Below are 72,089 nucleotides of genomic sequence, written 5' to 3'. Positions count from 1 at the left end.
GTTAATGGAAAAAGTCAACTATTTATATGAAATAAATATTATTCTAAAATATATATTTCCTTGTCCTTTATGATATTGTTAGCTTTGTTATTTAATACTCTCTTTTTTCAAAATAAATTCTTAACTTATACTACCTTATCTCATATGAGTTGTCCAACAACAATAATATATCTAGTGAAATTCTATAAATTGAATCTAAAAAAATAGAATATATGCATGCCTTATTATTACCTCATGGAGGTAAAAAGCTTGTTTATGGGAGATCCTCGGCTCATATTAGTTGTTCATACTACTAAAAATAATTATCCCAAATTATTTATCAATTTATGAAATCAAGATAGAATTAATTATATTTTTCTCATTTTACCCAATTAATTCTTTTTGAAAGTGTAAATAAGTTTGTGAAATTTCAAAAAACTATTTTAGGGATAAATTTAGTAAAACTATCCTTCTTATTTATAATTTTTTAAGATCATGCAAGGGGTAAATAAACAACTAATATAAGACGGAGATAGGTTAAATTTATGACTATTCTTAATTTTGAATTACTATTTTAAAGCTTACTTCCACAGACTCCTAAATGAAAAAGGAGACAAAGACATTGTATTGGGTGATTTGGCGTACTCTCATAGTTTTCGAGACTTTGGGTACTGCAGCTGTTTTAAGGTTGAGGAGGTTAGACGTGTTGTTAGCAGGATGAGGAGGGGGGAGCAATCGGGCCCGATGAGATTTCGGTGGACTTTTGGAAGAACACTGATAAGGCAAGTATAGAGTGGTTGACTAAGTTGTTTAATGTTATATTAAAGACTCCTAAAATGCCTGATGAATGGAGGTGGAGTACTATGATTCCATTGTACAAGAACAAGGGTGATATCCAAAACTGTAATAATTACAGGGGTACCAAACTACTAAGCCATACTATGAAGATTTGGGAGAGAGTGGTGGAGATGAGAGTGAGGAGAGGAGTGTCAATCTCAGAGAACCAGTTTGAATTTATGTCGGGGCGATCGACAACTGAAGCAATTCATCTTATGCGGAGACTGGTGGAGAAATTTAGAGAAAGAAAAGGGATCTTCATATGGTGTTCATTGACCTTGAAAAAGCTTATGACAAAGTTCTAAAGGATGTTCTCTGGAGGTGTCTAGAGGCTAAAGGTGTCCCGATGGTGTATATTAGGGCGATAAAGGATATGTATGTTGGAGCCACGATTCGAGTTTGGATGGTGGGAGGTGACTCAGAGCATTTTTTTGTTGAGGTGGGACTACTCAAGGATCTGTGCTGAGTCCTTTTCGTTTTTCTTAATGATGAATGAGTTGACACGATCTATTCAAGAGGAGGTTCCATGGTGTATGCTATTTGTGGACGACATAATTTTGATTGATGAGACTCAGGACAGAGTTAATGATAGATTGGAGGTTTGGAGACAAACGCTAGAGTCCAAATGGTTCAAATTGAGCAGGATCAAAATAGAATACTTGGAGTGCAAATTTATTGTTGCGATGGATGAAGAGGGCAGTGAAATGAGGCTTGACACCCAATCTATCCCCAAGAAAGAAAGCTTTAAATATCTTAGATCTATCATCCAAAGTAATGGGGACATCGATGATGATGTCATGCATCATATTGGGGCAACATGGTTGAAATGGAGGCTAGCCTCTGGAGTCCTGTGTGATAAGAAAGTACCACCTAAACTTAAAGGTAAGTTTTACAGAATGATGGTTAGACCAGCGTTGATATATGGAGTAAAGTGCTGACCAGTAAAGAAATCTCATGGTCAGAAGATGCATGCTGCAGAGATGAGTATGCTGAAATGGATGTGTGGACACACTAGGAGTGATAAGATCAGGAATGAGGTTATTCGGGAGAAGGTGAGAGCGACATCTGTAGTTGACAAGATGAGAGAAGCGAGACTGAGATGATTTAAGCATGTGCAGAGAAGAGGTGTCGATGCCCCAGTTAGGAGTGCGAGCCGGTGGATTTGGAGGCTATATGGAGGGGTAGGGGTTGGCCGAAAAAGTATTAGAGAGAGGTGATTAGACAAGATATGGCGCTACTCCATATCACCGAGGATGCGACCTTAGATAGAAAAGAGTGGAGGTCGCAGATTAGGGTAGAAGGCTAGTAGTGATAGAATGGTGTCTTGCCGTGTGTCGATTTAGGGTGGTCGTAGGTCTAGGCTTGCCTTTATAGTTGTGTTGCTATTGCCTTTGATTATCGGAGTAATTTGTTATAGTTATTGTTCTTGTCTTGTAAATTTTGCATTGTATTTTTTTTAATTATTTTTTTATTTATTTTTATTTTATTTTATTTTCATTATGCTACATATCCTATTTTTCTCCCGTACTTGGAACTGTGACTTTTGAGCCGAGAGCTTTTGGAAACAACCTCTCTGCCTCCATGAGATTGTGGTTAAATCTGCATACATCCTACCCTCCCCAAAACCCATTTGTGGATTTCATTGGGTATGTTGTTGTTGTTGTTGTTGTATATGAATTCAAATAAATTTTCTCTACCTCTGAGATAGGTATAAGTTCTTAGTACACTCTATTCTCTTATATTTCATATTGTACGACCATGGTAATTTTTTTTTATTGTTATAGTTTATGAATACGACCACAGTGATTTTTTTTATTGTTATAGTATATGAATTTTTAAAAAATTTATGAATTAGAATGTCAAGTTTAAAATAAAAGATTACAAAATTAAATAAAAATGTCAACACAAAAAAATCTATCTATCTATAAAGTATCGAAAAAGCAAAATAATATTGTGATGAGAAGTTCAATTACCATATCAAGTTTAAAATTTTTTAATATAGAATTTCAAAAGAAAAAAAGAAAGTCAATTCAATTTTTTTTTACAACAATGTGAATTCAAATTCAAGCTAAATTGTACAACTATAATGGAAATATACTCCCATAAAATTTGATTATTTCAAATTGAATTTAAACGGAATGTGAATTTTGAATTGTAGTTTTTTATTTTGAATTGAAAATACAAAAAATATATGGATTAAAATGTTAAGTTTAGAATAAAAAATTCAAAAATAAAATAAAGTAGTCAATAACAGAATAAAAAAATGAAATGTCAGTATCACCTTTTAATTAATGTGTGTATATTAATTATATTCAATAAACAATCAATTTATCTATTTATATTCTAGACTAATTCATATTGCATATTCGAATAAAATATGACAATATTTAATAAAAGGTAAATTGATTATACATACTTCTATATATATATAAAAAAAGTACAAGTATCATTCAAAATAACATATTGTAATAAATAAAATATTGGCTTGATAAGACTTACAAGCTGTAAAATTGAATTAAATTGAATAATAAACATCTCCAATCACATTAGATCGATGAAAATATTATTCTGACGAAACAAGTTTGAGTCAGTTAACAATTCTGGAAGTACTTGAGCATTATGAAGCTTCAGTAAGACTTGATGAAGTTATATTTAAATTCGATATAATTAGTTAATCAAACTAATTTGGATATAATCACATCTTTATTGAAATTATATTTGAAATTACAAATAGATATGTTGTATTGAATCGAATTGAATAATTAACACCTCTAACTATATACAAGATTAAGATTGCTATAAAAAAAATCAACTCATGGTAAAAAATAATTATAAGCTATAAATTTTATCAGAATAATAAATTTGTGGCTAAGTCATTTCGTCTTGACAAGTAATTATAACTATTATTAAGCGAACTATTGCCATAATTTTTTGGTACTCAAAGCAAAAATATTTATTTAGCTATAATATTTTGTTTTAAATAACCTTTTTCATGGCTAAAATGTCACCATTGCTACAACAAGTTTCAACATCTGACAAAAATTAATAATTAGTTATAAGATTAAATTGTAGGACAAATTCTTTGACTATATCATTTAATTATTGTAACAATTTTTTTGTAATTTGAAGCAACTATATTTATCTAGCCACAATATTTTATTTCAAATAATTAATTGTAGCTAAAAGGTTACTATTACTATCATAAATTTTAACTCGTGGCAAAAATTAATAATTAGCTACAAAATTTTACTATAGCAAAAAAGACGTGGCTATATCATTTAACCATTGCCACAGTTTTTTATAATTTGAAGCAAAAAAATATTTAGCTACAATATTTTGATTCAAATTGTTTATTATGGCTAAAAGGTTATTATTGCTACAATAACTTTTATAGCGTGGCAAGAACTTATGATCAGCTACAAAAATTTATCGTAGTAATAAAATTGTGGCTATTTAGACAATTTTTGTCACGATTATTAGTAATTGTAGCAAAAATGAAAAATTAGCTTTGCCAGTTTGATTTTGGTGGCAAATATTGTTTTATGAATTTCTAAATAGTTACAGAATTTAAATTTTGTGGCTATTACTAAGAAATAGTTACAAATTTTAAATCATAGCTTAAATTTCGTAGCTATAAATGCATTTTGTTGTAGTGTACGTTGGTTTTAAGAGTGTTCAAAATACTATATATATCAATATAAAGTAAGATTTAACCTATCTATATAGTGTAATTTTTTGACGAATCCTGACAACCACCATAGCTCCGCCCCTGAGCCAAACTGGAGCACCCAAATCAGCCATATATTTGACACCCGCTCCAAAGTGATAAAAGAAAGGTCTTTCCTTATTTTCAAATCAAGAATGTAAAAGAGCAAGCTCAGAAACAAGAGCGAAATTTATAAAATTTGTATTCAATGCAATTGATCCAAAATATCAATTGTTAGAAATAAGTCTATAAATGAGTTCAGTAAAATATTTTCTAAAACCCATTTTCCTCAAAACAAACATCGAAAAAAATTCAAGATACTTTGGCATAATTAGCTTTCGAAGATGTCAAGCTTAAGAACCATATTTCCATGTTTATTACCATCTTTGATGCCATGTACAATCTCCCGTGTTAGGAGAATATTCAATCCGATCCTGATTGGTTATCAAATATTATTTTAGATAGGAGCAATTCTCATTGTAATAATCTTAAAAAAAAATTTGCTTGTAATATTACTCATGCTTATAAGTCCGAGTTGAGAAAATTGATTTGGACCTTTTTTATCTACTATAGAAATCAGGATCAGGCATGTGGTAGTGAGGTTGGCTCCTGTGAGAAAAAGATCTAACATACTCGTTAATTTACAAGTATCATTTTATATTAAGATGTTGTGGTGGTTAATTTATTTTTCAACAAATTAATTAGGCATAATATATACATAAATATGTCATTTTACTTGGCCCTAACTGGCATATATGCCCTCCAACTTTGAGTGTGCATAAGTAGACGCCTACTATACGTTGGATGCCACGTAGTATGTGAATTGTCATGTGGGTTCCCAAGTAGAACGCGTGTGTCGTATCGACTTGCTTGACTCTATACAAGTTTAAGTGTATACTTGTGCACACCCAAAATTAGAGAACATAAATATCAAACAAAGTTAAGTTAAATTAAAAGGCGTGCGCATAATTATGTGCCTATTAAACTGCAGTTGATAGTATTGCCTGCATGCATGAGACTAGGAAAAGATGTAATGGAATTAATGAAATGACTACTGTGATCAATTGCTTGCAATGAACCTATTATTTGATTGTGCAAGTATGTGAATTATTCATTGTGAACTGTGATTGTGATTGTGCTATTAGATCGGGTGTCACGTTCTGACACATATATTGAATTTGGTGTAATGTTTTGACATGTATATTGGATCGAGTGTCACGTTCCGACACATATATTAAATCCGGTACCACGAGGGTACAAACTAACTGTTTAAGTATGGTCCCATGAGAGGAATATTGTTGACTATTGTATTGAGATTGACACCGTGAACTATGTAAGATTTATGAAATGATAACTGGTAATGTGTTTCGATATATGTCTGTATTTACTATGTTTTAGTTACTGGTGCATGTTTCGCTGCTATATCCCAATTTTTTTTAAGCTAAGACTCGAACGATTCTTCTTATTCGTATAAGCCCGAATTTGATGAATTCTAATTGTATTTATATTTTAGGATCAATTCCTAAGTATTTGAAGTGTATTAGATGTGAATTAGGGTCATAAGGAACCTCTAGTACTAAGTCGAGTTCAAAGATCCTTTATCGATTGAGTTTTCGTGTAAGATCATATAAGGGTCAACTTCAAACAACCATAAATTTCAAAATATTAAGATTTAGGTGCCCATGACCTACCAAATTAAAGTTCTTTGAGTTCTCTTTCCAACTTCACCAAGTTTGCCTCATTTTGAGTTCGGAGTAAAAAGTTATGACCATTTTACCGAAGACTAGTGCTGCAGTAGTTTGGGGCCTGGGGCGGCGCGCCACCAGTGCACCCGACCCCTTTTTCAGATATTTTCTTAAGGAAGGGCATTTTGGACTTTTTTCATTTTTTTCAAACTCACCCTAAGTCATTTTGGGACTAAAATTCATTCCTTATCAATATCCTAAGGGTATTCTCTCTCATTTAACACTTAGAACATTAAGAGAAAAGAATTGGAGAGAAGAAAGAAAGCTAGGTTTCAAGGTTTTCAAGTCATTCCTTCAAGTCTCGATCGTCCCAACGATTTCTAGGTATGTAAGGTTATTCGTAGCATTGGATTGAGTTCAACCACACGCCCTACATTTAAATTCTATCGTTAAAGAGTTGAGTTGAGTTTTAGCCCTAGTTTCTTGATTTTCGAATGAGTAATTTCTTCGTTCATTGAGTTCTATATAATTATGCATCGAGATTATTATTGATTCTACACCTTGAATTCTTGAGATTGTTGTTCATGGTTTCATTCTCATGAACCCTACTTGAGTTGATGATCATTATATTAACATGTATTTATTTTAAGTTGATGAGAATGGTTTTCATGCATTAAACGAAGTATGATTTAAACTGAATCTATGCATATTTATTTAGTATTGAAAGAAATGAGCATGGAGTTTAAATGAGTTTGAGAAGTCTATTAGTTATTATTTTCAGCATGAGTTTGAGAAATCTCTTATTCTTTTGAGCATTAGTTTGCAAAGTCTCTTAATTATTATTTTGAGCATGAGTATTTTGAGTATAAACAAGTTGAACATTATTACATTAAAGCATCTATTTTGAGATTGAGTTAAGAAGTTAAATTATATTTTTATTTTAAATGCATTCACTGAGTTGAGATTGTACCTATTTTAAAGAAAAGGGATGAGATGAATTGAATTTTGAGTAAAAGTCCCAAAGAGACTAAATGAGTTAATGGAGTATTTTATTTACTATATGAGTATAATAAAATATTTTGAGAGTAGTATTGATCACCGATTTGGGTAAGAATAGAGAAAACTCAAACCCCATAAATTACATAGCCAACATAGGATAGAGGCTATGCCTCTCTAAGTCTCAAAACGATGGACTTTGATTGATTTTGAACTAATGAGTTTGAGTGTCCTTTACCCTGGCAAGGTATTGGATGGTTGTGGCAACGACAGTCTTAAGTGATGTATCATCACTAGCTCATAAGTGATGGTTCTCGGTTAGAGACACTCCCCAACAGAAAAATATTATAATTTTATGTATTGAGTTGTATCTCTTATTGCATATCATTTAAAGCATTGTATTATGTTACTTCATGCCTTATTGAGCTGAGTCATTTCAGAGTGAGTCCCTTGACTTGAGTTATATGAGATTGAGTTTGATTCTGTTCCTTTCCAGCTATTTTACATACTCGTACATTCGATGTACTGACGCTATTTGGCCTACATCATTTTATGATGTAGACATAGTTATTAGAGATTATCAACAGGTGTATCGTTGAGGATCTACTTCTCCAATTTTGGTGAGACCTCTTTGCATTCGAAGGAGCTCCTTTCTTTCCAGTCATTCCTTTATTATTTAGTAGTTCTTTGAGGTAGCCGTAGACTTGTATCGGCACCTTCTTATGAGTCAGTTAAAGGCTATATAGATAGAGTAGCGTTGAGTAGAATGATTCTTTCAAAGTCTGTTTTTAAATCATAAGTACGTTATTGAGTTTATGATGTTGAGTTACATTATACTTTGAGTATTTTTAATCTATTATTTTTTGATTAATTGATGATGATATTTCTAAATGCCCGCTTGAGATAATTATCTATTGAGTCGTGTCTTCCGCTAAGTGATTGAATGAATGATTAGAACAAGTGGTTCACTTGGGGCCACCAATGGTCTCCCGGTATCGACCACGCCTAGGGTACCTTCTCGGAGCGTAACATCCACTTATTGGGCTGACCGCGTGATCCTATAAGTACACCATTGTTTATGTGTACTCATATTACACTTGCTCTTTCCTTATTGAGTACAAGACCTCTTCAGACGGTTGCTGACAGACCTCAACTAGGAGACCAGTGACTGTTCAGGATTTCAAGGGTGATCTATTTCTTTCAGATTGTCGTGAATCCTTCTAGGATCTCAGTCCAATCTTTTCGAACTCAGACATTTTAGACTTTATTTGACATTGTTGTTTTTGGGGTTGCATCCACATATTCTTAGACTTGTTATGTAGTAGTTTTGGTACAATGACTTTCAACTTTTAGGGGATTAACTTTCGCATGTTTTGATCCTATTATAGATGTGTTTGAATTTATTCCTAAGTTTATCGAAACTCAGAGTAAAACTTATATAAAAACCATTTTCACATCTTTTTATGATTACTTTTGTATTAGGATGCTAAATTGGGGTGTAGTTTTGGTTCTCCCACCGGAGAGATAGTGTGGGTGCCACTCATGGCCCAATTTGGGTCGTAGGATTAATGTTTATTATCATCATATATCCTCATATAGTTAACATTAATGTTTATTACCGTAATAAACTACCCATATACATATATCCTCATATTCTTAGGATTTATGTTTATTAGCATTGAAAATAAACTACATATATATATATACACACACATATATCCTCATATATAGAAACTTACATAGTTGTGCTATATTAAGAAAATATTTACTATTTATAGCAATAATATTTTTTTCGTTGGACACTTTTAATATATTTATACAGTTTTAATATATATTACCGAGAATAATTTGTAAAACACATATAATACCAGCTTTATTATTGATAATACATTTATCAGATACTCTAATCCACTTATAATGCATTATGTCAATTTCTTACCAAACATGCATAACATATTTTAAAACACTTATAATACATTTATATTGCATGCACAATTCACTTTTAATACATGACAGATTAATTATCATAGTATTGTTATGCATTGCTATAGATGGTAATAAATAAAAAAGTATCACTAAAATCTGTAATTATTTATTAAAAAACGTTCACCCAATTAGTTTCAAAGAAAAGCTTGTAAAAGATAGATCGCCCTACTCCCGGCTCACAAATGTCACATAGTATACTAGTTAATTAGTTAACATAACTATACTTTAGCTAATTTACAATTCGTTACTAACATCTAGCGTTAATTACGATTCGAGTTTGTATGATATAATTTGTATAACTATTTAAAGTTTAAATGTTTGTGTTTGTATAATTTCGTATTTTTATTTTATATAAAAACTAGCTCAATATATAAATGTACCTGCAAATTATATAAACCCGCGAATTACACAAACGAGACAGCTTAAACTATAGCTACAACTCGTAAATACACAAACTATATGTCACGACCCAAAATGGGTCATGAGTGGCACATATACTTCATCTCCTAGGTAGGCAAACCAACAAAACAAATCCCAATTTATATTAGTTGTTCAACTTATGAAATAAGATAATAATGCGAAAGTTCAAATTTATGAAAATAAGATATAACAAAACCACTAAAGTCTATTACATACTTTCATCAAAATATGAAAGTCATCACATTAAGAACATCTAATTATAAAATACTAAGTATGGAAATATCTAACACCAGAATAAATAAATAACAAAATTTATCTGAAAACTAAGGACATCATGTCATGACCGAGAGAATCCAACACGAGCTAGAAGGAATAACTCATCTTGAAACCTGATGTGCTAGACACTGATTATAGCTGAATTCGACTCGAAGTCGATGGTACACTCACTGCACTCCACAAAATAAAGCAAAGAACAATACAAGAAGGGGTCAGTACGGGGCAACATGTACTGAGTAGGTATCATCGACCAACTCAAAATAAAAATCAATATGCATAAAGTAATAGCACAAAATCAACTATAACACTTAACAAGTGGCAAACAACAAGATAAATATCAAGTGACAGCACAATAAAGCAGTTACGTAATCAATCAACAATATCCAAAATATACATAAGAACTTAGGCCTCCACAACACGCTCTTTTGAAAATGAGTTATTTGAGATTGGATAGTATTAAATTATTTTAATATGTATTCCTTTAATATTACCGTGTCAAAATATGGCACCCAATCTAATAATATCATGTCGGCTCGTGAGACCCAATCCAAATATATCATATCGGAACGTGAGACCCGATCCAAATATATCATATCGAACAATGACACCCGATCCAAATATACCGTGTTAGAACATGACACCCGATCCAAATATGCTATATCGGCTCGTGACACCCGATTAAAATATAATTAATTTATCATTGTTTATTATCATATTCCATTTCATTGACAATATTTTATCAAGCATTTTTTATTCAAGGCATCATTTTTGATAGGACAAGTTCAAAATTATGGATTTCACGGTCTTGAGATTGCAGACCAATCACAACAACATATCAATCATTCAAACAATAATAATTAAATGCATAGTAAACTTCACACATTACTCAATGACTATTAATCGTTATTAAGAGTTTATCTATGATATAGAATAAGCCATAACCTATCTAAACTGAAAAATCGAAGTAAATCAAGCTAATTCACCAATACATTTCCTTTTTTCAATGCCTCACATTTCCAATCTATCAAGTATACAATATTCGTAAGTAAACAAGTCTGTAGACACCCATATTACTATATGTCTAATCTAGACCCAAAACTCACTCAATTTCTTAAATCTCAAGCCTAGACTTAAGTCTTAATTTCTATAAATAACATAATTCTTATGATTTTCATATAATACAATACACCTAATATTTAATTATCTATCTCAATATATTAAAACTTGAATTAAAAAGTGATAATCAAATAATTTTTTACAAAATCAAATCCACATGCATAATCTGCATGTTACAGCGAGCCAATTCTGAATGCTTCTCTTTTCTTTTTATTTTTCTCCTAACTCAAATCCTATCACATCTAATCATTAGCCAATGATGATAATCATTAACCCATTATTGGCAACTCAACTTTCCAATCGTATGCCATACTTCCACTAACTCATATTCCAATTCTAATTCAATATAATGTAAAACAAGCTCTAGCCAATTCTAATTCAATAAAATATAAAATTAACATATTAAAGTTTACTCAAGTTCCTACCTGAAGCAGTTAGGTGGCTGCTCTTCGGTCGTCCGCAGGTGAGTTTTCGCCCAACTTTCTCTTCCTCTTTTTATTTTCTTTTCTCAATTAATCATTTACTATAAATAATTAATTTCATTATTTTATTTTAATAAATATGAAATAACTGGTATAATTTAATAACTAAACTATCACTTTAGCCCACTAATTAAATTAATTATCTAAAATTATCCCTCAAATAAATAACCGTAGTTATCTAATAATCAAAAATACTCATTAAAAATTTACGGGATCAGTCATTATCACGAACTAGTTCACCAGGCCATGTGGGCACCCACTAGACATCTAAGTAGGAGAATCCTTAACCATTCTAGGAAAATATTGCGGAAGTTAAAATCAAAGACTTGAACAATTTAACCAAAATTTTTAAAGAAAACTATATTTAATCTGGCTTATACAAGGTTATACAAAACCCCCAAGGATGCTGGTCTAAACAGGTACAAGAGATGCTAAGAGTAGAAATAAATTAAAGAACAATGACCCAATTTCCACCAAGAGAATGGAATAATAGACGCTGCTGGAGGATCGTCTTCGTCTTCACCTAAGACACATAACTGACTCTGCAACCAGACTATGCCAAGTGGTATAATAAGAGTAGTATCGGTACAAATAATACATACTGGTAGGCATCATCGTTCAATCTTCTACCCACCGCATAATATATGAACAAAAAAATAATAGATATCATAATAATTAAACATTATCATATTGTTCATCCCAACCAAATAAGTACACTTTTTACTCCCATCTTAGGGTGTTCCCCACTCTAAATTCCACAGCAAGTCTAGTTGCAGTTTAATAATCGTGTGTTTAATTCTACCATACCACTGTGTTCATTTACTATAACAGTCCCCACCTAACAACCTTAACCACTCAATAATTTCACCCACCCATCAATAGTCCTAGTCCAACTATCTTACAACATAAAGCATATCCCTCTCATAACCACACTCTTCCAACTCACCTGAGTTATAGGTAGCCACTATCGCTACCCTAGTTATTCATGGACATTACAATGGTGAAACTCTCTTGCATCTAGAAACCACAACTTCTACATGTATAATTATAGAATATAATTATACCATTTAGCTCACATCCAGGCATGTAGGTTATGGGCCCATTCTCTTATCCACAAATCAGTTTGTTTCAAGATTATCACCCATAATAACCAATACCCCTTAACTCAAGTTTCGTTTACTGGTCCTTAGTCCAGGGCTCGCTTACTACTAACCCTATTAGTTCATAGAAGTACAGATATCACCAAGTCCAACCATATTCAATAATATCACAACTCAATAGTTTTCACATGTTATAGTTTACAAAAGGGTCCTCTCACAAGACCTATAAACAATCAACTTTGTATCGGAATATGACACCCTATCCAAATATGTGTCAGAATGTGATATCAAATTATGTATCAAAACATGACACCGAATCCAAATATGTGTCGAAACATGACACCTAATCCAAGCATACTACAATCATAATCACATTCAGTATTTAAAATATTTATATCACCAAGAACAGGTTCATCACAAAAAACAGGCCAGCAAGTGATCATTTCATACATAATCTAGCATGTTTCCCTATTTATATAACATGTATATTATGAAGCAATTTAACAAGTATATGAGCACATACGGGAAACTAGACCATCACCTACACTACCAAACTTTTAAGGTTTATCAACAATCTCTACTTAGTTTATAGTCTTATATACAACACTATGCCCATTATCAAATAACCGTCTATATACATTAATGTCACCACTAAAACACTTTTCCAAATCATTACAACACCTTTTTACCAGGTCACATTTGAATCAAACACCCACATGACCAAATTTCTACCTGTGACCCGTAACCCACAACTTAGTTATATAATTTCTCATAAAATTTCTTTCTACATTACGCAGTAGGTATAGACTTAATACTCAGAAAAGAGAAGCCTAGACTACCTGGGCGCCAAGAAATCCATGGAGATAGTGCTGTCGAAACCATTGATCCTCAATGCCCTACGGTAAGACCGGATTGAATTTCACCGGTTAAAGCCTTTCGAATGCAGAGATTCCCTTCCGTCTTCTCCCTAGGTCAAGAGCAGTCTTTTTGGAGGGTTTTGCAGAAACCCTCACCTCTAACCTCCACTTGGAAAAAGTGGGGGAAATAAAAAAATTCGTGACTTAAGTTCTGTCTCATGACTTTCTGCTCTGGCGATCTTATTTCTGCTCTGACGATGTCGCCCCGGCGGGACCATCCCACTTTAATGGGGCTGTGGGACCCAATCAAGCTAAATTTTTGTGAATTTATTTTAAATCATGATTAACAACGGCTCAGGTCATTACAGTCTTTAATAAAATAAAAAGTTCTCATACTCAAAATGAACTAATGGGTTATTACAACAGATACTAATTTACCCATAATTTATCTCTAAATGGTCAAAAAAGCGAGGGTAGAAAAGGGTACCTGACTCGATGAATAGATATGGATATCTTTCACGCATATTAGCCTCAGTCTCTCAATTAGACTTTGACGATTCCTCCACTGGACCTTCACCAAAATAATCTCTCTAGACCTCAACTTGCGAACTTCCCTGTCTAGAATAGCTACAGGTTCCTCCTCATAGGACAAATTCTCATCAAGTAAGACTGAATCCCTGCTAATAATATAGTTCTCATCACCATAATATTTATTTAGCATAGACACATAAAATACTAGGTGCACTCCAGATAAACCTAGAGATAAACCCAATTCATAGGCTACCTCTCCAACATGCTTAAGAACTTCAAACGACCCAATATACTTCGGACTGAACTTACCTCGCTTACCAAATCTCACTACACCCTTCATGGGTGAATTCTTCAACAACACTTGCATTCCCTTCATAAACTCCATGTCTCTGACCTTTTGGTCTGCATACTCCTTCTGCCTTCTCTGAGTTGCTAGAAGCTCTTCTGAATGAATTTCACCTTCTCTAATGACTCTCTTAAAAGATCAGTTACCCAAGGTCTCACCTCAAATATATCAAACCAACCAATGGGGGACCTACATCTCTTCTCATACAATGCCTCAAACGGAGCCATACCAATAATCGAGTGATAGCTATTATTGTATGAAAACTATGCCAAGGAAAAGAACTGATCCCAATGACCACCAAAATCTATCATACAAGCATAAAGCATATCCTCTAGCACTTGAATTGTCCGTTTGGATTGCTTATTAATCTGAGGATGAAATGCGGTACTAAGATCCAATCTGGTACCTAACTCAACCTGTATGGTCCTCCAAAAGTTAGAAATAAATTGCGTACCTTTATTTGAGATGGTAGAAATCGAAACTCTGCAATCAAACAATCTCACAATTATAGAGTTTGGGTTTGGCTAACTTTTCTTCATTATAAGTCACCTTAACTAGAATGAAGTGTGCAGACTTAGTTAACCTATCAACAATCACTCATAGTGAATCAAACTTACCCAATATCTTAGGAAGACCAACCATAAAATCCATTGTACTCCTTTTCCACTTCCATTCAAAAATGGTCATTCTCTGAAGTGTCCCTCCGAGCAACAATGTCACACTTCATTCTACTCTATCAATAATGTTGTGTCAAGTCATGATACATCTTGATTTCACCAGGATATATAAAGTACCTCGAACTACGAGCCTCTATGAGCATACTCTGAATCAAGTCATCAACATGGGACACATATACCCGCCCCTTAATCCTCGGACACCTTCCTCATCGATCACAGCCTTCTTGGCCTCTCCCCATAAGACCATATCACGAATTCGATTCAACTTCTCATCATCAATATATTTTTCTTTAATTTTGTCTAGAAAAGAAGATTTTACCTCCACACATGCCAAGAATCCTCCTTTCTCTGTTACTTTCATCTTCATAAAGTCATCTACCATAATTCAAACATCCAAACCAACATAAAAATGCAACATTTTCCACATATCACTGCTTGTCATTCAAATCAAAACCCAAAATTCATAAAAGTCGCTGATAAACCCCTAGTAAATTTATGTCGAACTAGTTCACATTGCATGATCATATATAAACTCAAAGGCAAAAATCTATACGACCTTCCACTCCGAACCAAGGGTCTATATGAGATGTCTTATTCCTTCACCTTCTTAGATTCTTCCCATGATGCAAATTTCAAATACCTTGAACGCTTTAATATACCAGACTCTTATTCCTTTCACTAACTCGTTTACCAATCTTATCATTTGACCAACAACCCATGATATTTTACCTTATTCTCTAAACAAAAACTTTAAGTGAAACCCTCCTTTAGATCCTTTAACAATCAAAAGTAACCAAATTTACGATCTAAGTCATGCACAAATCCTTCTAAATGCTCAATACCCGATGGAATTGATCATTTCTTACCTTATCAATCCATACCTTGACAAAATATACTACCACAAACGCAGACTCACAATGAAAAACTTGAATTCTGATTCCAACTATATCACCTAATTTCCTTATCTATTAATATTAGCTCATACCTTGAAGATCTTTATGAATTCACGTATCTTAGCTTATCATTGATTGTTTCTCCATCGACCTTATTATATCCTTTGTTAAAAACCTAATTGTACCAGTCACCAAACTCAAAATCACAAAAGAACTTATCACCACACTCAAGTTGAACGCTTGTGGACTTCTTTCTCAAATCTTATCCAATAATTTCTAACCCATATAAATAACACGTAACACCATCATCATAATCAGAACAGATGGAACCACGTGTCTCTGAATCTAATTCTCCACTCTCTCTAAAGATACATCTTTGGCATTGCAATCAGAGTAATTATCCTTGTTCTCGCCTCCTTTCAAAGGTCAAACTACATCTTACTAATTCCTTTCATTTATGACTCTAGCTCCTTTCAGTTATATTATAATGGTGTTTCAACATATCCTATAACTTTTCATACGACCATACTACTCACCAAAGAGTAGAAAACCACAACCTTAGATACTCGCAAGTGGTTATTAACATACCAAATATATTTAACCAAAGATTCTTATCATATAATTGCATCACAATCACAATCTATCATGAACTCTTGTTACCATCATGCTCTCTATCCCTTGCCATCACCACAAGTCAACCTTGTCATCGCTATGACACCTCAAACCCATCTATACCAACAAAATCCAAAGGACTAACCCTATTTTATATGCATGTTCATCCTTAAATCTTCATTTTCCTTTACTCAAATTTACTCGTTGGGTCTTTCTTTACCTATAATATTGTCGTTTCCATATCGATCCACTCCCTTAGAGCTTATGATGAAATCAATAAATCATTGGAATACACTCGACAATCTAAACGCATTAATCGTATCAAAGACCCACCACTAAAATCTTTCTTATAAAAAATGCTTAACCCAAGCATCCATAGTAACAAACTAGTTGGTTTCTCAACTGTGAATGCAACATCTAATCTCATTATACGAGCATGTGATACAAATGATAACTCCTTAAGTAGTTAGTATTCGCACTTGACAATTGAGGTATCCATTTTCATATACCACTAGTACCACACCGTAAAAGTTAGTTAGATCCACCACTAGAATACATTATACCTATCGAGAAGATCATACCCGAATGGCCCACACATTTCTCCTATTGAATAATTCCAGAACATTACCAAATCTGATCTGTTTCGTCTTTAGCCCAAACGATATGCATTCTTTCATAGATTAGGTCACTAACAAAAGTAAACAATCCATAACTCTAAGCAAGTAATCATTAATATCGTTGTAGTAGTCGTATCATGACCCTCTTTGATACATACTCAATCTATGAAACCACATTAGAAATTGTGACCTCAATCCTTTAACAAAGCGGCAAAATGCTCTCTTTTGGACTGAAGCAAAGCTGAGTAGCATATTTAGATAAGATACAAAACCTGGCCTCATAGGCTACAACAAACATCTTCCCTTTCTCTATATTGAGGAACTCATTTATCCTATTGTCTCTCTAGGTCCGGGGAATATACTTTTCCAAGAAGTTAGACGACGCTGCCTAAGTCATACGGTACCTCTAACAATACTATCAAAAATGTTAGATCAATATCTATGATACTAAACAATCCTTAAGAGAGACAGAACTAGACTCAATGGTCCCTACATTCAATCATACATAGTCGAGATGTGACCCCAACGACTAGATGAATCTTAAGACTGTCGGACAGCTATAAGTATTCATGGTAGCTCTTTTATATATTCTCATAAGAAAAGTGGTGCTTATAGAACCATTGGTATACTTCAACTATCCCAAACAACACCAAATCTGCCATAACTTAAATGACCAAGTCTGCCTAAGGATGTCACCCTACCAAGATAACAATCACATGATCGGTACATCTAGTCCACCTCTAAGGAATCACCTATAGATATGAAAACACGCATGGACATATGTAGCGAATCATACTCCAAGTCATATCCAAACTGAAGTAGGTGGTCACATAAGATTGTACGGAACCAAGGTCGAATAACAAAAACTACTCTTTTTATAGTGCCCATATCAAACATTTTCATTCATCTAACTCCACCTTGTTAATTTTTAGCTACCCATAATCAACTAGTCTGGTTTCCATTACAATCGTACACATACTCGATTTATCAAATACCACATACTCCTTACAGTTCTCCACTTTAGTACCAGCTCAAATGAATGGCTCAGGCATTGTTGTTTCTCTAGTTCTGATCACTTGCAAAAATAAAGTGAAGAAGAACAAATATTAATTTGTATCGCCTAGATACCAATTAGATTCAATTAATAGCATGAAAAAAAGAAGGAATGGAGTTTTTCTAAGGTCCCATAGCCTCTCAAAGAAAAGTAAAGGCATTCTCATACCATTCCGCAAGACTCTACTAGACTTATCCTAGTATGATGAGATCACCGAACCTAAGGTTTTGATACTAAGTTTGTTATAATCCAAAATGGACCATGAGTGGAATCCAAACTTAACCTCCTAGGTGGGCGAACCAAAAATACAAAGCCTAATTTATATTAGTTGTTCAACTTATGAAATACGATAATAATGCGGAAGTTCAAACTTATGAAAGTAAGATATAACAAAACAACTAAAGTCTATTACATATGTTCCCCAAAATCTAAAAGTCATCACATCAAGGACATCTAATTCTAAAAATACTAAGTTTGGAAATATCCAACATCAGGATAAATAAATAACATAATATTTCCGAAAACTAAGGACATCATGCCATGACCAAGAGAATTCAACACGAGGTAGAAGGAATAGCTCACCTTGAAACCTGATGTGCTGGACATTGACTATAGCTGAAGTCGAGTCGAAGTCGATGGTACACTCGCTGCACTCCACAAAATAAAGCAAAGAAAAATACAAGTAGGGATCAGTACGGGGTAACATGTACTGAATAGGTATCATCGGCCCGACTCGAAATAGAAATTAATATGCATAAAGTAATAGCAAGAAATCAACTATAACACTTAACAGGTGGCAAACAACAAGATCAAGATCAAGTGACAACACAATGAAATAATTACGTAATTAGTCAACAGTATACAAAGTATACATGAGGACTCAGACCTCCACATCACACTCTTTTGATAAATGAGTTATTTAAGATTGAGTAGTATTAAGTAATTTAATATATTTTCTGTTAATATTACTGTGCCGGAATGTGAAACCCGATCCAATAATATTGTATCGACTCGTGACACCTGATTTAAATATACCATGTCAGAATGTGACACCCGATCCAAATATATTGTATTGAAATATGACATCCGATCCAAATATACCGTGTCAAAATATGACACCCGATCCAAATATACCATGTCGGCTCGTAACATCCGATCCAAATATAATTAGTTTATCATTCTTTATTATCATATTCCACTTCATTAACAATATTTCATCGAGCCTTCTTTATTCAAGACATCACTTTTGATAGATCAAGTTCAAGATTATGAATTTTACAGTCTTGGGATTGTAGACCAATCACAACAATATATCTACCATTCAAACCATAACAATTAAATGCATAGTAAACTTCACATATTACTCAATGACTATCAATCGCTATTAAGAGTCTATCTATGATATAGAATAAACCATAACCTACCTCAATCGAAGAATCGAAGTAAAACAAGTTAATCCACCAATGTCTTTCCTTTCTTCAATGCCTCTTACGTTACCAATCTATCAAGTATACAATACTCGCAAGCAAACGAGTTCGTAGCTACTCATATTATTATATGTCCAGTCTAGACCGACCCAAAACTCACCTAATTCTATAATCAATTTCTTAAATCTCAAGTTTAGGGTTAAATCTTAATTTCTACAAATAACACAATTCTAATGATTTTTATATAATACAATACACCTAATATTTAATTACCTATCCCAATATTGAATGCTTCTCTTTTCTTTTTATTTTTCTCCTAACCCAAATCCTATCACATCTAATCATTAGCCAATGATGGTAATCATTAACCCATCATTGGCAACTATTGTAACTTTCCATTCGTATGCCATACTTCCACTAACTCATATTCGAATTCTAATTCAATATAATGTAAAACAGGCTCTAGCCAATTCTAATTCAATATAATATAAAACTAACATATTAAAGTTTACTCAAGTTCTTACCTGAAGCAGTTTGGCGGTTGCTCTTCGGCCGTCCGCAGGTAAGTTTTCACCTAACCCTTCTCTTCTTCTTTTTATTTTCTTTTCTCAATTAATCATGTAGTATAAATAAATTTCACTCTTTTATTTTAATAAATATGAAATAACTGGTATAATTTAGTAACTAAACTATCACTTTAGCCCACTAATTAAATTAATTATCTAAAGTTATCCCTCAAATAAATAACTGTAGTTATCTAATAGTCAAAAATACCCATTAAAAATTTACGGGATCAGTCATTGCCACAACCCAATTCACCAGGCCATGTGGGCACCCACTAGACATCTAGGTAGGAGAATCCTTAACCATTCTAGGAAAATATTGCGGAAGTTAAAATCAAAGACTTGAACAATTTAACCAAAATTTTTAAAGAAAACTAAATTTAATCTGGCTTATACAAGGTTATACAAAACCCCCAAGGATGCTGGTCTAAACAGGTATAAGAGATGCTAAGAGTAGAAATAAATTAAAGAACAATGACCCAATTTCCACCAAGAGAATGGAATAATAGACGCCGCTGGAGGATCGCCTTCGTCTTCACCTAAGAGACATAACTGACTCTGCAACCAGACTATGCCAAGTGGTAGTTTACTCAAGTTCTTACCTAAAGCAGTTTGGCGGTTGCTCTTTGGCCGTCCGCAGGTAAATTTTCACCCAACCCTTCTCTTCTTCTTTTTATTTTCTTTTCTCAATTAATCATGTACTACAAATAATAAATTTCACTCTTTTATTTTAATAAATATGAAACAAGTGGTATAATATAGTAACTAAACTATCACTTTAGCCCACTAATTAAATTAATTATCTAAAGTTATCCCTCAAATAAATAATCAGTTATCGAATAGTCCAAAATATCCATTAAAAATTTACGGAATGAGTCTTTTATGGAATAAAAAACTCTCGTACTCAAAACGACCTAATGGGTCGTTATACTATAGCTAAGGAGCCTAATTAAGTTTATTATAATGGCTATTTGCAAAATTTCTCCATATATATGGTATTTCTTTTTTATTTGACCTATATTTTTATTCTTCTATTATTGCATTTCGACAAAATATAAATAAAAAAACCTCATTGCATGCGTACTCTTCCCCTCCACACTGACATCTAACCACCGAAAGGAGAAATATGATACTCCATACATTTATATGATTAAGATTCCGTTCATGTCCTTAACGTTATGAATTAATGACAAGAAATTGGATTTATTAAAGCATAAATAGATTAGGTTCTAATACTACAAAATGATTTAATATTTAGTATATTAAAGAATTCGCAAGTTAATTATAACATGTGCGGTAGCATTTCAACTTCGTTCAGGCGAGCTTGCTTACATTGCCAGTTTCAAATTTTGATAACGAAGAAGGGATGTCAAGGATCAATTGAAAACAACTTTTATACCTCATAAACGTAGAAGTAATGTTATATACATCTTATCTTTTTCTTGTAGTCCTATTTATAAAATTATACTGAGATTGTTGTCTTTGGTGTGCAGTAGCATTTCAATTGTGGTTACTCCTGCTATTTAATAATAATAATAAAACAACAAAAAAACAATGATAATGACTTTTTCCGCGTGTTAGTTATTTGCCAAAATGTAAACATTAAAAACCCAATGAAAGCCACTAACATTAGCACTACCTGTTTACTAAAGTATACTTAAAATGGATTAATTATGTCTCTAAAGAATTCAATACTAATAATAAGTCGGAATTAAGTGCAGTAATTAACTAATTTGCAAAATAGAAAATTGATAAAACTACCTACTCTCAAGCTACCAAAAATATAATAATAAGATAACTCATAAAATTTGATTTTAGGGACATATTAATCATACTCTAAAAGTCCTGTTGCAGAAATGTTGAAAGCTCTTATTGAAGGTAAGAACATCAACAGCCACACTTCTTTTTTGTCAACAAAGGTCAAAATTAATCAACATTTGGTAGTTATTACGACTACAACAACAACTCAGTGAAATCCCACAACGTGGGTCTGAAGAGGGTAAAGTATACGCAAACCTTACTCCTACCAAGGTAGGACGACTGTTTTCGAGAGACCCTCGGCTCAATAGAAGCATAAAAAGAGGTCAGAAACTGCTAAGAAGTACAAGAAGTTCAAAGCGTTATGTGAAAGCAAATAACGAAAGCGACACGGATAATATAGAGTAATCAAAGTACAGAGAGTATTATATAATAACAGAAATCAGAGCACAAGAAATTATAGTGCGCTCATGCGCCTACTAATAAGGAAGAATAACGAGACTTTGTATTAGCCTTCTACCCTAATATGAGTCCTCTACATCCTCCTATCTAAGGTCATGTCCTCGGTAAGCTGTAACTGCGCTATGTCCTGTCTAATCACCTCTCCCCAATATTTCTTTGGCCTACCCCTACCTCTCTTGAAACCATCCATGACCAACCTCTCACACCTCCGCACTGGGGCATCTGTGTCTCTCCTCTTCACATACTCAAACCATCTCAGTCGCACTTCCCGCATCTTGTCTTCCACCGAGGCCACTCCTACCTTGTCTCGAATAAGTGTCACATAAAGTCAAATCATTTGGTCCAAGCAAATTATTGTAGGCCCACCCCATTAAGTGGCGCTAATTTAGGCAGCAAAAGAACTTGAAAGTTCAAAAGTAGTTTGTATACTGCCCCACTAAAGAATTGGATCCAAATAGGATTTTGGAGTTTGAATAAGGTGAAAATTTTCAAAAGATGGGGGAAGAAATTAAGAGTCATGTGTAAACTTAAGAATTCCAATTTATACTATTGAACTTCTTTTCTTTATACATAAAATGATATACAAAATTCACAAGATGTCGTGAAATTTATTGATAATCTCTAGCTAATTTGTCGCTAAATAGTTTTTAGTTAATTGAATTTTTATATAATTTGGTGTAATTCATAACTAAATAAAATTAGCATAAAATTTTTATTGTTTAAAAAGGGCAGCTTGGTGCTCCCGCTATGCGCAGGGTCCGGGGAAGGGCCCGACCACAAGGGTCTATTGTACACAGCCTTACCTTGCATTTTCTGCCAGAGGCTGTTTCCAAGGCTTGAACCCGTGACCTCCTGGTCACATGACAGTAACTTTACCAGTTACTCCAAGGCTCCCCTTCAAAATTTTTATTGTTTAACTACAAAAATTTGTCTGTCGCTAATTTTTTATTTTTGGTGAAACTATTGAACAACTAGACTTATTTATTCTGGGATTCTTCTTAATCTCAATGGAAGTCAAAAAAACAGGTATTGTGTACTTGTATCTAGCTTAACATGGTTCCCAGAATCTTTATCCTTGTGGTTGAAAATTAATTCACAAGATTTTCAGTTTTGAATCTCATAAACTAAAGATATATAAAACGTATTAAAATATCTTTTAATTTTATGATTTTAAATATATTGTGTAAAAAGTTAAAAGTAAGAATGAGTATAAAAAAAAAAAAAGACAACCATTTATGATTAAATCGGTAGATCAGAAATGTCTTTCATCGATCGGCTATAATTAATAAAGTTGCCAAAAAATAATATTTTTTTTAAATAGACTAAAAAAAAGTTAGACAAACAAATATTATGATAACTATAAGATTCCATCGACACTTTATAGATTATATTGAAGAAGTAATTACTTTTCACCTTTTTTGCAATTTCAATAGTACTACCAGAATTGAAGGAACATAATTAATATTCTTTTTCAACTAGAGAAATGATGACTCCACATTACAAATGGTTCTTAGTTAGGACAGAAACGTCATTTCACCTCCAAGCCAATTGCCTACATATATTGCTACATTTTGTTAAAAAGCAAATCATAGTAGATAAACCATGAATACTTCATGTTCTCTTTGCATCCTCACCGCCGTTCTCCTCCACCTCTGCCTTGTCCCCGCCCCCTCCGCCGCCCTCCTTGACCCTACCACGGTGTCATCCGTTGACATCATTCTCGATGACACCGACTACATCCGTTCGAGTTGTAAAACGACTTTGTATCCGGATACGTGCTACCACTCACTCAACCACTACGCGACCGCGGTACAACAAGACGCCGGTCGCCTAGCTCGTGTCGCTATTGGAGTGAGCCTAGCCAAAGCTAAGCGCATGTCAGCTTTCGTTTCCAACTTATCTCGCGAAGCTGACTATGGAGCGCAACCACGTGCAGTGGCTGCGCTCCACGACTGCTTCTCTGTTTTTGGAGACGCAGTCGACCAAATACGTGACTCACTAAGTCAAATGCGCACGCTCGGGGGATCGAGTGAGTCATTGAGGTTTCAAATGAGTAACGTCCAGACATGGATGAGTGCGTCGTTGAGCAATGAGGAAACTTGCACTGATGGATTTGAAGATGTGAGTGATGATGAGCCATTGAAATCGGACGTTTGTGATCGTGCACAGAAGGTCAAGGAAGTCACTAGCAATGCTTTAGCTTTTATAAACAGTTTTGCCAATAAGATATGAATGTTTAATGAGTTTGATAAGACTCTTACTGACCTTGTTAGTTGTTGAAAATTTTAGGATGCATCCATCATATATCTAATATCTATTTATTTACACTACTTTCCTCCGTTTCAATTTATTTCTCTGATTTTAATTTGATACTAAGTTTAAGAAAATAAATTGTATTGATATATCTTGATAGGAACAGGTTCTTTGTTTTGTATAGCTTCTTCCACTCGAGACTCTTCGCGTAAAACTTGAAATACTTTGAGAACTCTTCTTTGAGTGTGGTTAAAACTCCAAAGGTTGGTTGATGTTTTGTATATATAGGAGTAAGAAGCAGTCTACAAGTTCGCTACTCGGGAAGACTTTTGAACTTGTGATCTTAAACTTAAAATATGTAGAATGTATCAAATGTCACTTGATCTTGTGGTCTTAGAAATATCGATTGAAAAGTTGAAATTAAAGAGTAGTTAACAAAAGAAAAGAAATATTTTTTTTAAAAAATGGATTAAATAAAATGGAAAGTAAGACGATCAAATTGAAAAGAAAAGAATATATTATGGGAAAACTATATAAAATTGATCTAATTGTAAAATTATTTATCTAAATTGGACTTAACTCAAATTATTTATCCTTAATGGCTGAATTAATTCTCTGTGATATTTCTTCTGTATATTGACATCATATCGGTATCATATAAGACTGAGTTTAATTCTTTGTCATATTCCATTGATATATTGATACCCTATCAATATTATGTAAGATTGAACTCTTTTTTTAAGAAATAAAAAATAAAATAATTAAGAGAAAATTATTAAAGTCACATCAGAGCACAAATTTTAAAATAAATTTATGTCATTTTAAAATTAAAAAAAATATAAAAATAATAAAGTATTTAATGATAAATATTTTCCTTCTTATATAAGTGTTCCTTTCCCATCTATTAAAAGCACAAAGCTTTTTGACGAAATGTCGTGCGCCTTTTTTATGCTTTAAAAATAAATTTTATATTGAACAAAATGGTAATTGTCATTTAACTTTTTTTCTAATATTTAAAACTGATTGTCTCTGTGAACTTCCAATTCTAATTAATTCCTTTTATTGTTCAACGAGAAACAACGTCCTACCTAATTTCTCTTAAAGTGGTAAAGCCATGTTTAACTACTTATATCTCTGCATGAATTATCATAAATGCAGCTTGTCATTTGCAATTAGACAACTGGCAATTTGCAATTGCCTTAATTTCAATTTGGTTCTCACTACAATTTTTCTCCAATCCATTCAATCATTGGGGTGGAATTCATATTGTAATTACTAGCAAGGCTTACCAAGAGTTATCATGTTTGAGTCCATATAATCAAAATACTTTTTCTGATCTCAAATACTAGTCGTTTTGACAAACTAAATTTGCTTTAAAATATTTGACGTTTTAAAAAACTAACAAATATTTATTACTTTTTTTTAATTCCCCCTACTATTCGAATAAAGATTACTAAATGTCTTCCTTAAGAAGCTAATAACAGTATTTTCAAAGACATTTTTAGGACGAGTCTCGGAACAAGGCGTAGCAAAAACATTCTGGAGTGCAAATGAAAGGCATAGATCCATAAGGCATATGACCTAAAATTTGGAGCGAAAGCCCCGGACATAAAAGCATACGCTCCGGGCACTAGATTTGATTCATTATATTAAAAGTATTTTTGCTATAAATCATATTTTTTTATAATTGGAGTAATGATTTTTATTATTCATGTTTTCATATTGTAGTGATTTTTCCTAAAATATATAAAGAAAGAAAGCAACTTTCATGGAAAATGCCACTGTCATAAATAATTTTGTAGATAATCATGTCTGGAATTGATAGGATAGAGATTTCATAACACTATGTTTTTAAGGAAACTTTATCCATTTTTTGTCATTTCTCTTACACTTTTTATCCCCCCCCCCCCCCCTTGAATTATATAAACAATAATCAATGCAAATATTAGTTGAGGGTAAGAAGAACTAGTAGATGTGGAGATTGATGATAAAATGTATGATGATTTTATTTTAAAGATTATCTCGATTATTATCATTTTTTGTGTTGTTACCTTTCTTGAATAATAACTACGATATTTTTTTCTGTATTATTAATGATTTATTTGAATTTATTGGCGGAACTATTGAAAATTTTACTTTTCCTTATTTTCTTAGTAATAAAATTATAAAATTATAAATACATAGGATATACGCCCCATAGATCCAAGGGACTTACGTAAACATGTTTTGTGGCCGCTTACACCTTGTCCCTTTTGCTTAAAACCCCTCGCCCCACGCCCCACCTTTTAAAACACTGATTAAGAGGTATACAAAAATATGAATTGAAAATCGTAATTGATATACATGGCGAACATCGAGTTGAGGGGCACTTCAAATTATTTCTGATAATGAAATGGGTGAATAAAGTGGACTTTCCCAAAGTGATATTTAAGAAGGGAAGCCCACAAAATTTGATCAGATCCACTGGGCTTGCCAGTCAAAGTCCAATTCAGCAAGATTAACAGCAGTGTTATCATCAGGCCCAACAAGGACAGTAGGTGAATATTGTGCAAATTCAGTGGGCAATGATTTCCAATGTAGATTTGGCTCCCAATCTGCTTCTTTCACAACCTTTAGGATTTCCCTAACAACTACTTTGCTTCCTTCAGCTGATAAATGAATTCCATCCCTTCATATACCCAAATACAAGAAAATGTCAAATTTCACAATGAATTTAACTTCTATAGTTTGAAAACACTTGTGCAATATAAAAGAGTTACTGCGCTCTTATAAAGAGAGTCGATGGAGAGTCTTGGCGTAACTGGTAAATTAAAATTGTTGTCATGTGATCAGGAGGTCACATATTCAAACTGCAGAAACAACCTCTTATAGAAATATAGAGTAAAGTTGTGTACAATAGACCTTTATGATTCAGTTATTTCTCAAATTAAATCCCATACATAGAGGGTGTTGGTAAACCAAACTGCCCTTTTACACTCTACAATAGAGTAATCGTATTTTTGCACCTAATGTTCACTAAAGGCTTAAGAGTTTAAGTTCTAATTCACTAATAATGTAAGAATATGTACACAATCAAGTTACTAATTATAAGGTAATTAGATGCTATAAATATATACTACATCACTAGTAAGCTAATAAAAAGACTAAATGTGTTATATTAATACATTAAACTGCATTAAAAAGTCAATACAGTGTACTAAGCTTTCGTTATGCTTGAAGTTCAGAAAAGAGTTGGATCGCAAGGATTTATTGTAGGCACTCTTACATGCATTCCTCAAAGAGGGGTTGTTTCCACATTTGTTATATTAATGGATTAAACTGCATTGGTTGGTTAGATAAATTTTGTCATATCATGAGAGTATATAACTTAAAGTCTAAAAATTCGTCTCTTTAAGGATTTGGCAAGAACTGAGGCTTGGTCCAATAATTAGGTGGGTTATAAAACCATATGGCAAGAATATTATAAATCTAATTTAATTTTCCAATCAATTATTTACTAATTACTAGTACTAATTAATACTTGAAGTTTTAAGTTAAGATAGGAAAACATACGTGAAATGAGCAGTTAACCAATCATCTCTATTTTGAAGTGCAGTCCAAAGATCAATCACCTTGATCCCCAACTCTTGGCACATTTTTATGCAACCTTCTGAATATTTATGTGACGTCTCATTTCTGTTTGTTTTTTAAAAAAAAACAATAATAGCAAGTCATCACTTAAAATATATATATATTTTTTCCACGAAGTTGTTACAAAAAAAAATGAGATTTTTGATGTAAAGTTTATCGGCAATATTTAAGTCAAGAAATTTTTCAGTATGTATTACCCGAATTTTTTGATGATATGTTCCTCATTCACTGCTGGAGTACTAAGAACTATAATCCGAGTCTTTTCCGATAGGCTCTGCCAGCAAGTTTGATAATTTATTAGCGATGAATTTTGATGTTTAGCTACAAAATTTATTGTTTTTTTTTTTTGTGTGTGGTTTCAAAATGGTTACCTTGAGATGAAGTACAATCTTCTTCATGTTTGTATATATTCAGGAAGAGGAGCATGAGCATTTATACCATTTGGATCAGGTTTCACTGAGTCATTCCCACCAAATTATACAATTACAAGTGATGGTTGTATAGCTGCATCCTTAATTATATGAGCAAATAAATATAAATAAGCATACCATTCTATATATTTAATCCTTTGTAATTATTACAGTAAAACAAGAGTTTAAACTTTATACACAATTGAAAGTAATAATAGCTTTATTATTATAGGAGGTACCTTGGGAAATATTTGATCCAAAACCTTAAGAGCAAGCGTTGTGTTCCAATCACTATATCCACGAAGCACTATATCTGCCTATATAAAAAACATAATCAAGCGTATAAATGGAGAACGTCTAAATATACAAATCCCCTCTTGGATACATTAGTCCCCTCTTGCTACTATTGATACATCTCTATCCCCCTTTCGAATACATCCCTCCTCTCTCAAATACATCTCTCGCATATGTATCCAGATATTCTATCCCCTTTTTGATACATCTCTATCTCCTCTCTAACACACCCTTCCTTATGTGTCCGGATGTCTGTTGATGTATCCGTAGTCCAGTGATGTATCCGAAATCCATAAATTTTTTAAAAAAATTGTAATTTAGAAAAGAATAGGAAAATAATGTAATTAACTCTTAACACTATGAGATTTATATAAATTACACAGCACATATATATATATATTTCTATTGAATTTATGATTAAGGAAGAACAAAAGATGGAGTTGTTATAAAATTAGGGAATCAAAACTATAAAAGTAATACTTTTATACTCGTAAATGGTAGTAAATTTTAGTTCATTAGAAGTTGGAATTTAATTATAAGGATATTGAAACTAATTATCACAATTTACAATTATTCAATAGAAATAGTGCACACAAATTCTTTTTTGGAAAAATAATAATTGTAAATTGTGATAATTAGTTTCAATATCCTTATAATTAAATTCCAACTTCTAATGAACTAAAATTTACTACCATTTACGAGTATAAAAGTATTACTTTTATAGTTTTGATTCCCTAATTTTATAACAACTCCATCTTTTGTTCTTCCTTTGTTCAACTAATAAGCACATAAGACATTCAATTTTGGGTAACTCTTTTGAGTAATTTACGTCAATCAAATAATTTAACTTTTGTAATTATAAATTAAAGTAGAAATACATCATCTTTCCTTCCCAATTCATGTCATACTTTTTAAATTTCAAGATTCAAACAAGTTTATGTTTGATTGTAATTTTTTTGATATATCTTTTAAATATTTTAAATTTTCAATCATCGTGACTTATAGTACTTTTTAGGTAGTATCCAAATATATAAATTTTGTTTTAAAATATTTGAAGATTTCATACCCGAATCTAAAATTAAAATAAAATGATTTGGCTTTCGAAATCCAATCTATGCCACATAAATTAAGATTAAAAAATATATCATTTAACTACAATTGAATAATAAAAATATGAATGAAAAACATAATCTTGCATTCATAGCTAAGTAAGTAATTAACCCTCTTTTGAGTGCCTCCTCTCAAAGCTTGCCTTTAAATTGCAATCATTAACTAGATACTTAAAAAAAAATCTGATTAGGGATGACAATATAACAAGACATAAGCGAAGCAGGACAAGACAGGGGAGCTCTTAAATGGACACATTTAATTAGAGTGAGTCAAAATCTTAGCAGATCAATAATTTAAATTTTTCCAAAGCGAATTAATAATGATTGTGGCTAGACTTCTCTATTCATCTATCAATCTCGTTTATGAATATGATGATAGTCAGGCTCAGACCCTACATTCCTACTTCGGATCTGTATCCGTCATCATCCTTAATCATGAATAAAATTAGACCCCCTCCCCAAAAAAAAGCCCATAGAAAAGCAAATAATAAATTAAACAAAGAAGAAGAGAGAAATAGAGTGCTTTGCAAGAGTATAGATCAGTGAGGATAGCACCCCAACCTTCATGGCTATAGCTGAATTGTACTATTGAGGATCCAAATAGAACAATTTGTGGTCTATTTGGTCCAACCATTCTTAATTTTTTTTTCTATTTTTTTATTTTCTCTGCAACTCTTTTCAACAAGACTTGTATGATTATTAATTAAAAGGGACCTACAACTTCAATTATTGCTTTTTTTTTTTTTAATAGTCTATTTGAGTTAGCATTATATTCTCTAATTTCGAATGGTGAAGTTCACATCACCATTTTTTTATTGTCTATTACGATAATCCACACGAGATTTGGTTCTGTAACTTATTAATAAACTTGGCTTTAGTTTTATATTTTTTTACACATAAAAATTTTATTAAAAAGATATTTCTTTTATTTAATTTATAAGTGATCAGAAGAGATCATTTTATCAATTTCACAGATAGTTTTACAATGCAAAATATGTATTATTCAAACACATATTAAGTTATGTATTTTTTTTTAATTGCTATGATTAAATTATTTAATTTAATATAAATATTAAGTGTCAATAAATTTATTGAAATTTAAACACGAGGTGCGGATAACTTTAATTTAGGCTACCCACTTGGATGGCAAATTTTACACAACTATTCTCGATGGGTCATTCGCACAAATGACCTTATTTTGGAGTGATTTTTAATTTTTGTCACTTAAATTTGTGAATTTTTATTTTTACTGCTTATTTGATGTAAATTTGTGAATTAAAATATTTTTAACTTTGACCTAAATTTGTTGGGCAAAACTTTCTAGAGAATGTTTTTCATAGGGCATAAATTTTGTAGTATCTTATTCGTAAGGGGAAACTTATAGAGAACTTTGTCGTGGACATTACTTGTTCCATTGAACTTATTTTTTTGGACATAAGCCATAAATTATGCCACTGAACTTATGTCTTAGAAAATAAATTGTGCCTTGGGACATAATCTTTTTTTGTCTTAACGCATAACTTGTGCCAGTGAACTTATGTCTTGGAGCATAACTTTTGTCATTGAACTTAAACCTTAGAACATAACTTGTGCAATTGAAAATATGCCTTGCAAATTTCTTTTTGCCATGCGATTTTTTCCATATCGTCAAGGACATTTTTGACTATTTTTTTGTTACTCAGAATGCCAAATGATAAAAATTAAAAAGTACAAATTTAAAGGGCAAAAATTAAAAATCATCCCAAAAAATAAAAGCACGCAAAAACTTGATTTCGGCCCCTTCAGCTTCTTTTGGTTCCAAACACATTCCTAGTTGAGGACATGACCATAATTATGCTCATCTCCAGCTAAAAATCATAAGAAATTTACTTTTTTTTATGGGAACAGACCATACACGAGGCTCCCACCTCTCATGCGCGGCCAGGGGTTGAGCCGCTCACCCCCAAGCTGTATTATACATAAAAATAGAAAAATACACGAAGGGGGGCATAAACTTAACCTCCAATCCTATGGTGGTTCATAAGCCGATATTCCTAATAAGGTCAATCAGCTCATCCCCGATACAAGCACACAAAAAAAGGATCCTAGAAACTATGCACCTAAAGGAGAGGACTCCTCTCGATATAAAGAAACTAGAAAAACATAAATAAGGGAGACTCTCCCTTTACATAGTAAAGGAAAAATCTAAAGAAAAAAGGAGATGAATCCTCATAAAAGCTATATATACAATAAAATTTTAGCGTAAACGAGGATCATCAAAGAACATGACTAAAATTATAACATGGGGAATCACAAACACTGCAATTGGGTGATCAATCCAAGGATGCAAAACAAAGTAGTAGATCATGGAGGCTTCTTAATCCGTTTGGTCTTCCTCCGTTTAAAGCTAGGTAGGCCGATTCTATCTAGCATGTAGTATCCTCGAATACCACGAGGTAGCTGCTGGAGGGTAGTGTAGTGGCCTGGAATGGTAAGAGTGTGACTGTGCTTGGAGAGAGCATCCGTAGTGAAGTTTGCCTCCCTGTATACATGTCTGCAAGAAAAGAAGGCAAATAATTTGGTAATATCAACAAGGTCATGAGTTACCTGGTGAAGGCTCCACGGAGGTTTCATCTGGTGATTGATCCATTTAGTGAGCAACTCCGAGTCAACTTCTAGGATAACATGCTGGAAGCCCTGTTGAATGCACCATCTAAGCCCATAAGTAGCCGCCTCTAGTTCAGCTTGATTGTTGGTTCCCTCCCCTAGTGGTATGGCGTAAGCGAAGAGGAAATTACCCATGTGATCTCTTACAATGCCACCCCCCCAATAGCCCCCAGATTACCCAACGCGTTATCGTCAGTATTTAGCTTAACGAAACCGAGTTGTGGCTTAATCCATGAGACTTGGGTAATCTTCATCTCATGACTACACTTATCTATTTAGGAGATAGTGTGGATCCAGTTCAAAGGCCAATGGATATAGGGGTATGCGATTCTAAGAAGATTAGAGATGTCCTTGAAAACTGCAAATTTCACTCTCGCCAAGCTAGAACTCTTCCCCCCGTATTTGCTCGCGCATCTATTCTTCCACAAATTCCAACATATAAATATTGGGGTGGAGTGAAGGGTAAGTTTGTGAGCTTATGTGCGGTACTTGCGAAGCCACCAGCTCATAATAAGGGGTTTGAGGGGCGTGACTTCATGTCTTATGCCTAGGGAATCTGAGAAGTAGCGCCAAATATTCCTAGCGAATTGGCCCGTACTGAAAATGTGTTCTATGGTGTCTGAACCTGGGCTGTGGCAGCAACAACATGGAGTGGAAACATGGCCGAATGCAGCGATCTTTTCCTCCGTGGGCAGCTTGCCTCTAAAAGCCCTCCACAGCAAAAAAGAGCATTTAAAGGGTATGTTTTTGTGCCAAGTGTAGTAGTCGGAGAGTGTCTTGGTCTTGTGTTTCCTCACAAGCTTCCATGTCGAAGAGCAGGTGAAGCTTCCATTGGTATTCAGCTTCCAAATGGCCTGATCCGGTTTGTTTTCTTGCGTCTGTAGTGTGGTAGAAGTTATGAGAGTAATGAGCTGCGCTGGAGCCAACTGATTTAGCATGTCGATGTTCCACTGCCTATCTATAAGAAAATCAGCCACCCTAGCATTGTTCGCTCTTTCCAGCTCGTGTCTATAGTTCGCTAATGGTCCGACACCTAGCCAATCGTCCCACCAGAAACAACACGAACCCGAGTGTAGCCTCCATTGAATGTAGGGTTCGACAGTGTATTTGTTGTGCATCATATGTTTCCACACACGCGACTGCCCAGAATGGAATTTTTTGGTGATGGGGTTGGCTCTCTGACAGTATTTGGCTCTAAGGAAATCACCCCACAACGTCTGTTTAGCTCTAAATATCCACCACTGCTTGAACTGGAGAGATTTGCAGACATCTATAGTTCTCTTCAACCCAATACCTCCTTCATCATAAGGATAGCACAGATTTTTCCATGAAGACCAATGGTATTTTTTCTTATTATCCTTCCACCCCCAGAAAAAATCAGCGGTAACTCTCTCAATCTGCTTGAGAATAGTACTAGGAGGAGTAATGGCTGAAAGGAGGTGAATGGGGAGCGACTGAAGTACATATCTCACAAATGTAGCTCTACCGCCGTAGCTGAGGATTTTGGAATGCCACCCTCTAATTCTGTTGACAACCTTAGAAACCATGTCCGTGTAGTACATGACTCTCTGCCTGCCAATGTAGAGAGGGCATCCTAAGTAGGTGATGGGACTATGCTTCTGAGTGAAATCTGTAACCTGTTTCACCATATCCACATTGTCTTGGAGCGCATTGGAATGCATCATGAAGTGGCTCTTATTCTTGTTTATAATTTGCCCCGATGTCTGTTCATATAGGGTCAAGGTCTTCATGATAATCTGAAGAGTTTCCCTCCTTCCGGAGGTAAAGATGATAACGTCATCCGCAAAACTCAAATGATTAATCTGTGGGCCTCTTTTCTCCATATGGAAACCCTGGTAGAAGTGGTAGCTATGAAGACTATTCAGCATTCGGGACAGCACCTCCGCTCCTAAAATGAATAAGGCGGGAGCAAGAGGGTCACCCTGTTTGAGCCCTCTGGTGGAGTGGAAAAAACCATGTCTAGACCCATTAACGAGAACGGAGTACCAGTTATTAGACATGATTCGCCAAATCATATCAATAAAGGTCTCACCGAAGCCCATTCTTCTCAGTACCAGATAAGTATAGGACCAGGAAACTCTATCATATGCTTTGGCCATGTCTAACTTGATAACCACATTCTCGCCAATAACAGGCTTCCGGATATCGTGGATAATCTCTTGTGCTAGCATGATATTTTCTGAGATGCTTCTTCCTTTTACAAACCCGGACTGATTAGGAGAAATAAGACCGGGGAGAATGGGAGAAAGCCTGAGGCAAATGAGTTTTGATATTATCTTATTAGTAAAGTTACTGAGACTAATGGGTCTATAGTCAGAGAGCGCGTTGGGGTGATCTACCTTTGGGAGCAAGACTAAACAGGCATGAGAAAAAAACTTAGGCATAGCATGGCCACAGAAGAAAGAGTTAACCACTGCAAGTAGGTCCTCCGAAATAATTTCCCAGCAAGCTTGGAAAAATTTTCCATTCATGCCATCCGGACCAGCTGCAGAGTTAGGGTTCATGGAGAAGACCACCTGTTTTAACTCCTCAATGGTAGGATAAGAAATTTACTAAGTATATTATGCAGACATTGCTATTTAATTTATATTAATTCTGTAAAAAAAAAATGTGCATTTACTAAGTATATTATGCAGACATTGCTATTTAATTTATATTAATTCTGTAAAAAATGTGCATTTATTCTTTTTGTAATACCAAATTTACAATATATGAAGTTAGGTTTGACAATGTCGAAATATCTATTTATCTATCTAATCTAATCTAAACTATATTAAAAACATGAAGACTCTTAAAATGTTGATTGAACTTTTTGTCTTTCATTAAAAGATTTCGCTTTAGACAAAATCATCATTTTTTCTATTTTTTAAATAATATATTCAGAATGACAACCTAATATTTTAGACTTTAAAATAAACGCTACTTAACCTACTATTTAAAACTTTCTGCATATAATAAGATCCTACAATTTAGGCTTTTCCTCTTTGTTAGAAAAGATAACTAATCCTAATTAATGTTAGATACTCATATATACAATAACCATAAATAAAATTTGAAATAATTGCTACCTTCGACACCATTCTTGGTTCACTTTCTAGGTTGGTTAGTTTTGTTGTAATGTTTCTTTTTCCAGCGAAAAAGCTCAAAAAAGATTGTGGAATTAGTTGTTAATGCTATAAGTATTGTTTTTGATACTTTATAATTTCAGGTAGGGCTATACAAGACAAATCGATAAACCGCACTAAACCGACAAACCAAACCAACCCCCCCAAAAAATCTGACTAGTGGTTTGGTTTGACTTGGTTTGGTATTTGGAAAAAAAATCCGACCATTATAGGGTTGATTTGGTTTTAACTAAAAAAAGTCAAACTGACCCGATTATAGATATACTACTTTTAAATTATGTTATACATAAAAATATTTATTAAAATGTAATTTATAAATATTTTTTAAAAAAAATTCATAATTTTTGTTTTCTTTCTTACATTTAGATTTGGACTTGAGAAGTTCATCTAAATAATATACAAAAAAAACCTATCTTATAAAGTTATATTATAAAGTTAAAACTTCAAACAGTGTTCTGCCTCCATCTTATATGTTGATATTTTGTACTAAAACTCTTTTTAAGAAGCACTGCTCTGTGCTTTTTATTAGATACTATGAAAAACCCGAGAAATCCAAAAAAACTCAAAAAATCCAAAAAAACTCGAAAAATTCGAAAAAACCCGAAAAACTCGGAAAAAATTAATATCGAAAAACCCGACTTTTATTGATTTGGTTTGGTTTATAGATTTAATAACCCGACACAAATGGTTTGGTTTGGTTTGTAAAAAGTTCGAATCAACCCGATCCATGTACACCCCTAATTCCAGATCCAATATGTATTCAATAGTTTCAAAATATTATAAATTATTGTTTACTCATTTGTTTCATTAAATCTGAAGGAAAATACTTATTATCAATGTAATTATGTGTTGATTGTCTGAATTAAAACATCGATATTCATATATGTTAATTAATTATCTATCTATCTATACTATATTAAAAGCACAAAGATTTTTAAAAATATTGATTGAACTTTTTGTTCTTCATTAAAAGACTATTTTTTAGATAATATCGTCTTTTCCTATTTTTAATATTTAAAATAATAATTTAATTATTTTTAATTACTTTCAGATTTAGGACACTATTTAGAATTTAAAAGTAATCAAAATTTTAACTTATATAAATTTCATTATTATTTAATGTCCTTATACTCCTAATACGTGAATAGTCACTAATCACAATCAATGTTGATGAAGATTTATTACACTTACAAAATTAGGTTAAGAATCTCTACTTTTTAATATAATGTTGTTATACTGTTTTTATCCTTTAAAAATAGATTTTATAGTAGATAAAATAATAATATAATGACAATAATGTTGAATATATGTTCTTTAGTTTTATATTGGTTTAGACAATTAAAATACTTAATCTAATTTTTATTTTTCTTTATAATTAATACTTAGTAGACTTATTTTTGCATGATTTAGTACTTTGAAATTATGATAATTTTCACTGACTTATTTATTTACAATATTTATTTTATGTGATTTTATTATTATTTTATGTTAAATATTTTAGTGTCATCACTCATAATATTTTGTGATATATTTTTAAGAAATACCTTAGATAGTTGAATTTGGGTAGAACTAAAGAAATATCTGAAGCATGAGTTAATTATATGTTTGTATAAGTATTTTATCGGAAAAACTCAAAAATCCAAAAGACCCCAAAAAATTCAAGATTAAAAAACCCAAATTTTATTAATTTGATTTGATTTATAAATTTAAAAATCCAACACAAATAATTTAATTTTATATTTAAAAAAATTGAACTAACCCGATTCAAGTACACCCCTATCTATGATAGTTATGAGAAGAGCTCCATCATCAAATGAAACCAGATGTGATATAAAAAGGGCAATCCGGTGCACTAAAGCTCCCAAATAATAATTGTTATTATTTGAGAAAATGTCATGATATACTCCTTAACTTTATCATTTAAAGCTGATATACTTCATTATAAAAGTGGCTTATATATATCCTTACTGTTACACAGTTGAAGGTATATCATAATATTTATATTAATTAATGTTTAATCTTTAAGTCTTAAGAAACAACTAAAAAAATATAAGCTAAAAGTAAAAATCAAATTTTAATAGGTGAACAAGCACGAAGTATTTTTGTCCCAATTTACGTGCCATAATTAAAACCTCTAAACTTTAATCATAAATTCAGACTTAATTTTTTTCAAATAAAATTTATATATTTAAAAAATATATAAACAATTATTATAAATTATAATAATTAACTATTTAAAATATTTTAAAATTATATAAAATAATTCAAAATAAATACTCGGAGTCATGCAAAATGTTATGGGAAAAAAAAAAGAAGAGGAAATAAGGCACCTGCAACTGCAAATCCCGAGTTTAATTTTTGGTGTGTTTCTGAAAAATACAAATTTCACACTATGCGATGCCTATAAATATAACAGCACATGTTCAATTGCTCTACTTTTCTCAGGTGAGATCATCTTCAATTCTTTTCTTTTTTTTTTCCTTCTTTCATCTGTATTATATATGATTTTAATATGAAATGGGTCTGGCTATTTTGTACCAATTCTTCAAAATGTATCTATGGATCGATCATCTTGTTGTTCTTCTCTATTTCTTATTTGGGTTTTTTTTTTATTGATGTTTTAATTTGTGATAAAACAGTGATTTTTGTGGTTAAATAAAGGTATAATTTTGATCGGTTATATTTGAAGGTACATAGCAAATAGAGAAAATGGGTAGGCTTTTTGTGATAACTCTTGAAGGAAACATCTACAGATGCAAGCACTGTCAAACCCATTTCGCCTTGGCTGATCACATTATTTCTAAGGTTTGTTTTCCCCTTTTCTCTATTTATACATAGGTTGTTGCGCTCCCAATAGGATTTTCTTTTGGGGCTTGAACTCGAGAGGTTAGGGTGGGGGATCCCTACCATCCCACCCCAGTGGTGGAGCCACCTTGGGTTAGGTTCCTTTAGGAAAAAATTATACTATTTATATCTGATTAAAATAATATTTTTTATGTATAAGGAGAATATGTCGAACCCCCTTCAACTAGTTCGTGTATCTATTTCTTCAGATTTTGAACCCTTTAGTCAGAATCCTAACTCCGCCACTGATCCCACCACAGCCCATGTTGGTTATTAAGGTTGTCTTATGAATCTGCATGAATTGAAATTTTATAAGTTTCATGTAAAGATGCCTTACTTATGTACCATTTGTATCCTCCTATTTTCAGTGGTGATATTAATTCTGTCTATTAGGAAACTGAGAGTATGCATGTAATCGGCCATAACTTATATGGAATCGTGGCATAGTTGATTGATTTTATCATTAGTGTCCATATTGTTTCTTGGTATTTTGGATGCACTTGGTTAAAATGTTGTTCTTCTGATACTATGGCGTGAATTGTAGTCTAGTGCAAGTTCCTTACTGCCATTCGTAATTATGTGATATTAATATCTGATTGCAAAAGGAGAAAGAAATGAATTTTCTTATCTGGTATATTTCAATTTTTTTGAAGCTCAAAAGAAAAAAGAAAAGAAGCTATCTCTGCCTTGGGGGTTAGGACAGACCGAGATACACAGGGTGTGGTCCATACTGTGGATGAGCCTGCTTGAGACTCAAGGCTAGCAGTTTCCCATGGTCTCTTCAGAGCTTTAGGTCTTGGGGGTGGGTGGGGCGCGGGAGTGTCAGGTGTGGGAGGCAATGATAGTAGTTGCAGTCGTTCCTTTGTCTCTTCACAGTTTCCACTCTGCAGGGTTGCTTGATTCAGTAATATGCTGAATATTGCTCCCCTTACCTTGGTTGTTGGATGTGCCTCCCAGAGCTTTGGATTGTTCGGGAACTATCCTCTCAATGGTGCGTTTAGCCTAGATTGAGATATTTTCACTAGATGATGGTAGTTTCTATGCCATTGGTCTAATTCATTCTCATGTTTTTCTAGAGAAGTATTATCGCATCCAACAAATGTCTGAATAACTACACAGATGTACTTGGCTGGATATCTTTGTATTTATCTTGTAGCCTGTGTAATTAATTAATTTCTGTTCTGTTTTAAAGTGGATGTATGCTGCTTGTTGAATACGCAACCTTTTGGCTTTGTTCCTGAATATCGTGACTTCTTTTCTGTTACAAGTGGCAAATAGCTGATCTAAGACTTGATTAGCTAAGCTATTAAATTCAAGAAAAAAGCTGATGATTGCTTTTTTAAAAAAATAAACTATCCACCATCTGAAATTGGTGTCAAATGCTCCCTCCCTTTTTAACTAAAAATTTTGGGACATATGTATTACATTTCCCACCAATGTATTAATTGGCAAATTATCTAGGAATTCAAACGGAACTTTCAAAAAGTATTAGAGTATAGGTTTTAGGATAATTAGAAGTAAGACAGAATAAATGCACTATAAATTTAGTTCCTATAAGTGGCACAAAGGGGAGGTGAAGTGAGATTAGCTAGGATTTTGGTACCTAAATGCAGATAGTTCAAAAATCTAGGCCAGTCTTTGAGGAGAATGTCTAAAGGCAAGTAATGGGTGTGTCACCAACAAAGTTATATGGAAATGAATGTTTGGCCGTAGAAATATATTCTAAACTATTGTGGAAATGTGATACTTATAATAGATAAATAGTGTTCTATAAGATTGGACCAGATTAGAAATAATTACATCATATTGAGGACACAAGTAGAATTCATAGACGATAAAATAAGACAAGACCGCTTGAGATGGTTTGACCATGTTCTACTTAAACTTCCCAATATGCTGACCAACATGTGTGATATCATAATGATTGAAGGTTCTAAAAACAGACAAGGTAGAATTAAAATTGCAAGCAGCCCAATTATCTCCAAAGACCCAAAATCCCATAGAATCAATGTGGATCTTGCTAAGAGCGGAACAAAACGGAAGGAAATGATCCATATGGAAAACACCAACTAGTTGGGATTAAGGCCTATTTATGATACATGTATGAGTTTCAGTGTTTGCTTAGAGTCTTTTTGGTTTGTTTGAATATTTGTATGTCAATGTAGGAATAAGTGTAACATTTATAAAGCCTATAATTTGGGAACCACTAAGTTGTCTTAAGTATGCCAGTATTTCAATGAAATAATCCCAAACAGCGAGGAATGGATATAAAGGATTCATATGGTCGATCCAACTAACTTGGGATTGAGGTACAGTTGATTGAGTTATGGGGTTTTTTCACAAACATCTTTATTATTATATCAATTAAGCAAAAGTGGAATCCTTAATCCTATTCGGGAAAAAAAGGTCTGGAATTCTATGATATATCATCCTCTGGATGGAAAATGAACCAATTTCTGATTTTATCATCACATGAATAAGGTTATCTCTCACTTTCCCCTCCCCCTCTCCCCACTTCTCTTCCTCCCCACCCAACTCTTACCTAATTTGTGCTTTTGCTACTTGTTGGAAACTTGGATTGGAATATGAGAAGCAACCTAGCTAGATATATCTCAGTGAAATTGTAGGCTATTAACTTGGAGTGATAAATGATGTCTTTCAAAAGTTTTCCATTATTCAACTTGGTAGGTAACCTTCTCTTAGGAAGTGTACCATTTCCTATAAGAGTTGTTTGATTGGCCTCCATGTAGTACTAGACTATATTTAGAGCAAACTGTATTTCATTTTGATGTTTTATAGAGGTCGCCCATCAACTAATTATGATTCCATTGGTCTCTTTCCAATTATCCAATATATTGTTATCACATTTTGGTTTCTATTTTCTTCTGTTACCTTGATATGTAACATTTTGCCAGCAACAATCAGGTTTATGTCAAAATATCTAAAAAGTTGTATTTCCAAAATATTACAACCAGACAAATCAGGCATAGCCTTATCTGTGGGTTTTACAAACTGCAACCTGTTATTGTGTGTCAATTTTGTTCTAGTGTATTTGTAAAGGAAGTAGAAATTGGACCTAACTCAACCTCAAGATCTTGCTCATAAGGTGAGGATTGGTCTTTGGCCATATAAGGAGATAAAACCCACTCGTTTTTGCTTTGGAGCTTTGAGAAACAGTACAACAACAACAACAACAACAAACCCAGTATAATCCCACAATGTGGGGTCTGGGGAGGGTAGAGTGTACACAAACCTAACCCCCACCTTGAAAGGTAGGGCGGCTGTTTCCGAAAGACCCTCGACTTTAAGAGAGGAAAACAAGATAAAAAGTCAGATAAGGACAAGCATATCGAAAACAAGATGAAAACAAGGAATAACAAAAAATGAGAAAGTCATGGTAGAATAATACGGGGAGAAAGGGGCATTAACTACTATAAATAAATAAGATAAGATAAGATAAATAAGATAGTCAATGTACAACGGCGCCACAACTATAAACAGCAATACAATGCAGAAATCAAATGGCAATAAACAATGAGCAGAACTACAACTACTATGGTGCAAAAGATGAATCACCTAGCCTTTTATCCTAATCAGAGTCCTCCACAAAGGAAATTATAGTGCGCTAATGTGCCTACGAATAGGGTAGGATAACGAGACTATGTACTAGCCTTCTACCCTAATGTGGGTCCTCCACACACTCCTATCTAAGGTCATGTCCTCGGTAAGCTGTAACTGCGCCATGTCTTGTCTAATCACCTCTCCCCAATATTTCTTCGGCCTACCCCTACCTCTTCTGAAACCATCCATGGCCAGCCTCTCACACCTCCTCATTGGGGCATCTGTATCTCTCCTCTTCGCATGCCCAAACCACCTAAGTCTCATTTCCCGCATCTTGTCTTCCACCGAGGTCACTCCTACCTTGTCCCGAATAGCCTCATTTCTAATCCTGTCGCTCCTGGTATGCCTACACATCCATCTCAACATTCTCATCTCGGCTACTTTCATCTTTTGAACGTGAGAGACCTTAATTGGCCAACACTCCGCCCCATATACTTAAGAGAAAGTAGAAAAGTATCTTCAAATTTCAAATTATAGAATCTGGAAGATACAATGAATTTGAGAATTGTCAGTTGTGGTCTCAAAAATTTAGAATCATGAAGTGATGGGGATCTTGAATATTTGTGATTCATGAATCTTTCGCTACTGTAAGGGAATTAGTTAGGAAAGGGAAATCCTACTATTAGGTTGAATAAATTGATCTCAGTTCATTTGGACCTATTGTTTTCTTACCTTGTCATTGTAGGTTTTATTAACTTGTTAAATCCATAGCCATTAAATGTGAATGCGATTTGCTAATGACTCTTTTCCATTTTAAGTTGAAGGATGAGATTCAATTATATCAAACAAGGGAAAGACCAGTTAATTACCTTTTCCTGAGAAAGCAAATATCTAAAGTGATGAAACCTAGGCAAAAAGAAATTGGGTAGCCTAAGTGAAGCCGATGTTCTGAGGTCAAGTTTGCGGTGCCTATAACGAACTTCAGATACAAGGGCGTCTTATCTATTGATTTTTTCTGGAGTCCGAACAGGGAATTCTGATTGGTCAAAATTGTGATTGTCGATTTAGTAGGATTGTGGGAATGTCTTGGCCTTGGCAGGATTCACTATGAAATGGATCTCTCCAGTATTAACCATTATGTTGGCTTTACATGGCTTATCTCTCTCATAATCTGGACTCTGGAGCAGAGGTTTGTGTAGCTTGCAATAGATAGTTACCCCAGTGCATGAATCGCTAGGCCTAGTCTAGTTTTTGTAGCATAAGGTTGCTACAGAGTTTTCTTACCTATAAATGAGTTAAGTAGTAGATGACCACAAATTGTTGGGTTCTCGGCTGTGTCTTTTTCTAGTAACCATGACTTTAAGCACTGACATACTGATGCTTCACAATGGCAGAACTGCACGTTGGGTCTTGATGTTGAATTTTTTATGGAACTAGTTGCCATTGTATTTCTCATAATACCGCCGCATAATCATTTACCCATCCTGTGCGAAGAAAATTTTGGTCTGGATTGAATGTTGGATGGTTTCTGTAGTATATCCAAGTCATTCTAATACTCAATATCCCAATATTTTAACAGTGAGACTTTGTTATATGGCAGACGAAGTCATCCAAAACATCAGCTGTTTGATATTGTTAGGCAAGATGTAACAACCAAATAGAAGTAACTGAACATACTTCTTATACTGACAACCTATGGTACCTGGTGGATGTATGATTCTTGTTTATAAGTTATGTTAGTAGGTAATTATTTGATTTTTTACATCTTGAAGGGTAGCCTTCAGGCTTAGTATCGGTTCCATTTTTCTGTGATGAAGTTTGGATAACTTTCCATTTGTTGTTATCAATTTTATATAAGGCCACCCAGCAATTCTTGTCCCTAAGCCTAACCTTTTCAACCATTTCAATCTATTGCTATCTTATTCCAATCCATGTGAATATTGAACTCTCTAGGTGATTTGGAATATAAATGAAGTTAGTCACTTTCTAATGGGTATACCCTTGAAGAGACCACCTTGAACCATCATGTCCAATCTATTGCTATCTTATTCCTATCTCTGTGAATATGACTCACTAGGTTATTTCGAATACGAATGAAGTTATCACTTCTAATGGCTATTCCCTTGAAGAGAGCTTTGCTGATGCTATTAGTAGTTCTTACTGGTATATTGCTGGGCCTCTGGATTATGTTGTCTTCATGCTACTAACTGCAAATTGGCTGGCAAACAAACTACACTTACATGAGTTGTTATATTTATGCTTCACATATATGTATTCTAATGACCTTTAAGTTTTTTACAGTCATTCCACTGCAGTCATGGGAGGGCTTACCTCTTTGATAAAGTGTAAGTACTCTTTGACTTGTAAAGCTCAAAATTACCTGCCATTTTATGGAGTGCTTTCACCTTTATTAGTGCAGGAAAACTTTGAAGCTATCACTTATCAGTGATTAAATCAGGCAGTGAATGCTTGTATTATATTAGTTCATGCATCTCCACATTCTCTAATAACTTCATTTTTGCTGCTAGTCTTTTTCAATTACTTGAACTACTAGCAACATAATATACTTGAGGTCACGGCGATCTTTGTAGTTATGTTATGCATCAATACATCCAATGCTTCATGATATGCACTTACAATGTTGTGTTTTATGTCTTGCTCCTCTTTTGTGCATTGCAGTGTGAATGTAACAAGTGGAGCAAAAGAAGAGCGGATGATGATGACTGGAATGCATACTGTTGTTGACATATTCTGTGTGGGATGTGGCTCAATTGTGGGCTGGAAATATGTGAGCTTTTCTTCAGCAAGGATCTGGTTTTATCTCTCTGCTTCTGATCTTTAGTTATCCCTGATATTCTTACTGACAACTCTCGACTAATTCCCAGGAAGCCGCACATGACAAGACCCAAAAGTACAAGGAAGGGAAATTCATTCTTGAGAGGTATCTAATGTGCTTTCGCACTTAAATGTGGCATCTTCATATTCCAAGAGTCTAATTTCCTTGTATTTTTCTTCATCCTATTAATTCATAGGTTTAAGGTCGCGGGTCCAGATGGAAGCCTCTATACTGTAAGCCATGACGATGAGCTTGGAAGCGATGATGATCCTTAGACTAGCCATCCTGCCATATGAATCTAGAGGACCTTGACTAGCCATCCTGCCATTACTCATCCCTTAATAAAATCTATCTATTCAACTGTACATACTCTAACTTCCTCTCTTGTTGGTATAAGCAAGTTTTGCAGGATATTTTTAGAACGGTATCCTTTTGTCCTAAACAATTTGAATTGGAAAATTTGCTCTTATACTTGTTTTGACAGAAGTGAAATATTCAGCAGTAGGTTGGTTTAAGCAACCAGAAAGTTCCAGTATTTTGGCTGAAGCTTTTGCTTGATCTTGATCACACTGTCAATCACATTTAGGTACAGAAATAATCCGGTCTCTTAGGTCACATCTTTAACTGCCTCGTTCCTAGCAGTTACCAAGGTCCTCTCGACTCATATTGCTGCAAAACATGGAGATTAATAAGTAGCCAAAATGGTGTAGAAGAGGAACCTAATAAATATAAATAAAGGTAACTAGTAATGGAGAAGCGTTTGATAGTTAATCTGCACAACACCTGAGAGTTGTGGTGCAATGGATAGATTTCTTCTTTAATTAGAAATTTCAAGTTCAAGACGTAAAGAACAGATGGAAATAAAAGAGTATCGTGTGATTTTTGCGTGGACATAGACCCATCTTCACCTAAATTTGGATTTATAACTTAGATTTACTCAAATCTATTTGTCTACTTAATTCAAGTATTATTTGCACAATAAATGGGTGTTCACGGTACAATACAATTAGATAATTTCAGTTTTTGATTTTTTAAAGCATTGTACCATTATCGATTTGGTATTTTAAATTTTGATTTTGATGTGTACGATATAGTAGTCAGTAATCAAGATTTGTCCGACTTCGATTGACATACAATAATAATCGAGAATTACAGTTTCAGGAGAAACAGAAACTATAAAAAAAATCTTAAGGAATCGCAAATACTTAAAAGCATGCACAGCACTGGTGCAAAATCCAAAAAAGACCACAACTGGAGTGGCCCAAAGTCTAAACGACACTGCTCAAAATTAAGCACATCTCTACAATCTTACACCAAAAAGTCAATTGAAATTTTAAGTTTTTATTCAAATTATTAGTATTATGCAAGACAGCGGAGAGATCGACGAGGATGTCACACACCGTATTGGGGCAGGATGGATGAAATGGAGGCTCGCCTCCGGTGTGTTATGTGACAAGAAGGTGCCACCACAACTTAAGGGCAAGTTCTACAAAGTGGTCGTTAGACCATCTATGTTGTATGGGGCGGAGTGTTGGCCAGTTAAGGTCTCCCACGTGCAAAGGATGAAGGTTGCCGAGATGAGAATGTTGAGATGGATGTGTGGGCATACCAGGAGTGACAAGATTAGAAATGAGGCTATTCGAGAAAAGGTAGGAGTGGCCTCGGTGGAAGACAAGATGCGGGAAACGCGACTGAGATGGTTTGGACATGTGAAGAGGAGAGTCCCAGATGCACCAGTGCGGAGATGTGAGAGGCTAGCCATGGATTGTTTCAGAAGAGGTAGGGGTAGGCCGAAGAAATATTGGGGAGAGGTGATCAGACAGGACATGGCGCATTTACGACTTACCGAGGACATGACCCTAGATAGGAGGGTGTGGAGGACACACATTAGGGTAGAAGGCTAGTACATAATGATTTTATTCTCCCTTATTCGTAGGCGTATTAACGCACTATGATTTCTTGTACTCTGATGTATGCTATTTATGGTATTTATGTTATTATCCAATAATAATATCTACTGTTTTTGTGCTTTGATTATAATATTGTTTGGACCGTTTTCGTCATCTACTTATTTATTCTAATATTCTTGTCTAACCTTTTTTATGCTTTTATTGAGCCGAGGGTCTTTCGGAAACAGCCGTCCTACATTGGTAGGAGTCAGGTCTGCGTACACTCTACCCTCCCCAGACCCCACGATGTGAGATTTCACTGGGTTGTTGTTGTTGTTGTTGTATATAAATTGTATGTGTAATTAATTACTTCAATGTATACATTTTATAAATACCTAGTGCCGTATTGATCGAATACCAAATTAACTACCAATTTTTTTTATTTCAGTAGAGTAATTCAATATTTTCCAAAAAAATGAATGGAAAATCTATATTAATTAATCAAAATCTATATTTTATTAAATCACTTAAGCATGATAAGGTGTATATTGAACAAGTAATCAAAGTGATTGCTTTTTGTACTAATTAATTGTTTACTTACAAACTAGAGATACGCGGAAATTGACAAATATTCCATACGTCTTAGGTAGCTGACCATTTCCTCAAACATCTAATAATAATCAAAAGTAGGACCAACCAAACTGAGAAATCAATAGCATAAACAAAGATGAATTTATGATACTGGAGTCAGTTTTATATATTTCAACGCAATTTCTTATTATTATTAGATGCGACCTTGATTTTGACCTTTAATTTTGCTTTTGTTGGTGCACTTCCCTTTCTCCTAAAAATCACCCTCAAGGACGACTTATAGTTTTCTTAAAATTAAATCAAAAGAAGGATTAGAACATCTTGTCCATGATAAAGTTCTTCTTCTTTTTTTCCAACAAGCGTCCGATATCCGCATTGAAGCTTTGACTAAACTCGGATCGTACAATACAGGATATTAAGGTCCATTTGAGAGTGACCCTCCCAATAAAATTTTCTTTATACCAGGGCACGAACCTGAGACCTCTAGTTAAGATTTAAGCAGTTCCACCACTGCACTCAACCTATGTTGATCTATGATAAAGTCTCACGACAGAGTTCTAGATGAAGGGTGGTGATTTTATTTTTTTAACAATTATCAGTAGTAGTGCTTAGTCGGAAGCTTCACTTTGAATGTTCAACATTTGATATATAAGTATAAAAAATTATTTTTGATTTATATATATATATATATATATATATATATTGATCACCTTATAAGTTATAACGTGTAATATTATTGAAATTACCTTTTCTATTATTGAAATTTGAACTAAATTCTTACACGGTACCAACCTGTTATAATTGATACTTCCAAATTCAAATTAATGATATAATTATTTGAAGAGACTAATATTGAAAGTTGTAAATAAAGAATGTGGTAATTAGTCAAGTAAAACCAATCTACACCTCATATTAGGAATTTCGAGACACAGTTTTATGTTTTTAATTTTCTTGTTGGAATATTAGATTAAGAAAATTGTAAAAGTCATGTAGAGAATACATACTAATTTTTTAAAGACATGTACAAAAAAGTGACTAAGTCAAAATTTCTCCATGTAGAAAGTAAAGAGAGTCTAGCAATATTTAAATTTCTTTAATACAAATTGAATTAAACGGGTGTTCATACTTTGACTTGTTCATAATTAATTTAGTTCTTCAATTAATCTTCCTCAGTTTAACTACTCATGTTTAATTTCCATGAGTCTTGTGGCTTGCTTTTACTTTTCCGTTTCTTTATTTATTTAACTTTAATTGACACGCGTTTGAAAAATGTTACTTCCTTCGTCCAATAATACTTATTCATTATTGACTTTGCACAATTCTAAAGAAACTATAAATAGCACGATAATTTTATCATATCACCCTTTAAATATAATAAATACAATGTCTTGAAAAAGGTACTGATTAATGATATGGATAAATTAGAAACTAAATTAAAATTATTTTTTGATTTCTTAAATTAAATAAATATTATTAGACATCTATTTTTAGTATAATAGATAAGTAAAAATAGAGAGAGGAAGTAGTAAAAGTACTAGCCACAAATTAGTCATAATTAAAAATAGTAAAAATTCAATCTATGAGATAATCATATGGTATCTTCTTAATTAATTAAACCTATTGAATATATCTCCAAATGGACAGCCAAACAATCAATTTGTTGTGTTTGAACTATTGTATCATTAGTTTGATTTTTTTTAGTGATTTCATTGTCTCTTTCTACGTGTTGTAGGTCAATTAGTAGGTTCCTTTTTCTTCAAAATAAGGTGAAAATTTTTGTCAATTTTTTTTTCCAAAAAAGAAATGTAACTTGAAAACTTTGAATTTTTTTACTTTCAAGTTTTGAGAAGTTTGTGTCAACGCGTATAGGTGGGGGAAGTGCACAAACATGACATTTTTATCTAAAGTGATATGGTTTGGTAAAGCCAATTTTAGACATTTTAGTGTGTAAGTAAAAATGGACTAAAACTTCAATTATGTGTGTTTAAAATGAAAAAGAATTTTTTTATCAAAAAAAATTGTTCTTGAAATTCGATCATACATGACTGAAGTGCATATTAAAGAGGATTAAAATTTAAGTAATACATATTAAAAGTACAATTGATTCTTCTTTTTTACCCCCCCCCCCCACCCCCACCCCACCCTCACCCCCCCTTGCTCCCTCCCCAACAAAAAAAAATTGTTCTTCGAATTTTGCATATAAAAGTTGATTAAAATTTCAGTTATGTATGTCTGAGGTGCAGTTTGATTTTTTTTGGCCCTATTATAATTCTAACACATAATTTAACACTCAAATTTACTTTCAATAAGCTTCAATTTAAAACATAAATTTCATATATCATAAAGAAACAAACTCCAATCATTAATTTCTTAAAACAACAATAAATCTAACAAATTTATTTTGCAATGATGATCTTTTTCTCCTGAAAGTCACCCCAAAAGACTTCTTATAAATTTTTTAAAGAAGAAATTAAAAGAGGGACTAAATTTAGCGGACTTTGGGCCATGAAAATTGTGAGTATTTTTTTAAAAAAAATTATTTTCAAAATGAAAAATAATATTTAAAAATTAAAGTTATATTTATCCATGGCTATAAATTGTTTTTGAATTTTTGTGAAAATTTAGGTGAAAAAAAGGAAAATATTTTTTTAATATTTATTAAATTTCTGAAAATTTCGAAATGCTACTTCAAATAGAATTTTGAAAATTTTCAAATTTTATAACCAGACACGTTCAACTCCGAAAAAAAAAATAAGAGTAGCCCAGGGATAAACTTTTTTACTAGAGAGTTCTAGAGGAGGGGAGGAGAATAAAAAAATATATATATAGTCCGTTTGGATACAGGACTAGGGGTTATCCCATTATAAAATTTGGGATTAAATATGTTCAGTATTTAGTTGTGGATATTAGCTAAGCTAAAATAAATTTACATGAAAATCATAAAATTATCTATCACATACAAAATATGAAATTTTCTATCTTGAATCTTGATTATAACTTCATGATTATAATTATCTTGGGATAATCCTGATTTAACCCAGACGATCCTAAGCCCCTAACAATGATCAGGATTGGTGGAAAAATAAAAAATTTCACTAAAAATATTTAAGATTTAATGTATACGTATTGAAGTCATATTTTACGTAATTATATATATACAATTATATTTATTTTTTTGATAAAAGGTGTAAGTTAATCGCCCTTCGGCATTTGATGTCATTGAAATTACTTTTTTAAAAAAAATTATTATTGAGCATTATATGGAGGAGGCATTTCACTTTTGGAATTCGCAAGAGCTTTTGGGTTGGTCATAGCCAATTCGAGTTTCCCAAAGAAGGAAGACCACTTGGTAACATTCCATAGTTCGGTGGCTAAGACTCAGATAGACTTTTTACTCCTGAGAAAGGTCGATAGAGGTCTGTGCAAAGACTGTAAGGTCATTCCGATAGACAACCTTACAACCCGACATAAGCTTTTGGTGATGGATTTAGGGATCAAGATGATGAGGAATAAGAGGGTCGGGGATGATCGATCTAGGATTCGATGGAGGAGTTTGACCATTGCAAATGCCCTGGAGATGGGAGAGAAGTTGAAGGTCATGGGGGCTTGGGATAGTAATAGGGATGCGACCAGTATGTGGGATAGGACGGCTAGTTGTATTAGGACTGTGGCAAGGGAAGTGTTGGGAGTCTCGACTGGTAGTCGTAGTCGGCATCGAGGAGACTGGTGGTGGAACAAAGAAGTACAAGAAAAGGTGGAAGCAAAAAAGATGGCGTACGCAAAGTTGATAGAAAGCACAGATGAGGTGGAGAAGTGGACGAATATGGAACTTTATAAAATAGCGAAAAAAGAGGCGAAGTCGGCGGTTTTGATGGCAAAAACAACAGCTTTTGAACGCCTTTATGCTGAACTAGAAGAGAAAGGTGGGGATAGAAAATTGTTCAGGTTAGCCAGGGCGCGGGAGAGAAGGGCACGCGATGTGGACCAAGTGAAGTGCATTAAGGACGAGCATGGAAAAGTATTGGTAGACGAGACCCTCATTAAACAGAGATGGCAGTCCTATTTCCATAAACTCTTGAATGAGGAAGGGGACAGAGACTTTGTGTTGGGAGATTTAGAACATACAGGGAGGCATCGCGATTTTGGGTATTGTAGGAGTATTAAGGTCGAGGAGGTTAAGAGTGTCGTTCGTAGGATGCGCTGGGGAAGAGCAACCGGACCTGACGAGATTCCTGGGGAATTTTGGAAGAGCACGAGCTCGGTAGGTTTGGAGTGGTTGACTAGGTTATTTAATGTCATCTTTAAAACGGCAACGATGCCCGAAGAATGGAGGTCGAGCGTAATGATCCCTCTATACAAAAACAAAGGGGATATCCAGAGTTGCAACAACTATAAAGGTATTAAGCTACTAAGCCATACTATGAAACTGTGGGAAAGAGTGGTAGAGATGAGGGTGAGGAGAGACGTGTCTATTTCAGAGAACCAGTTTGGATTTATGCCGGGACGCTCAACTACAGAAGCCATCCATCTTATGAGGAGACTGGTGGAGCAGCATAGGGAGAGGAAGAGGGACTTGCATATGGTATTCATCGACCTAGAAAAGGCTTATGATAAAGTCCCAAGAGAAATACTATGGACATGTTTGGAGGCTAAAGGTGTACTTATGGCATACATTAGGGTGATCAAGGACATGTACGAGGGAGCCAAAACCAGGGTAAGGACAGTAGGAGGGGACTCAGAGCACTTTCCAGTGGTGATGGGGTTGCATCAAGGATCAGCTCTTAGTCCTTTTTTATTTGCCTTAGTGATAGATGGATTGACGCGACAAATTCAAGATGCGGTGCCATGGTGTATGCTTTTCGCGGATGACATAGTCCTGATCGATGAGACTCGCCGCGGAGTTAACGCTAAGCTGGAGGATTGGAGACATACCTTGGAGTCTAAAGGGTTTAAGTTGAGTAGGACAAAGACAGAGTACTTAGAGTGCAAGTTCAGTGAGACACCTCAGGAGGTTGGCGTTGAAGTTAGGCTTGGTGATCAGGCCATCCAAAAGAGAAGTAGTTGCAAGTATCTTGGGTCTATCATGCAAGGCAGCGGGGAGATTGACGATGATGTCACACATCGTATTGGGATAGGGTGGATGAAATGGAGGCTCGCTTCCGGAGTGCTGTGTGACAAGAATGTGCCACCAAAACTTAAGGGCAAGTTCTACAAAGTGGTGGTTAGACCGGCTTAGCTGTATGAGGCAGAGTGTTGGCCAATTAAGACTTCTCACATTCAAAAGATGAAAGTTGCTGAGATGAGAATGCTGAGATGGATGTGTGGGCACACCAGGAGCGACAGGATTAGAAATGAGGCTATTCGGGACAAGGTAGGAGTGGCCTCGGTGGAAGACAAGATGCGGGAAATGCGACTGAGATGGTATGGACATGTGAAGAGGAGAGACACAGATGCCCCAGTGCGGAGGTGTGAGAGGCTGGCCATGGATGGTTACAGAAGAGGTAGGGGTAGGCCAAAAAAGTATTGGGGAGAGGTGATTAGACAGGACATGGCACAGTTACAGCTTACGGAGGACATGACCTTAGATAGGAGGGTGTGGAGGACCCACATTAGGGTAGAATGCTAGTTCATAGTCTCGTTATTCTTCTTTATTCATAGGCGTAGTAGTGCATTACGATCTCTTGCGCTGTGAATTCTGATTTCTGTTATTTATGTTATTATTTATTACTTTCTATTCTTTGATTACTCTATTGAACCTGTGACGCTATCATTATTTATTTAATAGTTATTTGTTATTTGTATTTATTTATTTGTATTTATTTGTTATCTATTCGTTATTTGTTTGTTGTTTTTCTCATAAAGCTTTTAATTTCCTATTCTTATCTAACATTTTTTTTATGCATTTATGCTTTTACTGAGCCGAGGGTCTCCAGGAAACAGCCGTCCTACCTTGGTAGGAGTAAGGTCTGCGTACATTCTACCCTCCCCAGACCCCATGTTGTGGGATTTCACTGGGTTGTTGTTGTATATTTTGTCCTCTTGGCCATCAATCTGTTCTAACTGATACTTCCAATTAATTAATGATATAATTATTTGAAGAGAATAATATTGAAAGTTGTAAATAAAGAATGTGGTAAGTCAAGTAAAATCATCCAATACCTCATATTAAGAATTTGAAACACAAATTTATGTCTTAATTTTCTTGTTGGAATGTTAGGCTAATTAGAAAAATTTATGTTGAGAAATACATAAATAATTCTTGAATAAAAAAGTGACTAAGTCAAATTTCTCCATGTAGAAAGTAGAGAGAGTCTAGCAACAATAATAAGCGTATATTAATTTTATTTTATAGAAATGGAATTAAACGGGGCGTTCATTTTTTGACTTGTTCTTAATTAGTTTATTTCATTAATTAATCTTTCTCAAACTTGTATGTTGGACTTGGGAATGTTTAATTTCATGTGCTAATTAATTAAGTTCCGTGCTTTTGTTGGATGCTTTTAATTTTTTTGTTTCTTTGCTAACATCAATTGGCACACGTTGAAGGGTGGAAATTCAATGTATGTGATTATCATATATCTACTTAATTGTAAATATATATGTATAAAAACTGTTCTTTGGAAAGCGCTAGTTTGAATTTTTGGTGATTTCATGATCTTTTGTTTACTCTCTTATTATAATCTCGTGAAAAGAAAAAGATAGACGAAAATGAGCCCATATTTTATCTATCCATTCATATTTTGGGGTTGATTGTATTTTATAGATTAAAAGGTAGAAGGTGAAAAATTTTGAACCAAAAATAAAGGTTAAGAATATATTTAGTCTAAAAAGTGAAAGGAGGGTATTTTAAAGTCATTTTTAATAGGTTAAAAGTATTTTTGTTCCAAAAATAAAAAAAACAAAACAAATTGAGAATATTTTTAGACAAAAAAATGGAAAAAAAATATTTATGAGTCTTTTCTCATTTTTAAATGGATATTTATGAGTCTTTTCTCATATTTGATTATACTTCAGAGAGAGAGAGAAAAAAAAATATAAATGGAGGTGAAAATATAAAAACATAGAAAAAGAGAGGAGACCCGGGGGGGGGGAGGGGGAGTGGAGCGAGAGAAGGAGATAGAGGTGAAAGGTGAGCATGATTATGAAGAAAGAGGAGAGATGCTAGAGAAAATAAAGTATAGTTATAAAATATAATTTCTTAAAAATATAATTGCGAAATAATAAATGCACAACACAGAGCTATTATACCATGTAGAATTTCCTTTATTTTTCCTTCTTACTATTTACTTGCTTATTGTCCAAAAGAACAAAAAGAAAAATATACTAAAGACGGAAATGTTAGTACGCGTTTGGCCATGCAATTTGAAGTTTAAATTTAAACTAAGTATTTGTTTATAACATTTGAACCAAATCCTAATAAAACATAGGATTTCAATTTCGAGTTTGTGATGTCAGTTGTTTTTTAAAATATAAAATTTGACTCATAAACTTATAGTTTGTAATAAAAGACCTATAATTTAAATTTTACAAAAATACTCATGCTCGACGTAAGAGATTGTTTGTATCATGTGAGAGAATTATAGTAAAGAACAATTAGTTAATACTATTATTGATTTTTGGACAAGTAAATCTTTGTAAAATTATGTATATTTGAAAGTTTGTAATAGACTAATAGCATGTAATCACAAATATTTATTGCTAAAAAAATATGGAGATATGTGATTTATTAATATGATGTCTTAGGATATTCCGCTACTTTATTTATGAACTATAATTTGCTCATTTGGTAATTAAGATTGTATAGGAGTTAGAAAAGTTTTGATAGTTTTCATAAATTATGAAATCCTTCATGTTACCATTATAGTAAATTAATAACTTTTAAGATCCAAATTATACATTCAAACAAAATTTTAACTTCAAATTATAATTTAAAAAATCGCGTAGGATGTCATATAGGATACATGTGTCTATTTGTTCAACTTTATATAAATTTAACTATGTATTTATATATATTCAAAGTTAAAAGACATAAATATTAATTGAGATGAAATTAAAATGTACATTTAAATATTATGAGATAAAATAATTATAGTAACCATCTTTTTCAACTATAAAGTGTCACAAAAACAGGTGGTAGTGATATAATCCATAAATGGGTAATCCTTAAATAGGTTGATCCAGTCTGTCTTCACTTTGCCTTCTCACTTGTCCTTTTCTAATAATAATTCAAAATACGAGAGGGTGAAATAAATGAGAGTTTTGGAGTAGTTTTATTCAGAGGTATAACTACGTGTAATTTATGGATTTACGAGAATTCACTACTTTGTGCTTAAATTCTTTTGCTCTTAATACATTGACAATTTTTCAAGTTTGTTTATAAATTTATTTAGTTCGTATCTCAATTCATGATAAAATATTTATATTCAATAATTTTTATTTAAATTTTAATTATTCTTTCACGTGTTTTCAAATATTTATTACGTAGATAAATGATGGGTTCATGAATCTCATTTTGCTTGACAGTTGACTCATTACATAGTTAATTTATCTACGTAATAAGTATTTGAAAACACGCATAATTTTTTTTTAAAACTTGAATTGAAAATGTCTTTTATCTTGAATTTAGATACTCAATTTAAACAAGTCTTAGTTTGAATGTCTAAATAAAATTTTCTAACAAATATAAAAAACTATTGATGAAATTTGTGATTAATATCTCTTTACCTTTACAAGAATAGACATCAAATATGTAATTGTTAAAATCAATCATTGTTTTTGAAATCATGAATTCACCTTTGATTATTGTACAGACATGAATTAGAATCAGTTCTAGAGAAGTTCAATTTCTTAGCCCAACTAAAGTTAGCTAGCTAATACATCATGCACCGACTCATATATGTCATCAATTAACAGTTCACATTACATTCAAACATATTTTCTGAAGATAAATCCTTGTTTATTTTCTTACTTTCATGAGTCAATTGTCAAGCAAAATGAGATTCATGAACTCATCATTTTACTACTTCCAATTTTTATTTGATTAAGTTTATAAATGACGTTACACTTGAATATGTACGTGGTTCAAATTGACGCGTTTAGTTATGTCACGTACATTTAAGTTGGTTCAGGAAGCTCTATACTTGAGAAATTCCCTTAGTTTATGAGCTAGTTATTTAGATACATTTCAGATCTATCCAAATACATGTATATCGAGAACATGTGATCAAAATTAGGGTGTTTAAGTGGATTTATATGTTTCTGAGATATATAGACAAATTTCGTCAGCCTCCCTCCCATCTTGCCCGCCACTCTTATATGTATCTGGTATTCCAGATACATGCGAATAATACTAGATACATATAGATACCTGTATCTAGTGTAGATCACATGTATCTCATATACATGACTATCTTGCTCGCCTCCCTCCCCTCATCTCGCTTGCCTCTCTCCCTATTTTTAGTGTATCTGATAATAAAAATACATGTATCTAGATGTATCTTATTCAATATATATGGTAGAAGACTCTTAATTAGTGATAAGATACATGATTATTTGAAAGTATAGGTAGAATTAGTATATATGATATGTATATATTCTAATAAGGTAGTTTCTTATTTGAAGATTGTGCAAAGTAATAAGTATTTCTTCATTTTTAATTAGAGTGTTGAATTTAAGTTCTGAGAACGAAATTATCTCCAATAACGAGCACTTAACTTCAAAGTGCAACTTTCCTACACAAATTTGAAATAATTGGGTCATAAATAAATACAGGACATTAAGTGAGAAATTGAAAAAAAAAAAAATCTAATGTATGATTTTAATTAACATCACCTTGACAGGAGGAGTTGCTCGAATAATAAGTACCGTTTACTTTTAATCCTAAAATTTTGAGTTCGAATCAAAAAGAGAGCAAAAAGATAAAAACTCCTAAAGAGAAGTAAATAAATAAATTAACACAACCTTTGATCGGAAGAGCATACTCCAAACTAAAACTTTTCGACTTGAATTCGAAATAATGGAATGTCAAAAACAAAGTATATGATGTAGATTGAATGTGAAACAGAAAGTTTTCTCTGTCCTATTTGATGTGGCATTATTTTTTTTATAATTTGTCTCAAAAAAAGGTTATCTTATTATAATTAAAAATAATTTAAGTTTAAAAATTTTATTTTATTCTTAATAAAATGATTCTCAACCACATAAATATTTAAAAATTATTTTAAATCATAAATTTTAATTTTTTTATTAAATACCGTATCAAATTAAAAAATTTCACACAAAATAATAGGCCGGAAAAGTATTAGCTGTCCCATTTTATTGTCTCTTTCGGATTTCTCTGCCACGAAACTAAAGTACAGTAGTAATTATAGTTGGGAAGGCAGAGAAACTCGTGGTCACAAATGACCTTTATTGTGGACCTCAAAGTAAATGACCTACTGAATTAATTTATACAATATTATTTTAATAAATAAGTATTGTTTTTTTTTTGTTAGTAATTATATAAGGTCACACATTAATAATTTAAAGAATAAAATTATAAAATTATATTAAAAAGTTAATACAAGATAGAATTATTATTAAAAGGGATCGTGTACAAAAATATTAAAAAAAAAATTCTCACTCTATTTTATTTTACTTAGCTTTATATTAAAATAATTTTTTATATTTATTTTCTTTTAATACTATCCTTATTATTAAATAACTGTATAAGTACTAGTAGTCAAATTTAATTAATTTTAGTAAAATAAATCCTTAATAAATACTTTTTTAAAGGGAGAATTAAGTCAACGGGCAAGTAAAATAAAATGGAAGAAGTAATAAGCAAAGATAAAATAAAAAAAAATAAGTAAATGGTGCAACTACACTACATCAAACATAACATAAAATGAGAATTTTTATTTTTCACGTAAGGATAAATTTTGAATATGATGGATTAGTATAAACAATACAATACAATACAATAGGGCTGTTCAAAACCGACCATTACTGATAATCCAATCGTAAAATTGACTTATTGGTATTGGGTTATCGGATTAGGAGGTGGGGAATGAATTTAAATTTTATAATTAACAGCTTATCGATGTGGTGGACGGATTACACAATTTTCTTATTGGGTAAAACGTTAACCCATTAAGAATTTATTATATTTTTATCCCTAAACATATAAAATATGTATGGTAATTATAAGGAAAACTTATATGTATGGTAATTATAAGGAAAACTTACATAAATATACTATATTAAGAAAATATTTACCATCTATAGCAATAAAAAAAATTCACTGAACACTTATAATACATTTATAATACAGTTTTAATACATATTGCAGAGAACTATTTATAAAACATATATAATACAAGTTTTATAGATGGATAATACATTTATCACATACTTTAATAGACTTATAATACATTATGTCAGTTTCTTACTACACAAACATAATATATATTTTAAAATACTTATAATACATTTATATTGCATGCATAATTCACTTTTAATACAAGTGTAGATTTATCATAGTATTGCTATGTATTGCTATAAATGATAATAAATAAAAAATATCGCTAAAATCAGAAATTAATTTTTAAAAAGTACTCAATCAAGTAATTTTTCCTAATTGTAATTTGTAAATCTAAAGATAAGCCCCAACAGGCCAAAACCCATTTAGTTAATAAGACAGCTCATTCCCGCCCATTTAGTAAATAAGACAACAACTATACCCTAATTTTACTTAAACCTAAAGGGTAGGAACTGTCTCCCTCTTCTCTTCCCCCCCCCCCCCCCCCCCCCCGCCTCTATCCTCTCGCTCTCATCTACTGTCTCCGACGAAATTTTGCCGCGGAAACAAGCAAGACCATGTCGCCACCGCCACCTCTTCTCGTTCCATCCTCCTCTACTCGCAACATTTCGTTAAGCAAAACTTCGGTGAGCCAGACAACATTGATAGCAGCAAATACGACTCCGGTGGAGCCAACTATCACAGCGACCAGAAGGTGACAACTAGTGAACGCCGACGAAGACTAAAGCCTGAGATTTCGGCACGTTAAAGACAGATCTGGAAAGATCCGTCTAGGTTTGTTTTCTCATTTTTTAATTTCTCATTTTTGTCTATTGATTTTCCAATATGTTCTTTTGATGCATGTTTACTCTTGTTGTGAATTTTGGCTAAAACATGAATTTCTTTGAGGTTTCAGATCTTTGGTTCACTGATTCTTTATGTTAATGTGTTAAATCCTCACTTTATGTCTAAATCTGCTTTGATTATTTCTATTAATTTTGATATATGCTTCACTGATTTTGGCATTATTAAACTATTGATATAAAATTGATTATCCATATCGTAGCTTATTTTTGAGTTGTTGATTGAAATACAGGGACTCAAAGTCTTAAACTTCTAGCATGGCTGAACAAAGTGATAAGGTGATAGGTGAAAGTGAGGCTTCAAATACAGCAAGTCATGCTATACTTAACCGATACACCGCCCGATAATCGTTCGATAATTGCTAATCTGATACCGAACCAACCGATATCTTATAGATTGGCTAGCGAATTAGTACTTTTAAAAGCCGATAACCGTTAAGCCGAACCATTAAACATAATTATCCACCCGATAAGCAGCCCTACAATACAATGAATAATAATCATCCAAACAAGCTATAAAGATTGTATAGTTGAATCTCAATTGTAATATTCAGTGTATTGGCTCAAGTGCTGGATTCTTGTACTCGTAAATCGTCACAAATTGTCATGAATACATCAGTTAAGTCACAAGCTGACTCATATATATTAGAAAATAAATAATAAAAGAAATGAGATTTGATTTAATTCAACCTCAAAAGTTAGCGTATATTTGTTTTTAATTCATACTAAGTAAATTGTTAGGGTATGAGACATTCTTTTAAAAAATATTTTAGGACATAAATAAAAGGAAAAATTATCTAAATACACAATTTATTTTACCATATTTACTAAAATTTTCTATCATTTGAAAAAATTACAAAAATCTCTATTATCTTTTATTCTCAGATACGTCACTACACGGGATGTATCAGTCACTTTACATGATTATCGGAACGTCGGATATATCACTTTACTCTATGTATCAGTCGGATACATCACTTTACGCGATGAATCAGGATGTTTTGAGATATAATTAACTTTTAACACTATGTGATTTGTGTAATCCTTCCTAAATAAAATGTTACTCCCTCCATTTTAAAATAAGTAAATTGTTGGGCGATGCACACCCATTAAATGAGAGACAAAAATAGAAGAAATTTTCAACAATTCTCTTGAACTTTGAACAATTCGCATATTTTGAACTATGAAAAAAGACACAACAATTCACTTATTTTGAAATTGAGAAAGTAATTTCCACTATTGTTCTTTCGATTATTTTCAAACTATTCTCCTAAAAAAATGTAAAATAATTAAAAAGCCTCAATAATTTTTTTAAACTTTTAACAATTCACTCAATTCAATTAATATGGACTAAAGAAAATATAAAGTGCAGTATCTATTTCTTTTTTCATCCGATGTAAGATTTTTTTAACACCCTATTCCCTGGCTCACGCCCAAGGCTAGATATTTGGTGCTTACAGCCCAACATCTGTAAGATAAAAAATATGAATTCTGGATCTAATTCAATCACTAAAAATTAGTGTTTTTCATTGGATTTGTGACTGTTCAACAAAAAAGAAAAAAGAAACAGAGATAATGACCTTCTCCGGGGACTAATTCGTTAGTGTGTTTGATGTATTTTGTCTAAAGGACACTGTAGACCCTAAAGTCCCATCACCAAAAAAAAAAAAGGAAAAAATAAAGACGAATATGTCAATTGTCATCACAGATGAATGATGTAACTTAAAGTGAATTGCCACTTCTCTCTTTATAGTTATAAATATCGTATTCACTTCTTTATACTTGCATACAATATACGACATTTCTTTCGTATAACAGACTTACATATTTAACATAATGCTTCTGTTTTTTCGTTGAACAATTATAGTGAATAGTGAGTCTATATATATTGGAGTTTCCAAGTTCAATTCTTTTTTCTTTTTTCTCTGTTTTTCCTTTTTCCTATTTAATCTCACTTGAATTAGTACTTACTAGTTAATTCTTGTGTCTTCTTTTCTTTTTTTAGTTTGGGGGTTTTAAGTGTTAAAAAGTTTGAGTATTTCAAGAATGGGTTTTAGTTGTTTTGGTTCTTTTCGGCAGTGCAAGGACAACAGAGGAACTCAGGTACAAGGTAAGATCATTCCCCTCTCTAACTCTTTTCAAGATTTAATTAAGTCTATCGAAAATATTGTCTCTAACTTTATTACCATCATTAGGTAAAGATAAGGAAACGGTTGCGTACACACCAGTTCTCCTAGATCATAATTGTGGAATTACACTGGTTATGCTATTGTTGTTGTTGCTTTAAAATTAATGAGCATAATGATTTTTTTTTTTAATTCTTTTCCAGATTGAAACTAAAGATATTTATGCTCACCCTTTTTTATTTAAATTTTTTACATGTTCAGAATTTAGCATTTGTTGTAGCTTCTGTTTGTTGTTAAATTCATCCTTATCTTTCATGTGAATTTTTTTTTGTTGTTACAGGATTTGTAACAGAACTTAAAAGTTGAAAATAATGTTGTTCACCATTCAGATTGAAAAATTATGTTCATGTGAATTTGGACTGACCAAACCAGATTTGCCAAGTACTAAATCTTGGCCTTAATATACTAATTTCTAGTCCGTTTTGATGTATTAATGAACCGAGTTAATCACTTTCCATAAGGTATCATAGATTAAGCACTTTCAATGTCACGCGTTATTCAACGATACAATGGGAAGACGTAGCTTGTTTAGGTTGAGCTTTGAATAACATGGGCATTGGCAGATTAATGCATATGTTAGGATTGAAAGACACTAGATGTGGTGATCTTCTTTTGTTCTTAATTTCATTATGATTTTTGATCTTAATTTGATCCAATACCGGTATATTAGAGACCAATGCCAATGCTATTCTCATGTCTTAGCTAAATGTTGAATATTTAGATGTTTGAAATACCTTCACCTAGATTATAGAACATTAACATAATGCCTCAGAAATATCTGTTTGTACAACCAAAAGTTTTGTATGGTATAAACTATAAGGGAGTTAAATGGTTTTGAGTACTTGCTCAAATTCTTTGTTTGTGTTTTCCCATTCTCGTGCTGATTTTCTCATCCATTTTCATCTTCCAAGACTTAACGTTCTTTCATTCTTTTACCCTGAAGGATTAGAGATTGCCACCAACAATGTGAAACTGTTTTCTTATAACTCGTTGAGATCAGCAACGGAGAATTTCCATCCATCGAAGAAAATAGGAGGAGGTGGTTTTGGAGTTGTCTATAAGGTGAGAATTGTATCGATCTTCTAGTGTTAATAATGTTGGTACATGATAATGTCCTTACGTGTGCAAATATTGAGAGAGAAAATGAGATGAGTTGGTTTGATACATCTATGAAATCCTTGTTAAGCAACTTTATTGTTGATCGCAGGGGGTTTTGAGGGATGGAAGGACTGTTGCTATCAAATGTCTTTCCGCTGAATCAAAACAAGGGACCAGTGAATTGTTGACAGAGATTAATATGATTTCAAATACCCGACATCCAAATCTTGTTCAGTTGATTGGTTGTTGCATAGAAGGTGGCAATAGAATATTGGTGTATGAATACTTGGAGAATAACAGCCTTGCCAGTGCTTTACTAGGTACTTTTCACAAAGATAAATGCTTTTTTTGAACAAAAAAATGACATATCCAGACGATAGCAAACGAGTCTACATTAGCCTGTGCATGAACATTATGAAGTTAACACAAGGCTTTAATAGCTGATATAATGTGCTTCCAAATTTTGATATTTCTCTTGGCCAGTTTCTCTGAGATCATCTGCTTTTAGTATTGGAAGAAGTGTTATCCATGTGCATGGTTAAACAACAGATACAATTACCATTGCAGGTTCTAAAGGGAAACGTGTCCCATTATACTGGACCAGGAGAGCTGCTATATGTTTGGGTACAGCATCAGGTCTAGCGTTTCTTCATGAGGAAGCAGAACCACCAATTGTTCATCGGGATATTAAGGCTAGTAATGTCCTTATTGATGAAAATCTTCATCCTAAAATTGGAGATTTTGGACTCGCGAAGCTTTTCCCTGATAATATCACTCATGTTAGTACTCGAGTGGCTGGAACAATGTGAGTGTACATTGAAATATTCTTAAAGAGAGAACACACAAGCAATTTTGCACTGCATCCATTGTTTTTTCACATAAAGTAGGACTTTTTCCTGTTCTTAGTATCGGTTATCTTCTCTTTGTGCAGAGGATACCTTGCTCCCGAGTATGCCTTGTTAGGACAGCTCACAAAAAAGGCTGATGTCTATAGTTTCGGAGTTCTTGTTCTCGAAATTGTAAGTGGCAGTAGCAGTAGCAATGCAGCATTTGGAGAAGATCTCTTGATGCTAGTGGAATGGGTAGGTTTCCTCTGAAACAATAACTTTTAGATGCTAGTCATAAAACCTGCTGGTTCCTGTACTTTATGGACAATATTTTAGTCGAGTACACCTCAATGCAAACTATTTGGAGTTGGCTATACACCTCAATGCCAAACTAGTTAGAGTCGGCTATACAAATTTTGTATCCATTCTACTCTATTCAGGCACATTAATGGGCTTGCTTACCCTTCAATATAGCTCAAAATTCAGAACATTGATCATAATTAGACTGTTTCAGCCAGCCAGTCATCAACCTACCGCGATTCAAATCCTTTATCCAGCCTTAAAAGCCGGCAGAGTTTGTATCTCAAGAGGATATGAAAAGTATTAATTCCTCACATTGGTTTGAACTTTGAATACACATCATATGACCTGCCAGTACAATTTTACAAGAAATCCTATCTTATTATGCTGATTTCTTGAACATAAACTGTTGCAGGCATGGAAACTTAGAGAAGAAGGGAGGCTTCTAGATCTTGTTGATCCAGAGCTGACAGAGTATCCAGAAGCCGAAGTGCTGCGTTTCATCAAAGTTGCTCTCTTTTGTATTCAATCTGCTTATAACCAAAGACCTAACATGAAGCAAGTGATTAAAATGCTGTCTAAAGAAGTCAAGCTAAATGAGAAGTTGTTAACTGAGCCAGGAGTCTACAGACCACATAGCTCTAAACAATCGAGTTATGGTAGTAACCTTACTACATCCTCCAAGGGAAAGAAAGGCGAAAAATCCACAAATCATTTTGCAACAACAGATTTCCATAGTTTTCAGAGTGTATCCGAGGTGATACCAAGATAAGTGCAGCTTGGTGCTCATATTCTTTAGTATTTGTAAATTGCTCCTCTGCTAACCGGGAAATGCAAAATGAGATAGACGGGAAGTCCCACTATACGTGCATGTATTAGCCCTCATCATAGAGTAGCCATTTGTTAACCTTCTCATGTAATATAGAGCTACAAGTAGCTGGGAAGGATGGATATTATTAGTTCAAATTTCACTACTGATATCCTAATTGCATATTAGTTTGCAGGTTTGAGGGTTCCAACTTGATACACTCAATATAATTTGGTGACTAAGAATAGTTTTCTCTTCAATGTTTGATATTATGGTCTCTTTTCAGTATTGCTCATCAACTCTGTTACCTAGTTTCTTAAATAAGACCTCAAATTTTGGCATCGACTATATATAAATTTAAAACGTTGCAACTCCAGGTAACGTATTTTTGGTACAAGTTCACTGCTGAGAAACAGTAGATGCTCGATCGATGCTATAATGTTATGGCCTCTGTCCAAAGATAACTGCTTTACAGATTAAGTTTCTGGTGTGATGCAGTAGCTTAAACCTAAAGGTCTTAAGGAGGCAGTAGATATGCCACATGATCTTATCTGTCACTCCGAATATAAATACAATCTTTAATATAGTGCATTAATTGTTCAACAATATCTTTTTAAAAAAGGAAACTTAGCATAATATCTCAATCTCCATAATCAACGAAACTATGAAATTTCACAATATTTTTTCCATAATAAATAAAGGAATAGCACTACAAAATCTTTTCTTCTTCATTAATTTGTTGTATCACTATTATTACTTGTACGACATTGATACATTTTTTGTTGTTGTTGTTGTTATAGACTTTTTTCTACTTGAATACATTGGTACATCATTGATATAAATGCATTCTGATGATGAATACACTATACAAATACTCAAATACATTGATACACATATATAATAGTGAACAATAAAATACTCAAATAATGTAAAACAAGGAACTGATAGACTTGAATACATTGATACAAATTTATAACAAGTTACAAGATACACAATACATTCATACAAAATGAATAACAAGGAATGGATACACTTTGATACATTGATACAAATGTGTAATCAATATCATATACAAACAAATTTGATACAATAACACTGAAACAAATATACTCAAATACATGAATACAATGCATACATTGATACATGAATAAAATACATATATGCATGCGTTTGATTCCTTGAGAAGTCCCCAAATTTGCACCGAAAAATCCTCAAATTTGAATATGCACTCCTCGTAATATATACAATATTTCAAAACATCATCCATTAATTTATTAACAATTTCATGAATCCATAATTTGAATTTAAGATTCAAAGTTTTTTTCATGGCTGACAATAAAGTTTCGTGAATATCACGACCCGAATTCGGGTGTGATGACACTCATCTCAACCGACCGAGATAAGTCAGCCTAATACCCAACGGAAAGTAAATGCGAAAGTAATTGAGATAAAGCAAGGTTTAACTTAGTCAAAAATAAATAAATAATCTCAAAATCCCCCAAGACTGGTTGTCACGTGTACAAGCCACTAATACATTACCGAAGTGCGAAAGAGAATACAGTCACAATGTCTTTGTCTCTAGAATAGGACTAAAACATAATAAAAGAGTAAGAGGTGTCCGCTAGATGGATGTAACAGCTACCTCAACACTCAGAATGATAGCCTCGGAAGTGGTAAAAAATGCTAGAAGATCAAGCAGGTCCGGGCTCACAACCTACGCAAGTGTGGAAGCAAGTGGTGAGTACCAAACAACACGGTACTCAGCAAGTGGATAGCTAAAACTAAGCAAATCTTAATAGATACAAGTACTCATGTCCTTCCAACCGAACCTCCTTAACTACAACCTGCATAAAATCAGCCCAACTCTACACTTGTACAATAACAACAGTAATACAGTCCACAAATACTCATCAATAGTCTCGTCAATGAATCATACCAAGTCAAGTTCAGCACACAGAGCAATATGGGGGTAAACACAAAGTCACAAATATCAGAAAGGTGCAATGCAGTGCAATGAAATGATGCATGTCTGTCCTATAGGTACACATCTGCTGAATCACAGTCCGGAACCCGTGGGGGACATTTCTGTCCATGTAACCTGCCACAGAACGTGTGGCCTGTCCCCTCATCATATATATCTTGACACGGAGTGTGTGGCCCGACCCCTTTATTTCATAATACCTGCCACGGAGCGTGTGGCCCGACCACTTTGTTTTATATACCTGCCACGGAGCATGTGGCCCGACCCCTTTTGTTTCATATCATTTTCAGTCTCAACACAATATGTCAGAACCAATGCAATCAATTCATGTTCATATAATTCACGATAATAACATGACAACAATAATAATTTTTCCTATCTCACATCAACATAATCATTTCACATGTCCAAAATCACAACATATCAATTCCACCAATACATGTCATTAGATCACCATTTTATACCCCTCATCTCCATTTTTTAAGGTCAATCATACAGTCAATAATCCAGTCCAATTCTCATTACTTCCTAGTATATATGACACGGAAATACAAGCATCTATAAGTTTAAACTGAGGTTTAGAAATTCACTTGCCTTAATTAATCAAGCAGTCACTCCGGGACTTGAGCCTTCCCTTTTCGTTGGGCCTCCAAATCAACGTAATCTAGTCAAATAAATAATCACAATAAGATTTTCGAAACTAACAACACCCTTATTACCATATGTCTAGCCTAGACCCAAAAACTCACACAAATCTATAATCACGTTCCTAATCTTGATGCCACTTAATATGTCAACTCCAATATTTTTTGAATTTCAAGCCTAGGGTTAGGTTCTAATTTGCCCAATATCATAAATTTAATGGAATTCATAAAATATAATATATCTAATATTTAATTATCTATCTCAATATATCAAAATTCGGGAACTAACTCATTCTATGTCATTGAAGTCAATTCTAAAATTTTCTTTCCGATTATGTTCACTCGTGATAAAATAAACTCACATGTCAAATTTCAGCTAAAACGGATCGTTATTCGACCCCCAAATCAAGATTTTATGTGAAGAACCCTAGGGTCATATTTTCTTATCTTAGCATTATTCCTCCCCCAATATATCCTAAAAATATGTTCATAATCGCATAAAAATTTAATGGAAAGGATGAGAATAATTACCTTAACGCTTTGGAATGAAAATCCCTATTTTTCTCTTCTCCTTTATTTTTCTTTTCCCCTTTCTTTTCTTTCTTCCCCCGTATATTTTTTTTTCAGTTTCTGGTTCGTTCTTTGTCGCTGTGCCGCCGTTACATCTGATGGCTTAATGCCATCAGATTTTATATTTATATATATTTTTATTATTATTATTATTATTTATTTTCCTCTTTTTCTTTTCTACTCAATTATGTATAAAAATTTATAAACTCTATCATTTTCCTTTAATAATTGGTATAGAGTATTAATTAAATTAACACTTTAACCCACTAATTAAATAAATTTTCTAAAATTATCCCTCAACTAATTAATCAAAGTTACCGAAAGGTCTAAAATTTTCAACTTAAATTTACGAAAAAGGTCTTCTATGAAAGGAGGAAGACTCATTCTCAAAATTACCTAACGGGTCATTACAGTGAATCATCTCGAGTCAATGATGATGTTGCTTATCGGAAAAAGGGAGAGGAAGCGCAACATCATTAACACTACTAGAAAAATGTGAATTATATGGGGATATTATCTAGGAAATATTGTCGCAGGTAATACTTGCGGATTTTCTTGCGAAAATCTTAAATTCCTCAATATTAGAATATATTACTTGCTAAACGTATATTCCCAACAAATTTCACAAGTAAAATTGGCCCCATTTTGCGCAAAATGGGTACTTGTGATATTACCTAGGGAAATATATCCGCGGAAAAACTATTTCAAGGTAAATCCCTAGGTACATGGCAAAAAAATAAAATAAAAATTTCTTTTTTAATCCATAGGAAAATCTCCAGATTGTCTGAAAAATTATTTGGAAATTGTTTTGCTGCAATTTTATTTGGGGATTTATTCTTGGGAATTTATCTAGGCATTTTATTACCTGGGAAAATAATTGAGAATTTAATTGCAGCTATATTAGTTGGAATTTTGTTCTTGGGAATTTACCTAGGAGATTTCTTATTTTGAAAATCATAAATAGTTTGTGGGACTATAAATTATTTTACAAAATGTAATATGGACATTATAAAATTACATTATTACTAAATATAAAAATATGTCATACTATTTTAGATTGACTAAAAAAAGAGTGAATCATATATTATATATTAAGTCATATAAAAGATGAAAATTATATGAGGATAACTTGGACAAAGGAAATGTATAAAGTATAAAATTAAACTATTCCTTTATTTCAACTCTGTAAAGAATTAGTTCAAGTCCAAATAAGACCAATTATTTTAGGCTGTGCATTTTTTGTTTTTAAGGGGAAAAAAAATTCATTTTCCTTCTCTCTAACTCACTCACTCAAATCCACTAAAAGCTTCTCTCCAAAGCTCCAACAAGCGGACTTTCCTGTAGAGTAGAGGACTACGAAAAGCTCATCTCCAAACGGACTTTTTCGAAGTGAAGTAGATGACTACCCAGAAGATTTGCTTCTCAGATCTCTCTCTTAATTCTGTTAGAGGTTTGTTGCTTTTCAGATCCTTTATTTTGATTGATTACTGAATTAGTGTGTTTATGCACATTTTGTGCATTTGCAATTTATTCCGATAAATTTGTGAAGATGAAATTGAGCTTGTATTGTGTTTTTGACTCATACTATTTCAGCTGAAATTGAGTGAATCAATCCGTTTAAAATCAGATTGCGAGTTTGAATTGTACTGTCATAGATGCGACGATAGAAATTCTTACAGGAGGTGAGTTTATCGAGCAGCTTGCACTGCTGGGGCAGAAGATGGGGTTGGGAATTAGTGTCGCAAAACCAGCCCGTTAATGCAGATGCGATTTGTGTACAATTCCTTAAGGAAACCCTTTGTTGTTCAGTAATGACTGTGTGCACTTCATCAGGCTACGTGAGCAAATCATACACTTGAACGTAATAGTATGTTGAGTTTTTGGAGAAGAGTTTGTTGCCGCTATTCTTTATAGTGCTCCTAGATTGTGATATTTGACCCTGATGCATAGTGATCTTTAAATATAGAAGAATCCATACATAGGTTCAAATTTCTGTGGAGTTGGCTTATAACCGTTGTTCTATAGTTGATGTATTTGGAACTGTTTGCATATCCGAACGTGTTAGGGACTGAGGCATAGTTATTATTGGCACCACTATAACCTTTTGCAGTTTCAAATGTGCTATCAGATTGAGCTCTTTCAGCTTCCTACTGGCCTTTAGATACCATTTCTGGAATGATTCTCCTAATCAAACGAATTTTCTTGTGTAGTTGAGATATCTCGCTGGAATTCTGTTGACAAAGGACCTGTTCGAGACTGAAACCAAGACAATAAATTCACTTATTTTGACTGTTGTCTTAGGGATATATCAACAGAACTCTAAACTTCTTCATTGAATTTTGATTATTTGGGAGAAAATCAGGAAAATATAAACAAAAACTCACAATGGTTGAGATAAGCACGGGCCCAAACCTCACTAGTACCGAAACTGCCATCGATAAGGGAATTGTTTTTCATCTTCACATAGCTTTTCATAGCTGTAGATGAGGCGTTGGATATTCTTGTTCTGTCAGTCATCTTTCTCCTTCCAGTTGAAATATATGAAAAATGATAAGCACTTCTTATTATATATCTTTTAAATTACTGAACATTCTACTTTGTTGTGAAATCTTGAATGCCTATGGGCCTATTTTCAGAACTTTTTCACTTTTCAGTACTTGTAATTTTTTTTAAAGATTTGATTAAGCTAAATTTTTCTCTTCCATTTAGTAAAGAGATATAAATTATACTGTTCTAAATGAGAGGCAGTGATTAACTGATGAGTAACAACACTACTTTTTTCCTTATCTTTCTCTACAATATTCTACGTCCAATATCAGAAATTTATTGACACTTGAAGTATGATTAGAATAAATATTAGTCCCTTTCTGCATAAAGCTTTTCTGTCATGGTTATCCCTTTCACATATCAGTTTCAAAACTTTCTTTCAGAAGAATTGCACATAATGAAAAGTATGTGACATGTTTTCACTACGCTGATGTATTGTATAGTTGACAATAGGTGAATATCATAGTCTCTTCAAAATTGTAACTACTGCAGGAGATGGGGACATAACAAATTCAGTGTCCACTTTAATCTTCTTCTTTTTCTCATCTCTAAGAATGGGAGACTCTGATTTGTCCCTTTTTTGACCATTTTTTGGAGGCTTATTAGAGCTCTCACCTTGTTCTGTTTTCCCATTTTTAACTTTCTTGATCAGCTCTGATTTGGTACTACTCATCAATCTTGATTGCAAGAAGTGAGAATTGCTATTAGAACACTGATCAGTAATGGACTGCCTAGAAGATTTGCTTGTGGATCAACCCAGAAATCAGAGTAAAGGTTAATCCATAAATTTGATTTGATATTTTAGTTAATTGCAAGTACATGTACTTTGTGTTTTCAAATTTTGCACATACATGCTTTGTGTGGTTTCAATTGCAAATTTTTGTTTACTAAATTAGTTTGGAGGGTATTCGAGTGAACATTTAACATGATTCTTCACAATTTTCTCCTAATCAGATCTCTCGGTTCAATTATCTTAGAGGTTTGTACTTCTCAGATCTCCCGCTTTAACATTTGACATGTACTGTTTATGCATATTTTGTGCATTCACAATTTATTGCGATAAATATGTGAGGATTCAGAGTGTATTGAAGTTCTCCCTTTGTCCTTCTCTTCTTTGGTTGAATGGAATGTCCACAGTGAAAAAGTGTTATCTAAGAGATGCGACGTTAATTGTTCTTGCAAGCTGAAATTCTGTAGTATGATGGGTTCTTAGATTGCTCATTTTGCATCAACTTTTTGGTGTCTGAATCATTTGTCGTAGATCAGATTGCTACTGTCCACGTATACTGCTCTGTTTTACATTTTAATTGTTACTGGAAGAGTGAAAATTTAAATTAAATAGAAAATTTGAACTTCTCTGATCAGATTGCTTCTGTGTTTAAATATATTTATCTTTTG

General features: G+C 33.1%; 3 protein-coding genes, 1 long non-coding RNA gene and 1 pseudogene across 4 annotated transcripts in view; 4 read left to right on the top strand and 1 right to left on the bottom strand.

Annotated features, from left to right (window-relative positions):
* Positions 1-23,903: 23,903 nt before the first annotated feature.
* Positions 23,904-24,710, top strand: LOC129876518 (pectinesterase inhibitor 7-like). Its single transcript, XM_055951971.1, has one exon. The coding sequence runs from the start codon at positions 23,983-23,985 to the stop codon at positions 24,610-24,612; it is 630 nt and encodes a 209-aa protein (XP_055807946.1). The 5' UTR covers positions 23,904-23,982; the 3' UTR covers positions 24,613-24,710.
* Positions 24,711-27,032: 2,322 nt separating this feature from the next.
* LOC129877201 (GDSL esterase/lipase CPRD49-like) lies at positions 27,033-30,710 on the bottom strand (annotated as a pseudogene).
* Positions 30,711-38,179: 7,469 nt separating this feature from the next.
* LOC129877734 (protein yippee-like) lies at positions 38,180-45,660 on the top strand. Its single transcript, XM_055953259.1, has 6 exons — positions 38,180-38,313; positions 38,558-38,673; positions 44,575-44,618; positions 44,953-45,061; positions 45,159-45,214; positions 45,306-45,660. Exons 2-6 carry the CDS (start codon positions 38,578-38,580, stop codon positions 45,382-45,384), a joined length of 384 nt encoding a protein of 127 aa, XP_055809234.1. The 5' UTR covers positions 38,180-38,313; positions 38,558-38,577; the 3' UTR covers positions 45,385-45,660.
* A 15,989-nt stretch (positions 45,661-61,649) lies between these two features.
* LOC129877754 (putative serine/threonine-protein kinase) lies at positions 61,650-65,148 on the top strand. Its single transcript, XM_055953282.1, has 6 exons — positions 61,650-61,840; positions 62,860-62,978; positions 63,124-63,334; positions 63,582-63,819; positions 63,946-64,096; positions 64,557-65,148. The coding sequence occupies exons 1-6, from the start codon at positions 61,777-61,779 to the stop codon at positions 64,911-64,913; spliced, it is 1,140 nt and encodes a 379-aa protein (XP_055809257.1). The 5' UTR covers positions 61,650-61,776; the 3' UTR covers positions 64,914-65,148.
* A 4,253-nt stretch (positions 65,149-69,401) lies between these two features.
* The window catches only part of LOC129877616 (uncharacterized), a 3,445-nt gene continuing 757 nt past the window's right edge, over positions 69,402-72,089 (top strand). Inside the window, exons 1-2 of the long non-coding RNA XR_008763571.1 lie at positions 69,402-69,594; positions 71,344-71,465. This is a non-coding gene — a long non-coding RNA (uncharacterized LOC129877616). The remainder of the gene's footprint in view (positions 69,595-71,343; positions 71,466-72,089) is intronic.

This window comes from Solanum dulcamara, chromosome 12 (assembly GCF_947179165.1).
Source record: "Solanum dulcamara chromosome 12, daSolDulc1.2, whole genome shotgun sequence".
NCBI lineage: Eukaryota > Viridiplantae > Streptophyta > Magnoliopsida > Solanales > Solanaceae > Solanum > Solanum dulcamara.
This window is presented reverse-complemented; position numbering and strand designations above follow the sequence as displayed.

Excerpts from the sequence above, each read along its gene's own strand:
- LOC129876518 (XM_055951971.1), top strand. The coding sequence starts at position 23,983 with ATGAATACTTCATGTTCTCTTTGCATCCTCACCGCCGTTCTCCTCCAC.
- LOC129877754 (XM_055953282.1), top strand. The coding sequence starts at position 61,777 with ATGGGTTTTAGTTGTTTTGGTTCTTTTCGGCAGTGCAAGGACAACAGA. Across the intron at positions 63,335-63,581 it reads CCTTGCCAGTGCTTTACTAG|GTTCTAAAGGGAAACGTGTC; the intron begins GTACTTTTCACA and ends TTACCATTGCAG. Across the intron at positions 63,820-63,945 it reads ACTCGAGTGGCTGGAACAAT|AGGATACCTTGCTCCCGAGT; the intron begins GTGAGTGTACAT and ends CTCTTTGTGCAG.
- LOC129877734 (XM_055953259.1), top strand. The coding sequence starts at position 38,578 with ATGGGTAGGCTTTTTGTGATAACTCTTGAAGGAAACATCTACAGATGC. Across the intron at positions 38,674-44,574 it reads CTGATCACATTATTTCTAAG|TCATTCCACTGCAGTCATGG; the intron begins GTTTGTTTTCCC and ends AGTTTTTTACAG. Across the intron at positions 45,062-45,158 it reads CAATTGTGGGCTGGAAATAT|GAAGCCGCACATGACAAGAC; the intron begins GTGAGCTTTTCT and ends ACTAATTCCCAG.